Source organism: Heterodontus francisci, chromosome 37 (genome assembly GCF_036365525.1).
Source record: "Heterodontus francisci isolate sHetFra1 chromosome 37, sHetFra1.hap1, whole genome shotgun sequence".
NCBI lineage: Eukaryota > Metazoa > Chordata > Chondrichthyes > Heterodontiformes > Heterodontidae > Heterodontus > Heterodontus francisci.
This window is the reverse complement of record NC_090407.1, coordinates 35,598,276-35,670,364: the sequence shown is the minus strand read 5'-3', so window position 1 is coordinate 35,670,364 and position 72,089 is coordinate 35,598,276.

Genomic DNA, 72,089 nt, shown 5'->3' with positions numbered 1-72,089 from the left:
CTCCAGAATTGGCCTTTATAGCCACTCCAGGTGCTGCTTCACAAACCACTGACCACCTCCAGGCGCGTATCCATTGTCTCTCGAGATAAGGAGGCCCAAAAGAAAAAAGAACTCCCATACCCCTTCAACTCCTTTTCCTTCATCCACCTCTCCAATCTAGCCTTGAAGGTTAAATCATTAACCATAGTTACCACTAACCCAGAAGTGAATTCCATAGCCTGTCAGCTCTCTGTGGAAAGATGTTTCTTCTGTTCTCTGTTCTAAATCACTTCTATTTAATCTCAAATCTATGGGCCTTCATTCTCGATCTCAGCTAATGGAAACAATCTGCTTCTATCTACCCTATCCCATCCTTTCATCATTTTAAACACTTCTGTTCTATCGCCCCATAATCTATGGTATTCTAGCAACAAGATTCAATTTGTCAAGTCTCTTTTTGTATTGTATATTGTCAGATCATTACCTCTTGTATTTTATGTTCTATACCGCTCACAATAAAACTTGGAATTCTATTAGCTTTTTTGCAGCCTTATCAACCTGAGGCACTGCCTTCAATGTTCATGCTGGTCTTGATCGAAGGTTTCATCTCAAGTGCTAATCTGTTTTCCACTCTCAGATATTGTGCATTTCCAGCATTTTTTTTTAAACATTCCTCTCCCACTCACTTCCTTTTTCGAAGGTGCTAACGCATGCAGTACCACAGTTCCATGGAAACTCCAGAACCTTATCTACAAGGCCATTCATCACATGGAAGAGTGAATTTTGGCGGAATATTCTCCCTCCAGAGGTTAACACATGTAGATAGGTGAACCCGCTCCTCCCTCTTTTACTCTTATCTCCAAAATCCAACCTGAACCATTCGGGTGGGACAAATGGTCAGGCTCATGTTACACTTGGTATTTTTTTTAACAGTTTCTTGTACCACCGATAACATAAAAACATTAGTACCCTGCTCTCTTCAAGTTAAATCAATATACTCACAAAAACTGTCCCATAATTTCTGAACTGCGCTCACCCTGTCGATCACTCTGATGAGTACGTTTCCATCAATCCCATCCACTGTTACCTTGAAAGTCGCTGCTCTTGCCTCTGAACACATATTTCTTAGATTGCGAAAATTACACCCGTGACAATGATTGATGCAAACCCCTCCCACTTTTTATTGTAATTCCTTAAATCTCGCAACAATTCTACATAGTCCATTAACATATGAAGATGCTTCGATGGGGAAGATTCTGGCTTATCAGTATCATCATATTGGTGAATGAGTTTCACCCTAATGAAACTGTTATTTTCAAGGCATGTGAGTGTCCACCCAGACATACTGGAACCTATAGCTTATTAGCTTGCAGGTGCTATTTACAGTCTAGCCGCACAAGTTCAATGGTTGAGATAAGACTTAAACCTGGATAGGTGCATCTTATACTTTTGTCTGATTGCATGAGCTATCTCTTGACTAGTATATTCATGAAGTCTCTCGATAGTGTGTTGTTTCATTTCAATTCCCAGCTTGTTTTGAAAGCTCAGTTAAAAATCCTGTTGATTCCTGGGATACAAAACTTGGCCCATTTCTGGCGATTGTCAATTTACAAACTGCCTTTGCAGTAAAGCTGCTTGATCCTTTAATGTGTGTTTTCTTTAAGTTAAATGCGTTCTTGCTGCAGGATTGATTGTATACAATCCTGTCCTCACTGGACACCAGTAACTGGACAATGATTTTCACTTCCTCAGCAGAGAGATGCTGAAGTCGTTTTCAAATAACAATTGCTTCAAACCTTACCCCCACATTGCTCCTAGTGAAACCTTAATGTAGCCATTTACTGCTCCCACACACTTAAGACACCACTTTCCTGTGCCACAATGGGAATATTTGGGCAATTACACTATCAATTATGATTGGGAACTGCACCGGTATAGATGACCGGGATCGATTTTACCCAAATAATTTTAATGTGGCTATCCTCCACTCACTGAATTTTGCTGATGAAATAATCCTGCTTTTTTTTTATCAAGGGACTTTGCTTTAATTTTTGTCATGAGCTCTATTTGCTGCAGTTTGAGGAGATGCTATTTAAGTAGACTCTGTTTGCTGTGTGCGCTGTTTAAATAGACTCTGTTTGCTATGAGTCCCATTGTAAGTTGCACCCTGTCTCCAACTCATTGACTGATACAGTGGTGTTAATAGACATAGTGCAGCCTATACAATGTTTTCACAAAATGGCTAAGAGGATATGCTAATAGGGTGAAATGAAGTAGAGTGGGAGGAGACTTGTCTGGGGCATAAACACCAGCATAGACCAAATGTGCTGAATGGCCTGTTTCAGTGCTATAAATTCTATGTAATGTAATTTTATGATTGCTATAGCACCTCTCAGCCTCAAAGCCTGAGAGGGACAAGAGCTGCAATATCATGGGAATGTCATCTACTCGAGGTTCCCACAAGGTGCTGTTCTCAGGGCTCCTTGAGGTGGGCAGTAAATGTGCCTCTGCCAACATCACTGAGAGTAGATTAACAAAACAAAAACATCTTAAAAATAAAATTAATTGTCTATTTATTTTTTACTTCTACACCTGGTTAGATACATGAGGAAGAAAGGGATAGAAGAATGTATTGATAGGGTTAGATGAGTTAGGGCGGGAGGAGGTTCGTGTGGCACATAAACACTGGCATAGACCTGTTGGGCCAACTGGCCCGTTTCTTTCTTCTTTTGGGCCTCCTTATCTCGAGAGACAATGGATATGCGCCTGGAGGTGGTCAGTGGTTTGTGAAGCAGCGCCTGGAGTGGCTATAAAGGCCAATTCTGGAGTGACAGGCTCTTCCACAGGTGCTGCAGAGAAATTTGTTTGTTGGGGCTGTTGCACAGTTGGCTCTCCCCTTGCGCCTCTGTCTTTTTTCCTGCCAACTACTAAGTCTCTTCGACTCGCCACAATTTAGCCCTGTCTTTATGGCTGCCCGCCAGCTCTGGCGAATGCTGGCAACTGACTCCCACGACTTGTGATCAATGTCACACGATTTCATGTCGCGTTTGCAGACGTCTTTATAACGGAGACATGGACGGCCGGTGGGTCTGATACCAGTGGCGAGCTCACTGTACAATGTGTCTTTGGGGATCCTGCCATCTTCCATGCGGCTCACATGGCCAAGCCATCTCAAGCGCCGCTGACTCAGTAGTGTGTATAAGCTGGGGATGTTGGCCGCTTCAAGGACTTCTGTGTTGGAGATATAGTCCTGCCACCTGATGCCAAGTATTCTCCGAAGGCAGCGAAGATGGAATGAATTGAGACGTCGCTCTTGGCTGGCATACGTTGTCCAGGCCTCGCTGCCGTAGAGCAAGGTACTGAGGACACAGGCCTGATACACTCGGACTTTTGTGTTCCGTGTCAGTGCGCCATTTTCCCACACTCTCTTGGCCAGTCTGGACATAGCAGTGGAAGCCTTACCCATGCGCTTGTTGATTTCTGCATCTAGAGACAGGTTACTGGTGATAGTTGAGCCTAGGTAGGTGAACTCTTGAACCACTTCCAGAGCGTGGTCGCCAATATTGATGGATGGAGCATTTCTGACATCCTGCCCCATGATGTTCGTTTTCTTGAGGCTGATGGTTAGGCCAAATTCATTGCAGGCAGACGCAAACCTGTCGATGAGACTCTGCAGGCATTCTTCAGTGTGAGATGTTAAAGCAGCATCGTCAGCAAAGAGGAGTTCTCTGATGAGGACTTTCCGTACTTTGGACTTCGCTCTTAGACGGGCAAGGTTGAACAACCTGCCCCCTGATCTTGTGTGGAGGAAAATTCCTTCTTCAGAGGATTTGAACGCATGTGAAAGCAGCAGGGAGAAGAAAATCCCAAAAAGTGTGGGTGCGAGAACACAGCCCTGTTTCACACCACTCAGGGTAGGAAAGGGCTCTGATGAGGAGCCACCATGTTGAATTGTGCCTTTCATATTGTCATGGAATGAGGTGATGATACTTAGTAGCTTTGGTGGACATCCGATCTCTTCTAGTAGTCTGAAGAGACCACGTCTGCTGACGAGGTCAAAGGCTTTGGTGAGATCAATGAAAGCAATGTAGAGGGGCATCTGTTGTTCACGGCATTTCTCCTGTATCTGACGAAGGGAGAACAGCATGTCAATAGTCGATCTCTCTGCACGAAAGCCACACTGTGCCTCAGGGTAGACGCGCTCGGCCAGCTTCTGGAGCCTGTTCAGAGCGACTCGAGCAAAGACTTTCCCCACTATGCTGAGCAGGGAGATTCCACGGTAGTTGTTGCAGTCACCGCGGTCACCTTTGTTTTTATAGAGGGTGATGATGTTGGCATAGCGCATGTCCTGGGGTACTGCTCCCTCGTCCCAGCACAGGCATAGCAGTTCATGTAGTGCTGAGAGTATAGCAGGCTTGGCACTCTTGATTATTTCAGGGGTAATGCTGTCCTTCCCAGGGGCTTTTCCGCTGGCTAGGGAATCAATGGCATCACTGAGTTCCGATTTGGTTGGCTGTACGTCCAGCTCATCCATGACTGGTAGAGGCTGGGCTGCATTGAGGGCAGTCTCAGTGACAGCATTCTCCCTGGAGTACAGTTCTAGGTAGTGCTCAACCCAGCGGTCCATCTGTTTGCGTTGGTCAGTGATTATGTCCCCCGATTTAGATTTGAGGGGGGTGATCTTCTTGATGGTTGGCCCAAGAGCTCTCTTCATGCCATCATACATTCCTCTGATGTTTCCGGTGTCTGAGGCCAGCTGAATATGACTGCATAGGTGTTGCCAGTAGTCGTTTGCGCAACGCCTAGCTGTTCTTTGTGCAGTACTTCTGGCTGCTTTAAGTGCTGCGGATGTTAAATCGCTGGGGGCTTTCTTGTAGTTCAAAAGTGCAATGCGCTTAGCGGCTATGACAGGTTCCAGCTCTTCATTATGAGATTGAAACCAGTCTGCATTTCTCTTCGCACTTTTGCCGTAGGTGGTCAAAGCTGACTCATAGATGGCGTCTCTGATGTGGGCCCACTTGGTCTCAGCATCCCCTGTGGGAGTGTTTTGAAGGGCTGTTACAAGTGAATTTAGAAATTTTTGTAACAGCTGTGGGTGAGAAATTCTGCTCGTGTTGATGCGCGGGTGGCCCTTCTGCTTGGAATGATGCAACTTCTTTGGTCTGAGTCTAACCTTGCTGCACACCAGGGAGTGGTCGGTGTCGCAGTCCGCACTGTGGAAGCTGCGTGTGATTTGAACACTGTTTAAGGCGGCTCGCCTTGTGACAATGAGGTCTAGCTGGTGCCAACGACGTGATCTTGGGTGCCTCCATGAAACCTGGTGACAGGGTTTAGTGTGAAAGAACGAGTTGGTGATGCAGAGGTTATGATAGGTACACAACTCAAGCAGTCTCTGCCCGTTCTCATTCATCCTTCCAACGCCATAGCGCCCAAGGCAGGAGGGCCATGAGTCATGGTCGGCCCCAACCCTGGCATTAAAGTCCCCCAGCAGGAATAGGTGTTCGGTGTTGGGGATGCTGCTAATGATGTTATGGAGTTGTTCATAGAACTGGTCTTTAGCTTCAGGTGCGGAACAGAGTGTTGGAGCATAGATGCTGAGTAGGTGTACTGGACCAGAGGTGGTGAGCAGTCGGATGGACAGTATGCGTTCCGAGCCATTTGAGGGAGGCTCTATCATGCTGAGCAAGGAGTTTCTGATGGCGAAGCCCACTCCATGCTGTCTTGGTTCTTCAGGATCCCTGCCCTGCCAGAAGAAGGTGTAGTCTTGCTCTGCTAGAGAGCCACTCGCGGGGAGGCGAGTCTCCTGAAGTGCTGCAATGTCCACATTGAGTCTACTGAGCTCGTTGTTAATGATGGCAGTCTTCCGAGAATCGTTGATTTGTGTAAGGTCTTCCGACAGGCCAGGACACATAGTTCTGACGTTCCAGCTTGCAAAGCGAAGGGCTGGTACCTTCTTTCCTTTTTTCATGTTGTTTGGTGCGGTGTGTCAGTCCACCTTTCGGGCAATGACCCTGAGCTCCAAGCACCCATTGAAGCAGGCAGACTGTGGCGGGACAGAACCTTATTGACCGGGGGCTGCCCGGTTTGAGGCGGGCGGTAGCTGTCCAGTGAGGTGCAATGACCTCTCCCACCGACAAAGGCAACCCGTGGCGCCCAGTTTCTACGCCAATTTATCTGGACTTATAACCCGTAACTGCTGCCTTCCGTGTTGTTTCAGTCGCTGTGAGGCAACTATGGAGTGACCTCTCCATGGCGCATGCCTGGGCAAATTTATGGAGGTTGAGAGTTGCCCAGTCGTCAAAACCCCCCTCTCGGCCTTTCTGGTGGGGTCCAAAGGAGTGCAGGACACGACGTTTGGCACCAGTATGGCTGCAGGAACTGCCGGAAACATGCCAAAGGTGACACATGACCGCCTACGGGGTTCCGCTCCGGATTTTCTGTTCGGGTTTACTCCCTTAGCCTTGGTCTCTCCCGAGACGCCCACAAGGCAGTGGGGTTGTTGGGGCCCCTACACAGGTGTAGGATGGTGCCGGTGGGAGGAGGGGATGCAAGGGGGAGGGGTAGAGGGAGGGGGTGGGGGGGGGGTGCAGGGGAAGGGGGTGCGGGGTGAAGATGGTGCGAGGGGGGGGCGGGCTGGGACGGGGTTGTGAGGGGGTGAGCTAAGAGGGTGGAGCAGGGAAGGGGACGGGGGTGGGGGGGGGGGGGTGGAAGGTGGGTAAAGGGGGGGGGGGGAGGGGGGGTGGAATCTGGTGCAGGTAATAAGCCATTTCCTCAGTGCCCACCATCGACGTCCGGAAAGCTCATCCACGTCCTTCGGGAGGTGAAGCATCATTTGGCAGACTTAGAGGTGATTACATTTGCTAAGGGTTTTTTTTTGCAGTGGTTTAAATAAAGGCATGCAGCATTGCCGACAGTGCGCTGCAGATGCTCTCCGAGCCATCTCCCGCGGGCGCTTTGAAGTTGCGGCCGGGGGGGCCGTTCGTGGATGTTTTGGGTGTTCGGGGCACCTTTTCACAGGACTTCTCTCTGGTCCCGCAGCTCCTTCTTCACCTCAATGGACTTACCGCATGCCGTGGCTGCAGACACTCTGGACTGTGAAGACAGCAGGATCGGAGATTAAAGTATCGGCAGCTGTGCTCGTCAGTTTCATCCGGATCAATTTCATTGAGAAAACAAAGAGCAGGTGTGGCTGGGGGAGGGCAGTTGCTGTACCTTATATTCTACTTATTGGTCCAGTAATATAACACAGAGGGGGCAGTTTTAACTCCCAGGGCAGGCGAAGGGTTAAAAATTTAAAAATGGGCAACCTGACCACAACCCAACCCACTCCTGGTTTTAATGGAAGCAGGTAAGGGGGACGGGCAACCAATCTGCTTTCAGGAGGCGAGTCGGTCACTAAAGTATTTTAAGGAGGCTGCATACCTCCATTTTAAGTAAGGTTTTATTTTTAGGACCGGGCGTCGGGAAGCCTGTAGCTGAAGGGAGGCAGGAAGGGCCGGATGCAATGAGATAAGTGCTTTTACAGCACTGCTTGTGGGCCAATAGGAATGAGAGTGCTTCCTCCTGGTCCACCAAGCTTCTCTGTTTACCCCCTCCCACGATGGGACCCCACAATCAGCTGACCCACCCCCTTCCCCCAATGTTCCAAACAACCCCTCACTCCTTGTCAGATTTACCTCCAATCCACTATTCAACTGCTTTTCAGCCTGATAGCCTGCCAGTCTGTTAACCTGGCTGGCTGTCATGTGGAAAACCTATTGAAAATATTTTAAATTAGTCCTGCCGTTAAATAGGACAGAATCAGCAGGAAACCTTTATTCCTAGCTTCCCGTCCACAGATCCTCCTCCCCACCCACCACTCTCTTCCTGCCTTGGAGTTCTTATCAGGGCCAGTATTTTGTTCCCTCCTAATGCAGTCTGCTTGCTTACTGACAATTGGCTTTACTCTCTGAATGCAGCTCGTTGGGCAGGAGTCGGGACTTTTCTCATCTCTGGTTAGTTAGACACATATTTTAGCATGAAATAAACAAACAGTGGGAAAGTGCAGCCTGAAAGTAAAATCACAATCATGCTATAAAGTAGTCATAGCCTGCACCCCAAAATTTCCTTTGGTGAGTGCACTGCTTAATTAGTAACTGCAAAGGAAGATCCCGACTGATCTTCCCTCTCTGCTGTCTCAGGTAATCTGAGTCTGTGTGGCAGAAGAAGAGCTGAAGATGATTTTAGTGTCTCTCAGGGTGAGTGATTGGGAGCGTAATGACAATCTGCCACATGCTCCATTGTTGGTCATATCCAGCAATGTGTGGGTGTCAGGTTATTCCAGATGGGGCAGAATTACGATACCCCCATAGTCAAATAGTCTGTGGATAATCACTGTCCAGGGTCAAATATAAAGAATGTGTGCAGCATCAGAGGGCTATGAAGCTGTACCTCAATTCGTTAAGGAGAAAAGGGAAACAATCGGAGGGGGATACAGATAAAAAAAACATTGCTAGCTCTTTCTGATTTTGCTCCTATTGTGATTGCACATATCCCAGGGCTGTCACTTGACGAGAAAATCCAACACAGTCAGTAAACGAACAGAGCCGAGAAGGAAAGGAAGTACAGGATAATGGTCTAGGAGCAAATAATATGGAAAACATTCAAAGTACTAATGGAGCATTAGTGCCAAAAATGATTCATGAGGATGCACAGGGCAAGTCATATCATCAATCAACCCAGAGCACAGGATCATTATGCATGTCACTAACCCCATCCAAACAAGGTTAATGCTAATACAGAGACCCTCTGACATCCAGCTCAAAGCTAACAGCACAAAGACCTGGCCGTTTATTAATGTGCCGGTTCTGTTTACAACATGAGACCTTCTGAGAAGGAATATTTATTGCTTAGATATTCCTGTCAATGGAGAGTTGATAGGAGTCAGATGCTGAAACTCTTCAGAATGGGCTCAGTGCATACAATGGATTCAATTCCTTGTGAGCCTGGAGCCTGAGCACAGAAACTGTCCCGTAATTCAGGGCTAATTGTTAGTAAATTAGGTGATTAATTTCATTGAGGTCAATAGGTGGGGGCAATGATAAAATGTCAGACTAATGTTCTATTGGTATTTCTCTGAGGCTGGCTGGGACCAGTTGTCCACAGTCTATCTGCCTGGTTGATGCTCACTGTGGAAGTCATCCACTCTCTAGCAGGGACACCTCTCACTCCAGTGAGCACAGATCCAGAACTCACGGTCACCCACAATGTTAACAATGGTTGGTAGCACACTCACCTATAAACTTCAAGATCTCTGAATCTACAGTCCGATGCAGTGCTGAAAGAGTGCTGCGTTGTCAGAGGTGCCATCAATTAGGTGTTAAGGATTTCATGGCAAAGTTGAAGAAGAGAAGTAAGATCTCCTGGTGTCCTGACCAACATTCTTCCTTCAGTCAACATCACCAAAATCGAATGGTCATCAACCTGATAGGTTAATCCCATCCTCCTCTCTCCAAAGATGCTTCCTGACCTGCTGAGTATTTCCAGCATTTTAAGTTTTTAATTCCATCAAAAAACATATTGACTGGTCACTTACTTCACTTGGGACTTTTCTATGTACAGATTTCCTGTAATGTTAGTCTAGCAAACAACAATTGGGTTGAATTTTACCAGCCCTCTAGGCACAGGCAGGGTAGGGTGGGGACCCACAAATTAATGAGGGAAGGTGGTAAGTGGAGTGCCCATCACCTTCCCAGCGCCAATTTGTCAGGGGCGGGGAAGGCCAAGGATGGCCTTCCCACCCAGAGGTCAATTGAGGCCCTTAAATGGTCAATTAGTGGCCACTGAAGGGCCTCTTCCCTCCTAGCGGGCCCTCCTGTTAGGTCAATCTGTGGCCCACGGAGGGCCTCTGGCCCCAGCAAGCTGCCCCCACAAATCTGCAGTCTGGGGCTCCATGGCTGCTCCTGATCCTGGGCCTATTGCAGTACCAGCAGTGGCCACCACTCCTAGTGGTGCTCTGATTGGCCAGAGGCTCATGGAGGCAGGATCTCCATCCTTAAAGGAACAGCGACCCGGTGCATAAAATCCAGCCCATTGCTTCTGAAGTGTTTAGGAGCTTGATAAGATGCAACATAAATGCAGATCCAGTGAAGGAAATAGTTTCAACAATTGTATGATATAAAGGAATCTCAGTGGACGACTTTGATATTTAACACTGATTAAGCTTGTTCTGGACAAAAACTCCTTCAATCTTATCACCTTAGCACAGTGCTCACAATAATGATCACAAAAGACATTTACAAGAGTACAAGCTGAGAACATTTTTCATACAATAAGTGAAATAAACATGAACAAGGCTTGACAGTTGCTTGTGGATGAATGTATGAGTGTAATATTAAGGTACACAGAGCAGGCTTTCCCCCCAGTCTGTGCTGCATTAGTTAATCTCAGGGATAACTGGCCTCATTGATCATGGGGTAGGCAGATGACAAATCAAACAGGGTTCCTGCTCCTGATTGCTATGTGACAACCCTCACTGAAAAGTGCATCTGCTGGGCTGAGAGTTGGATCAAATTTGTTTGTTGGTGCTCTCTATACTAGTCCCTAGCTAATGTATTAGCTGTAGCTCAGTTGTAGTGCTCTTACTTCAAAGATAGAAAGTTATGATTTCTAATCCCTCTCTGGGGGTTTGAATATATAATCTAGTCTATTATGCTGCTGCAGCATTGAAAGAGTGCTGCCTTTTGGGTGATACGTTGACCCAGGGTCTTGTCTGCCCTCTTGAAAAAGACCAGGGGCGTTCTACTAAAAATCAAATTATCTGTTCATTTCTGTTTGTAGGAGCTTGCTGTGTTTTCTAAGTGTCAACAGTGACTACATTTCAGAAATATTTCATTTTTTATAAAGTGCGTTGGGAAGTCCTGAGGTGGTGACAGGCGCTATATAAATGCAAATGTTTCTTTCTTTCTAATACTCGCCTTAGACTGACAGGTGAAGAATGGCCAATTGGTGGCTGAACTTGTGGCTGCAAACATCCGTCAAAGTAGATAATGAACAAATATTTCTTAAAAAGTAAATTTTACAAAGATTCATATGTTTCTGCCCACCTGACCAGTCCAGTACTGTTGTACTGGATCTACTGCATGCATCCCACCATCCAAAAACATTCAAGAAAAAAACAGAAAGTGCTGGAAATACTCAGCAGGTCTGGCAGCATCTGTGGAGAGAGAAGCAGAGTTAACGTTTCAGGTCTGTGACCTTTCATCAGAACTGGCAAAGGTTAGAAATGTAATAACCATAGAACCATAGGAACGTTATGGCACAGAAAGAGGCTATTCAGCCCATCGTGTCTGCGCCAGCTGAAAAAACTAGCTGCCCATTCTAATCCCACCTTCCAGCACTTGGTTCATAGCCTTGCAGGTTACAGTACTTCAAGTGCAGGTCCAAGTACCTTTTAAATGAGTTGAGGGTTTCTGCCTCCAACACTGATCTAGGCAGTGAATTCCAGAAATGCACCACCTCTGGGGTCAAAACATTTTTCCTCGTGTCCCCTCTAATCCTTCTACCAATCACCTTAAATTTGTGCCTTCTGGTAATTGACCTCTCCGCTAGGGGAAACAGGTCCTTCCTGCCTACTCTATCTGGGTCCCTCATAATTTTGTACGCCTCAATTAAGTCACTCCTCAGCCTCCTCTGTTCTAAGTAAAACAACCCTAGCCTATCCAGGGTAGGGCAGGAGAGATTAAATGACAAAGATGTCATCGAACAAAGACAAAGGGTTCTGCTATGTGACACCTCTTCTTAGTTCCAGCTCCTACTTTTTGACTTAGCACTGAATTACCTGGCTTAACGTCATCAAATCTCTCCATCATCATTAGTTTTGTATGAAAAGACGTAGCATTATTCCAGGGAGAATATTAATGGCAGAATAATGAACACTCCCGTCCAAAAGCAAAAACCTGAATTACAAGTTTACAACAGGCACATGGTTAAAAAATAAAGTAAAATGAAATAGAATAAAATAAAGTAAAATGCAATAAAATGTTGAGTCCAGAAGGCTGTCGAGTGCCTAATTGGAAGATGAGGCGCTGCTCCTCGAGCTTGCGTTGAGGTTCACTGGAAAACTGCAGCAGGCCGAGGACAGAAATGTTGGTATGAGAGCAGGGTGGTGAATTAAAATGGCAAGCAATCGGAAGCTCAGGGTCATGCTTGCAGACTGAGTGGAGGTGTTCCGCAAAATGGTCACCCAATCTGCATTTGGTCTCCCCAATGTAGAGACGACCGCATTGTGAGCAGCCAATACAATATACTAAATTGAAAGAAGTACAAGTAAATCACCCCCAACACCTCAGCACCTTCCCTTGCAATCGCAGGAGGTGTTATACCTACCCTTTTACCTCTTGTCCCCTCACCATCCAAGGCCCCAAACACTCCTTCCAGGTGAAGCAGCAATATAAACTTGTTCTTTCAGGTTTTTGCTTTTGGACTGAGCTGATAATTATTCTGCCATTCTCTCTGATTGTGTTTTGCTTTGTCTTTTAATAAAACTCTTAGCACTCCCTTTGCCTTTGTTCTGTGACATCGTTGTCATTTAATCTCTCCTGCCCTCTGCCCTATCACACACCTTCCCTTTTGACTTCCCCCTTCCCCTTTTCACTTAGTTCAAAACCTATTACATTTCTAACCTTTGCCAGTTCTGATGAAAGGTCACAGACCTGAAACATTAACTCTGTTTCTCTCTCCACGGATGCTGCCAGACCTGCTGAGTATTTCCAGCACTTTCTTTTTATATTTTGGATTTCCAGCATCGACAGTATTTTGCTTTTATAACCTTCAGAAGAATCCTGGTTGTTACATTTGGAGAGTCCACCCATATGATAGAAACAGAAGATTGGAGCAGATGTTTTGTTCCACCATTCAACATCATTGGCCTGGTACATGAGGGAGATTATGTACAGAGATTATGCCCACCAGTGCAGAACAGCATTGAGCCCTCCCCACCCCCACCCCAGCTATCTGAGTTTGAACGGTCAATGCAAGCGCACTTCATTGGCCGGTGGTTGCCTACGCCACTTGGGGGCGCATTTTTGATGTCCACCTGCCCCATCCACCTATTACCAGCCCGATCAGTGTTTTCCACATGTGCTCTTGTGAGGTCACAATGCCGCATCTATCTCAACATATAGCTCCAACTGTCCCAATCCAGGGTCATGAGCAGGAACTCCCAGATTAGGGATTCCCCAGCTCATCACTCATCCTGTAAGGAGGTTCTTCTGCTATGTGACACCTCTTCTTAGTTCCAGCTCCTAATTTTTGACTTAGCACTGAATTACCTGGCTTAACGTCATCAAATCTCTCCATAATCATTAGTTTTGTTGCTGTGAAATCTTCTCTTCAGCATTAACAAATCTAACTTCCTTTTCCTTTTGCTTAAATTCCTGATAAACAGAATTGCCTTTGGTGCCCACTGTACCCACAGAGGGTTAAAATGTGCCTGATACAGAATTCAGTCCTCCAGATGGAAGGACCATTTATATTCTATTTACAAAGCTTGCTGAAAACATACAGATAAACATGAATACTGCTCTGACTTTTTCTCCACCTTGACTCGATAATGAACTCTGTACATAATCTGGGCTGACAGTTCAGTGCATTACGTGCAATCAGTGTAGTACTGCATTGCCTGAGGTATTGTCTTTCAGGTGAGATGTTAAATCTAAGACACATTTTCCTGTCTAAGTGGATATAAAGGTCCCTATGACAGTATTTACAAAGGAGCAGGGAACTGTCGTGCATCACATGCATGTCAGTCATAGCTCAATTGGTAACACTTTCTTTTCTGAGTCCAGATGGTTGTGGGTTTAGGTCCCACGACAGAGTTGAGCAGGAAATCTAAGATCACAATCCAGTGCAGTATGGAGGGAGTGCTGCACTGTTACAGGTGTTGTCTTTTGAATGAGGTATTAAACTGAGGCCCCAGCTGCCCTCTCAGGTGGATATAAAAAAATCTCATGACACTATTTGAAGAAGGGTAGGGGGACTTTTCCTGACTAATATTTATCCCTCAAATAATACCACTAAAAAACAGATTATGCAGTCATTTATCTCATTGCTGCTGATGGGACCTTTTGGTATCCAAATTGGCTGCTGTCATTTGTAAAGCATTTGGAACTTTGAGTTTTTGAAAGGCACTGTATAAATGAATGTTCTTTCTTTCTTCAATGTGCCTCCCTCAACAAAGTCACTAAAAACTGATTATCTGGTCATTTATTAATTTACTGTTTGTTGGGATCTTTGCTGGGCACAAATTATCTGTTACCTTTTCCTATGTAATAACAATGATTACCCATTAAAAGTAACTCATTGGCTGTGAAGCACTTTGGAAATTTCTCCCTGCTACTAACTACAGGATCCTAGATGTAACAGTGGTTGGGAATAACAGGTTATAATTCTAACAGGAGCTTGGAGATAAAGATCACTAAGGACAGTTGTGTTGTCTAATGTCTCATGAATCGAGATGTTACCGTGTTTGAACAGAGCAAATGAAGAGCTACAGCACTTCTGCATCTAGGCCAAGGTTCAGAGTTATTAGTGAGTGGAGTTTGGTGCATCCATGACAACTTAAAAGGTGGCTCTTCGTAATTCAGTGTCACAAACATGTGCTACGCCAAATACTGATTTTTTAATTCATCAGCTGGAAACCTGAATTAATTTTTTTCAAAAAGGTGGCTGTAGCAGCTGAGATGAGCGCTGAAAGTTGCATCAAAATCCCTTGCATTCCACTCCATTGACAGGGAGTCAAATTGCCTGGCTGGTCCCCTCCAGAACAATGACTTGAGAAGTTTGGAATGCCTCACCTGGCCAGTCTCCATTAACAAGGCATTAAAGGCAATCTTGGGACATTAAACGGTGGAGACGGACCACTCAAAGGTAATCACTTGAATAATGGGACCCTGATTGAGAAAAGTGGAATTCTTAGACATGAACTAATTCAGTTACAAGAGGGTATACACAATGAGCCATCACATGACAGGCCTACCATCTATGTGCTTTAGGCTGGCTGTTCTCTCTCTGCAGCAGATAAGAAACTGACACTGATCGGGAGAGACCCAAGTTGGGGCCCTCTCTCTCTCTCCCCAGTCCACCTGGCAAGTTTTGAACCCTGCCTGCTGGCCATAACCACCTAAGCATCACTGCAGCAGACAGAGATCCCATGAAGGAACTCATCTGCATCGCTGTTTTCCAGGAGAACCACAACATCTGCTGGTCATATCTACAAGTGGAGGCCTCAGGACCACCGAGTTCAGCTGGAAAACAACTGAGTAACCAAACTCCACAGACTGTATACCCTTTTTTATTGCTCCAGACTCTAATTCGACCAATCTATCCTTCTCCACTCTGTAACCTATTTGTGTGTGCGTATGACCCTCGAGTGTACGTGTGTGTGAAAGTTGCAGCGTAGTTTTTTATTTTATTTAAATCGATTTAAGTTCAACAAAGCTAACCACTTTCTTTATTAAACTCAAGAAAACCTGCCCAATTGGTTCTTTTATGATCATAGCATGTAAATAGTTAAACACTTACTGAATTGGCAAGTACATTCACTTTTAGAAAGAAATAAACCCTGTTGTGGTCAAACAAGGAGAGGGAAAAGAGGAGAGTCCTTCGACCCCTCCTCACCTAATTGTAACACGAGTCAATGAAGAAAGAAGAAAAGAAAAAGATTACATTCATATTGCACTGTCCACAATATCCCAAATGCTCCCAAAGCGCTTTAGAGCCAATGAAGTACTTTTGAAATACAGTTACAGTTGCAATGTTGCAAATATGACGGCCAATTTCCACAAAATGAGGTCCCATAAATAGAATGCGATAATGACCAGAGAATTGCTGCATGGTTTAATTTCACTGCTTATCATGAAAATCGAGTATTGAAGGGGACCAGTGAAAGACTATTTCTGTCATCCACATTTAAGAGTTCACATAACATAAGAACGTAGGAACTAGGAGCAGGAGTAGGCAATTCAGCCCCTCGAGCCTGCTCCACCATTCAATACGATCATGGCTGATCTCATCTCTGCCTCAACTTCACTTACCTTCCCATTCTCCATAACCCTTCAACCCATTCCTAATTAAAAATTTGTCTATCTCCTCCTTAAATTTACTCAATGTCGCGGCACTCTGGGGTAGTGAATTCCACAGATTCACAACCTTTTGAGAAAAGTAATTTCTCCTCATCTCTGTTTTAAATCTGCTACCCCTTATCCTAAAACTATGACCTCTCATTCTAGATTGCCCCACAAGAGGAAACATCCTCTCTATGTCTACTTTGTCAATCCCCTTAATCATCTTATATAACTCAATTAGATCTCCTCTCATTCTTCTAAACTCTAGAGAGTAAAGATCTAAACTGCTCAATCTCTCCTCATTAAACAAACCCCTCATCTCTGGAATCAATCTAGTGAACCTCCTCTGAACTGCCTCCAATGCAACTACATCCCACCTCAAGTAAGGGGACCAAAACTGTACGCAATACTCCAGGTGAGGTCTCACTAATGCCTTGTACAGTTGCAGCAACACTTCCCGACTTTTATGCTCTATTCCTTGAGCAATAAATGCCAAAATTCCATTTGTCTTCCTTTTTACCTGCTGCACCTGCATACTAGTTTTCTGCGATTCATGCACGAGGACACCCAGATCCCTCTGCCCCGAAGCACTCTGAAGTTTCTCTCCGTTTAGGTAATAATTTGCCTTTCTATTCTTCTGACCAAAATGGATAACGTCACACTTATCCACGTTAAACTCCATTTGCCAAATTTTGGCCCATTCACTTCACCTATCCATAACCATTTGTAAATTTCTTATTTCTTTATTGCAACTTACTATTCCACCTATTTTAATATCATCTGCAAATTTGGCTATAGTACCTTCTATCTCTGCATCCAAGTCATTAATATAAATTGTAAATAGTTGGGTCCCAAGGACAGAATCCTGTGGCACCCCACTAGTTACATCTTGCCAACCAGAAATGGACCCATTTATCCCGACTCTCTGTTTTCTGTTGGTTAGCCAATCCTCTATCCAAGCTAATAAATTGTCCCTTGCCCCTTACCTTGTGTATTAACCTTTTGTGCGGCATCTTATCAAATGCCTTCTGGAAGTCCAGATATACTACATCTACAGGATCCCCATTATCCACTTTGCTTGTCACAGCTTCAAAGAACACTAGCAAATTAGTCAAACATGATTTACCCTTCATAAAACCATGCTGACTCTGATAGATTGCATTTTGACTTTCTAAATGTCTTGTTATTACTTCCTTAATAATGGATTCTAACAATTTCTCAATGACAGATGTTGCATCAGGCTTTGCTATAATAACCGTCTGCTTTGCCCAGCAGATATTTTTCCTCTTCGGTAAAAACAACCTGACATCTCTCGATAAAGCTATTGAAGGAGCCATACGTTTCTCCTGTGTGGGTGCATCATCAAATCGGTGGACAGCAGGCAATGCTGAGCTTCAGTTTCAAAGCCTGTAGACTGTAGGGATGACAGACAGCAAGGCTTCCACATGTGTGAAAATGCAAAGAATCTTGATAGTACATCTTCAACTTGCCAACTGGGCATAAAACTGGCATTATGGATTGGCCAGCAGTGCTGGAATGGAAATGGAAATGAATGGTGGATTGGTAGGACCAGTTTTGCACCCCAGTTGAATTGAGAATTCCCTCACCACCGCCCCCCCCCCCACACCCCCACCCTTGACCTCAATAAAGTAAGGATGCAGGGTAGAGAAATAGAGGGCTGAATTTTATGTGCATCCTCAGGTTGGGAACAGAGGGGTGGGGGCCCATAAAAGTGCATTGGAAGGTGCGGGGGGGGGAGGTGGGGGAGTGTCCGTCGCCTTCCCGCCCCAGGCCAATTGAGGCCCTTAAGTGGCCAATTAATGGCTACATAAAGGCATCTTCCTGCCTCCACCTCAATTAAATGGAAGGCAGAGGGGCGTGCTGCCATGGGGAGATGCTGTTAGGCAAGGCCTGGCGGCATCCTAGCAGGGTTGGGGGTTCCTCTTTTGGGTGCAATACAAGGCCCTCCAGACGGCTCCTCTAGCAGCAATCACTGAATCCACCCCATTCCCCCAGGAAGACACCCCCTCACCAATCCCACCCTCCATCCAATCACCAGAGCTTGCTTAAGTGGCCCCAGTGTCCCTGACCCCACTTACCTCTGCCAGGGACTCCAACCTCCATGGTACTACAGGGCCTCCGATTGGCCAGCAGCTCTTGGAGGCTGGAGCACGTCTCTTAAAGCAATGGCGTTAATTAGCTGCCCGCCCTGGAATTGCAATGGGGGTCCAACAGAAAGCCGAAGCAGGGTCTCCCCCCACCTTCTGGCCTGCCGCCGGGACCCCTGTCGCCAGAACAAATTTCAGCCCAGAGTGTGCAGCAGTATGTTTGCAGCTTGGGAAAAGCAAGAGAAGAAAATCTAATGGGGCATTGTTTTGATCAAGGAAAGTTGAGAAAAGTTGTGAGAAAAGAGAGGAGAGGTTGGAGCCTGGAGGGGAGAGCTGTGTTGCAGCTGGCTCAGTTCTGCTTTACTTTGCATTTTAATAATTTGACACTATCACATAATGGTAGATTTGAGAGAGTGTGGCACACTTTGTATCCTGTTCAGCAGTGTGAGAGAAATGCTAGGAGAGTTACGTAACAGATGAGATATCCTTGAACAAGTGATTCGCTGTCAAATAGTTGTCAATGTTGTCTACTTTCTATATCAGAGCGGATCTGTGTGATATTGATGTTAACCAATTTGTATATACAATCCCAGGTAATTGTATGACCTAATTCAGCCCAAATAGTAGACAGCTTTCATCCAAAGGTCAATTAATGCAGCATCACTGTGCTCTTGAGGTAGCATCCCTCAAATAAAATAATTAGCATTCACTAGATGGTGCTGTTATCTTTCCCTTAGTAATGAAATTAAGCAGTTTAGCTTATTCTTGATAATAAATAATGATTTAGTCCAATGATGGTATTTTGAATATTCTCAGTGCTATTTTAATGTTCTATTCCATATTCATTGCGTCAAGGTGCAAGTGACTGCATCACTTACAGTTCTTGTATTGTGCAGATTACTGTTCAACTCTCCCCAGACTGTGTCTTATTAAACTCGAGTAACCCCTACTGTACCATCGTTGTCATGTGTTTCCCCACCGTAGCTGTCCTGTGGCCTCTCTGAATGCAATTAGCCAGTTAATCTCAACTGATGCTAAATAATGGGCAGTTTGAAGTTATAGGATGGTCACTGCTGAGAATTGGATTGAGCTCATCCAAATTAATTTCACTGAGGTCATTTAACAGTTGGCAGAGAGAAGCAACTTTATTCCCTCCTTCCGGGACGGATCTGACCCAAAACTCCATAGGTGAATCTGCTGTGTTCAAAACCCCTTGAACGTCATTGATTTTAACTGAATGTAATGTCATCAGGTCTGTCAGTAGAGTGTCAAGGCACTGCTCTGAAATACAATCCTCTCACACTAGTGGTTTGATTTTGAATCCAGTAACCAGTCTGCTCTTAACTGGCTATTAAACCGCTCAAGTAAAAAGGCAGTAGGCAGACACCAAATCCCGTTCTCATTGTATCTCAAAACTTTAGTGGGAGGCAGTGGCGTAGTGGTAATGTCCCTGGACTAGTAATCCAGTGTCTAGGTTAATGGTCTGGGGACATGGCTTCACCACCACGGCAGATGGTGAAATTTGAATTCAATTAATATATCTGGAATTAAAAAGCTGGTCTAATGATTACCATGAAACCATTGTCGATTGTTGTAAAAACCCATCTGGTTCACTAATGTCCTTTAGGGAAGGAAATCTGCTGTCCTTACCTGGTCTGGCCTATATATGACTCCAGACCCACAGCAATGTGGTTGAATCTAAAAATGCCCTCTGAAATGGCTGAGCAAGCCATTCAGTTCCAGGGCAATTAGGAATGGGCAATAAATGCTGGCCTAGCCAGTAACGCCATAGCCCACAAACAAAAAAAAGAACTGCTCTAAATTTCTCATTAGGTATTAGCAAAATAGATAAACGCTTAAGAATAAAATAAAAGTGTGGTGCGTGCTGAACCTCTGTGTGCCTTCTAGAAGGAGATTGACTGGGGCAGACACCCCATCATGTAGAAGGTCAGAGTCTTTACGGATAACACTTGGTCTATGTGGTCTCCTGGACCGGTTTTAATCACCTGAGGGGTTGGAGAAGAATTTTCCAGAGTTTCTTATTGGCCTTGGGCTCTGCTCTGTTATTTTTGCCTCTTCCAGGAGATTATAGGGTTTTGTGGGGTAGGGGGAGTGAGGGAAGGAGAGACCAGCCATCTGTTCATTTCTAATTGCAACAGTAGGTTTGATTTTTCATTATTTGTTTACATTTTGTAGATTTTACCCTGATTTCTATTCTGCTGCTGCAGGTCTTGTACATTTAGCATGTGCGGCTGTTGCAACACTACATCCTGATACAATGGCGAGTGGCTTGACATATCTGTCAAAATAGCAGTGTTACTCTTTTTAGGATCAGGGTGCTTTGGTGGTCAGCACCATAGGATGAGCAACTGGTTATATACTCACATCTTGGTGTCACATTTGACCCCGAGATAAGCTGCCGACTTCATATTCGTGCCATCACTAACAGTGCCTATTTCCACTTCTGTAACATCACCTGGCTTCACCCCTGTCTCAGCTCATCTGTTGTTGAAACCCTAATTCATGCCATTGTTACCTCTAGACTTGACTATTACAATGTACTCCTGGCTGGCCTCCCACATTCTGTTCTCCGTAAACTTGAAATCATCCAAAACTCTACTGCCCGTGTCTTAACTCGCACCGAGTCCCATTCCCCTATCACCCCCTGTGCTCGCTGACCTACATTGGCTCCTGGTCAAGCAATTTTAAAATTCTCATCCTTGTTTTCAAATCTCTCCATGGCCTCGCCCTTCCCTATCTGTGTAATCTCCTCCAGCCCCACAACCCTCCTAGATATCTGTGCTCTCCTAATTCTGGCCACTTGTGCATCCCTGATTTTAATCGCTCCACCACTGGCAGCCATGCCTTCAGTTGCCGCAGCCCCAAGCTCTGGAATAACCTCCATACACCTCTCCACTTCGCTTTCTGTCTTTGAGACACTCCGTAACATCTACCTCTTTGACCAAGCTTCTGGACATGTGACCTATTATCACCTTTTGTGGCTCGGTGTCATGCTTTGTTTTGTAATGCTCTGTAAAAGCGCCTTGGGACACTTCATTATGTTAAAAGCGCTATATAAATATAAGTTGTGGTTATCGTTGTTACCACTTACATCCCTCCTTCATTAGGTGTGCTATGGAAATGGTTGGGGGCAAGGATAGTCTTGTATCTGCTTCCAGGAAGAAGGTCTGATTGCTTTGTATGCTTCCTCCTTTAGGCAAGCGATGAACATGCCAGAGATTCTAATAAGGGAGTGACCGAGCTTTTCTGCTTCCACAAGGTGCTGAGGTACATACCATGAAGTCTCGTGAACAACCTTTAATGTCCACCTATCTCAGTCGGTGATACTGACATAATGTGGTGTCTTAATTTGGGATTTATCAAGCAGTATGACAACACAACAGCGCTTTCTAAACCTCCAGGTTCATGAGATTCAAAAGAACATCAGAGTGAGTGAGTGAGAAATACAAGCAGAAATGGAAGAGAGTGGTCTGGGCTTCACAGACTGCTGTGAGTTTTGATGCTGCAGAACACTCACCTTCTTAAGAAGCTCAACTAGTGAGCATGAGCAACTAGTTATACATTAAAGCAATTTATTCACAAGAATATTTTAGGGTGGGCGGAAGAGAGATCACACATGGAGGTCAGTCTCTGTAAACCATAGATGCAGCTCGCATTCCTACATCACAACAGTGACTACACTTCAAAAGTATATCATTAGCTGTGGAATGCTCCTTCTCATCCTCACCTCCAAAGAACATGAGGCTGACTGAACACCAAGATGTGCTCCTAGTCTGACCTTGCAGGAGAGAAAGAAAGCCAAACTGTCTGATCGCTTAGCTTGTCCCCGAGAAGATCAGATACAAGTGAAACATCTTCAAATTTTGGGCTCTCTACTATTGGGCTCCAGCATGGTACTGAGGCCAAAGATGGGAAGAGGAAAGAAAAAAAAAAGACTTGCATTTAAAAAGCACTTTTCACGACCACCAGATCTCTCAAAGTGCTTTACAGCCAATTAAGTAATTTTAAAGTGTAGTCACTGTCATAATGTAGGAAACGCAGCTGCCAAGTTGTGCACAGCAAGCTCCCACAAACAGCAAAATGATAAAAACCAGATAATCTGCTTGTGTGATATTGATTGAGGGATAAATATTGGTCAGGACACCAGGGATAACTCCCCTGTTCCTCAAAATAGTGCCATGGGTTCTTTTATAGCCACCCAAGCAGACAGATGGGGCCACAGTTTAGCATCTCATCTGAAAGACAGCACCTCTGACAGTGTAGCACTACCCTCAGTACTGCACTGGAGTGTCAGCCTTGATTTTTGTGCTCAAGCTCTGGAGTGGGGTTTGAACCCGGAACCTTGCGACTTAGAGGCAAGAGTGCTACTAACTAGATCACAGCTGACTTTGAAAAGGAGCTGTCTTCAACCTGTCCTGGCCACTGCCTCCTCCAGTTTGTTATCAGACAACTCCATTGCCAGTGGTCCCTCACAAGGCACCTGAACAGGCTTTGCTCCTGCCAGCTGGAGGAGAATGTACGGGAGAAATTAACATGGTGAGAGAACCAAAATGGAAAATGTTAATGAGTTTTGTTTTGCTGAAAGAGAGAAAAACATGAACAAAGAAAAAGAAACAAAAGCTGAAAAAGGCTTTAAATATATCTAAATCTCTACTACTGACAGGATTCACATTGTTAATAGCCAAAGAAGCAGATTCATTAAATCCATCCATCCAGTTCAGAATAGAAATGCATGAATTATTCCAGCGTCTTTACAAAATATTGAAACAATAGCACCTTGCTGCTTTCCAGCAGTCTCCCAGACAGCACCGAGAGTGATAGTTCTTCACTCTCGCCAGATGTTCAGCGTGTGACACTTTGCAGGTGTAACTTCCCTTTCCACGGTTCTGTTCGAATCCTCTGTTAGCTTTTAATTTTCAGAGTTGTGTTTAAGCAAACCAGTAAATTCTAAAGGGAATAAATTAGGCCCAAACTAAAGGTTAAGATGTTATAAATTTTATGTGTCCACAGTAAAACCTGTGGAACAGAGAGTGCTCATTATTCACTGTTATGTACAATGTGAGTGATACTGAATTGAAGTAGTGGGAGGTTTAGAATCTAAATCACCTAATCTGGAAAGCTGAGTTCATGAAAGTCTCTCAACAGTAGGTAGGAGCTAATATAATTACAGATATTATGGGTTGCACATTAGTATCCAGCCTGATGCGCCACAGCATTCATACTCTCTGCACGACATACGAGCATGTAAAATTGAGAGGCAGGGACAGTCGAGATGGTGGATCAAACCTGTTCCACACCCCCATGGCTAAATGTTTCTTTTTACACCCTGACCTCCCGCCCACTTGCAGCAGCCATGCAATCTCCTGGGGGACATTAAAAAAAAACGGAGAAATAACCCAGGACCAATAAGGGAAAAACTACTCTGGAAAATTCTTCACCAAACCCTCAGGGGATGGAAACCAATCGAGGAGATCAATCTGGCACCAAGTATCATCTATAAAGGCACATAACTTCTATATAAATATTAGGAATGTCGAAGTCATTGTTTCTGGTCTCCACTCCAAACTCATTCCCCAGTTACCGACTCCATCCATCTCTCTGGCAACAGTCTTGAGACTAAGCCAGTCTCTTTGCAACCTTGGTGTCACATTTGCTCACGACATGACCTTCCGACCACATATTCATGCCATCACTAAGACTGTCTTTTTGGACCTCCATAACATGGCCTGAGTTTGCCCCTGTCTCAGCCTATCTGCTGCTGAAACCCTCATTCATGCCTTTGTTACCTCGAGACTTCTAACAGGACTTAACAGGGTAGATGCAGGAAGGGTGTTCCCGATGGTGGGGGAGTCCAGAACCAGTGGTCATAGTCTAAGGATACGGGGTAAACCTTTCAGGACCGAGATGAGGAGAAATTTCTTCACCCAGAGAGTGGTAAACCTGTGGAATTCGCTACCACAGAAAGCAGTTGAGGCTAAAACATGGTATGTTTTCAAGAAGGAGTTACATATAGCTCTTGGGTCTAAAGGGATCAAAGGGTATGGGGTGAAAGCGGGAACAGGTTACTGAGTTGGATGATCAGCCATGATCATAATGAATGGCGGAGCAATCTCAAAGGGACAAATGGCCGACTCCTGCTCCTATTTTCTATGTTTCTATGTTTCTAGACTTGACGTTTCCAACTCACTCCTGGCTGCTCTCCCACATTCTACTCTCCATAAACATGAGGTCATCCAGAACTCTGCTGCCCTTATCTTAACTCGCACCAAGTTCCTGTTTACATATTACCACTTATATTGGCTCCGTCAAGCAACATCTTGATTTTAAAATTCTCATACATTTTCAAATCCCTCCCATGGCCATGCCCCTCTCTATCTCTGTAATCTTCTCCAGGCCCACAGCCCTCGGGATATCTGCACTCCTCTAATTCTGGCCTCTTGAGCATCCTCGATTTTAATCACTCTCCCATCGGTAGCCATGCCTTCAGCTGCCTGAGACCTAAGATCTGGAATCCCTTCCCTACACCTCTCACCTGTCTACCTCATTTTCCTCCTTTAAGACACTCCTTAACACCTGCCTTTTTGACTAAGCTTTTGGTTATCTGATCTAATATCTTCTTTTGCATCATGGTGTCATATTTTGATTTATAATGCTCATCTGAAACGTCTTGGGACGTTTTATTATGTTAAGGGTTCTATGCAAATGTAAGTTATTGTTGTTGTATATGATGCAATCTTTTCCCCAGTCAAGAACCCATCCAGCTCCCTCTTGAAAGTCTACAGAGAGTCAGCACCCACTACACACGCGTTGATCATGATATTTGGGGGAGGAGCTGAGGAGACCCAGATCTTCCCCACTGGAAGGGATGGAATAGTCAGAGGCTGAAGCACATGGGGGAGAGGAAGAGATGGAGAACTATGCTGAGGTCTATTGATTGGAGAGAGACCACTGGCCTGGTGAGATCAAAAGAAAATTACAAACAGTATTCAGCGACTGACGACTTGTACCAAACATTCAGTGCAAACTGCTGTACTGTAGGTTCCTGGAATTTACTGAGGAAGGAAACCTGTGGCACTGAGTCAAGAGGCCCCATTGTTAGCATGTCTGAGAGTCTTCAGCAATCTTAGTCCCTGGAACAGCAAGCTGTGAAAAACTCCTGATTTCCTGGTCACAAAGAAATGCTGTTTTATATCTGCTGCTGAGTACAATTAATTGTTTTGTGTTATTATTTTACTTTAATTACATAGTTTGAAGAGGTGTATTTATTTCCTGCTGGGCTGATAATACAAATAATGTCACTGTGTCTATATACGGGCTGAAAATCTTCCTAGTTTTGCAATAAATTCAACGCCCCTTTAAAAGTATAATGAGGCAACTCCTGATTTATGAGTGGATAAAAGCCAGGTAAAGGCTTTGGTCTGGAATAGGCCTCAACCAATCCGATCAGGTAAAGCAAAAACAAAACACTTAGATGCTGGAAAGATGAAATATAAACAGAAAATGTGGAACTACTAGAAAAATAGGACTTAGGAGCAGGAGTAGGCCATTCAGCCCCTCGAGCCTGCTCCGCCATTTGATAAGATCATAACTAATCTGGTTGTGGTCTCAACTCCATTTTCCTGTCTGCCTCCCATAACCCTCGACTCTCTTGTCTATCAAAAATCTATCTAACTCAGCCAAGAATGAATTCAATGACCCAGTCTCCACTGCTTTGTGGGGAAGAGAATTCCACAGACTAAAGACCCTTTGATTCAGCATGTCGAGCAGCATTTGTGGAGAGAGAATAGAGTCAACACTTAAGGTGGATGATATTTTATCAGGTAAAGGCTTTGGCCTGGTACAGGATGTTGTATGGTTGCTTCAAGAGTGATGCCCCTTTAAGAATTCAGTGTGCTAATAAGCAAAGTACCAGGATGTAGTCATATGACTAGAAGCCATAGTCACTCTGGAACTCTAACACCCTAAACAAAGGTTCTGTACATAGTTTGCTTTGTATCGTGTGTACTAGTTTAGCTGTGAATGAACCTTTGAGACAGCTTCAAGAAACTAGAATCCAAGTATTTCATTGTGTTGCTTAAGATGACACAAAGAAATTCATGATACAGGACTTATCCAATCAAATCAGGTAAAGGCTTTGATCCGGTACAGGGTTTAGCAAATCAAATTTCTAATGAAAGGTCATAGACCTGAAATGTTAACTCTGTTTTTCTTTCCATTGATGCTGCCTGATTTACTGAATATTTCCAGCATTTTCTGTTTTATATGAGGAAAGGCACAGCCTAGTACAGGATTTAACCAATTAGATCAGGAATGGTATGGCCTGATATAGCACTTAATTAATTAGACCCAAAGGTTCCACAGGTTCATCCCTTGCTGGGTCAGTTGATTTTAGCAAGAGCAACAGTTGGGCCTCTACAATTGGCTACAGTTCCTCTAGGTGGGAGGGGGGAGAAACACAGCCAGAGTCCCCACACCCGAGTAATCAGCTGATACGGGTGAAGGTCCCAAATTCTGAGTGCTCCTCCTGAATCATATAAAGAGCAGATGTTTATAGGACCTTATTTGTGTTGTAGGCTGGAGTTTATTTGATTACCTTTGGGATGAAGATGAAAAGAAGGATCAACTTTGATGAAGTGAATGGCCTTTTCTTGTTCTGTACCTTTTGAGGAATGTGAGAAAAGTAGTTGGAGGACCATATTTAGTTGTCTTTTTCACAAAGACTCCTCCCAAGCAAGAATTGTAAGTACATAATAAAACGTAATTGTTCTTTTTAGAAATGTATCAAACTTTGCACGGACCATACCTCTCTCCCTAGGGAGAGATAATGCGCTCTTGTAAGAATGTTGGTAATTCGAGATGGTCCCAAGTTCCTTTTAAGCTGATAACATTAGTTGTACCTGTGGCTGAGAATGAATACCAAAGTGGAAAATAATTCTATTGTCAGTACAGACATCCCTGAACTAAAGATTACCATTACCAGGGTACCACTGAACACTTGTCTTTTACTGTCCTCACTTTATTCCCCCATGCAGTGCAGCACAGGGAGTGATGAAAATGAGAGAGATTTCTACTTGTCAAAGTTGATTCAGTAGTTATTGCTATTATCCCTATCCCCACCATCAAAATAATACAGATTGGACCAGATGTAAATATTTTGCTAACAAAATCTGGATGGATGGATTTGAAGTGTAACACTATTAATGTTCAAGTGTCTTGTTAACTTTTTAAAAGTAAACTTTCCATAAATATTTTATGCAATTTTTTCATTAAAAGTGTCACCAGTTTCTTTCTGTACTGGTGCGACTGATTATTTCAGCCCAATGCTTGTGAGGCCTCTGGGCGGAAGGAAAATAAGAATGATCAAATTGGAGGTTGATAACAAGCCTCAAGCATATGCATAGAGCTGCTTCATGCTTATTAAGATTCAAAGGACAGTTGTGATGCCTACTTTATTGTTATGGTTGTTTTGAGAATGGTCTGAAAGCATTACATCCTATCTATTGCATAGCTGAGCAAATTGCTGGCTTAAATATAGAACCAGACAAAACAGGTTGAAACCAGTTGCATACGGAATGTAAAATTCAAAGCGGAAAAGAACCCATTTGCACAGCTTGCAGTCCCTTGTAGCTGTTTCACAAATATGTCACTATAAAAGATACACACAGCCAGAAACATTACAAGATAACATTCAAAGGATGATTCCATGAGCCAGTGGAAATGATGGCTTGCAAGGAGTGCATTGTGTTCTTTTCCAAAAATATACTTTATTCATAAAACATGTAAATGTATATTAAGTTAAAATTTGACATTTCATAAAATACAATACAGTTCAATTTCTTGTAATACAGTACATGGCACTCTGAAGTGCCTCACTATACTTATAATTACATGTTATAGCTCTTGTTGAAAATAGAGACATTTTGTCAAAGCTTTTTGTCTTGCACTCATCAGGACAATTCACAAGAATACTGTTACAACCAGGTGAGAAAAGTGTCTAGGGGTTTTTTACTGTCTTCACCTGGTCTTATTGTAATGGGGTTTAATTTTTAAACACTGTTTTGAGCTCCCCCTTGGTGAATCCTTGTTCACCACTTTCCAATTACAAGGCAAAGAACTGAGCACCACCAGGTTTTCTTTGGTTTAAAGAAGAAAAGTGACATTTATTAAACTTACTTAAATTCTAATTCAGTTAACACCCAAGGATATATGACGCGCCCACGCTAGCATGCAGGCGCGATACATACATGCAAATAGAGATAGAAAAGAGCAGAAGAAAAATAGACCGGTTTGAGGCAGTCTCTGAAGGGAGTTTCTTGTTACTGTTTGTGTTTCCAGCTCACTGTAGAGTCTTTGATTGTAGACAGCTTGTGCTTTTCATTGGGGCCCAGTATTCTTCTTAAACCTTGCTCACATAGCAGACTTTTCTCTCTTTGAGTTCACATGTCTTTAATGGGTCTTCCAGTCCGTCAGAAAGAGATAAGAGCAGACAGGAGAGAGGTGTTCTCAGTTCAGGAGCAAACAGCTTTCTGAGTTCAAAATTCTGTGGCCAGTTCAAATTCAAAAAAACCAACAGCCAGCCAGTCATGTGACTAAATTGGTCTGACCATTTCTTCTGTGTATTGGGGAAGCAAGGACTGGGTTCCTTGTTCCAACACTGTCTGCTAGCATACAAATGTCTTTCTAGTCAGGGGCCTGGCAATTCCTTGTGATAGGCCCTCTTTTCATCCCAGCCACAATTTTAAGTTTTAATGTTCATGTGAAATAATGTGTGCCTCAGTCTTGGCAGGTGGGGGGCTTGCTTGACAATATCAATGTAAGAGAAGCAACAAACTTATACTGTGGGAAGAGAGTGCTGATTGGTAGAGGTGTTGCCATGGAGAATGCACAAGTTTACGGTGACTGACAGTTAACTGACAAGTTTTGTTTGAAATTTAAACCAGGCAGCTTGACTCTGGTTGGTCAAGGCATTCCCCTGAGGAATGAACCAGCGTATGACAGTCAATTGGCACCCCTTTAGTGATATAATGGTTTCGCTTTTGCTAGAGTGAAGCATCTCACATTGTGCCCTGTGAGTTGGCTTTTTCTCCCCACCTTTCGGTTCAAATACTAGTTGCTCCACAAATTGTTGGAAATGCTAACTCTTAAACATAGATTGCCTAGTTGCTGGGGCCTGCAACTACCATGTGACAGTTGACAGAATAAAATCGAATGGAAAATGTCGACTTAACAATTGACAATGGGAAGTGCTGTCAAAATAATGTGGCCAAAATGTCATGACAACAGGAAGTAAGATTTGTGGAAAGTGCATGCCCTATTTAAAAATTATAATATATAGCTAATAATTTGTATCTTCTTATAAAACCCTCTTGGTTCCACTCAATTCTATCACCTTCCTTTTTACCTTTTCACTGATCATGTAGTTAACCTTGAAATAATAACACACCAAGTTCTGATGTGGAGGCAGTGCAGAGAAGGAACATGAGGCTAATCTCTGGTATTGGGGCTGGGAGTTACAAGGATAGCCTGGGAAAAGTGCAATTTCCTTAGAAAGAAGGCAGCCAAGAGCTGATCTAATTGTCTGTATGAGGGTATAGAAAAAATGAACCTGGAATATTATTCCAAATTGAACAGTGAGAGTAGAACATGGAAACATGCGTTTAAACGAGTAAAAGGTCAATTTAGGACTGATATCAGGAAATTTATTTTCATCGAAAGAGTGATCAATGTGTGAAATAAACTGAGATAGTAAAACCCTGAAATCATTTAAGGAATAATTGGCTCCTACAATGGGTGAGATCAGCATCAGCAAAGGTGCAGCAAGAGAAGTCACCCGACCTAAATGGATTGTTTGTTGTGTGTCCATCATCTTTAGATGGAAGGATGACAACCAAGCACAATGGGTGGAGTTTAGGATCTCTCACTGGTCGAATCAAGATGGGCTGAATGGCCATCTTCTTGGATAATTATTTTGTGACCTTATAGCATACAAAAGCTGAATATATTTGCGTGAATTTCCTCCCTCGACTATTTTAGCACCTTTATTTGATAGGTTATCGCTCAGTTAAAACAGTGGAGAGAGGAATTGGAAAGTGCAAAGCCTCAAGGGCCTTGTTTCCCACAGTGCCGTCTTTTATTTCTTTTGAGTTTTGATGTGTGGTAACAACATACTTTCACAAACTAGAATGTCTTTCAGCCTCCAATTTTCTCTGATTTATATCCTCCTCTTCCCTGACATCAGTAACTTATGGTGGGCTTTCACTCCATAGAGACCAGAGTTCCTCAAGCTCAGGTTGACTGTCTTCTGGGTCTGGGCCGTGAGTGGAGCTGACTTCACTGAACCCAATCCTGATTTCACCAGATGCCAAGCATAGGTCATTGAACATGAACAGGAACCAGCAGCTGATCTAACCCTCTCTATAGCATAGCTGTGCTGAGGCAAATGGTAGCAGCCTCCCAACTGCTTGGGCTGTGACCAACTAGACTGGGAAACCAACCTAGAACATCTGGACAATACACTTCTCAACAAAGACATCAGGGCAGTCTCTTTTTTTAAAAATACATTTTGACCAGTTTGATTTGAGAACATTCCAGTAATTAGGAGGGCAAATGAAATGATGGCCTTTATTGCAAGGGGGCTGGAGTATAAAAGCAGGGAAGTCTTGCTACAACTGTACAGAGCATTAGTGAGACTGCAGCTAGAGTTCTGTGTACAGTTTTGGTCTCATTTAAGGAGGGGTAGACTTGCATTGGCAGCAATTCAGAGCAAAGTCACTAGGATGGCTCCTGGGATGAAGGGGTTGTCTTGTGAGGAAAGTTTGAGCAGGTTTGGTCTGTACTCATTGGCGTTTGGAAGAATGCGAGTTGATCTTATTGAAACATTTAAGATTTTGAGGGGGCTTGACAGGGTAGATACTGAGAGGATGTTTCCCCTCATGGGAGTTCTAGAACTTGGGGCAGTTTCAGAATAACTGCATTGAAGGTGCAGATGAGGAGGAATTTCTTCTCTTAGAGGGTCATTCATCTTTCGAATTCTCTACCCTAGAGAGCAGTGGAGGCTGGGTCATTGAATATATTCAAGGCTGAAATAGACAGATTCTTCAACTTTAGGGGTGTAGGGTGATGGAGAACAGGCAGGAAAGTGGAATTGAGACCATGACCTTATTGAACAGCGAGCAGGCTCAAGGGGCTGAATGGCCTACTCCTATTTCTTATGTTCTTCCTTGGTTGGGGCGCAGATGAAAATCAGATCGAAGGGGAGCAAAATACTGCAGAGATTAACCTTCAATCAGTAGCATAGGCTCCAATTTTGACTGCCATCGTCTGGCTGATATCAGGCTGGGTGGGAGGTGCAGTTAAAATGAGGCCAGTGATTTACCCACTCTGAACCTACTGCTTTCCTGAGGGGTCCAAATATTAACCTGCCACTTGAGCCGGTGAGTGGGACACTGTATTATGTTATCGACCTCATGTATTCAAAATGACACTAAGATCCAAATGTATGGGTAAAGCAGTAAAATCCTGGGGTGTTGTGCCACATTTTGTTATAAATGTGTAATTTCCTTGGACTCTACTGCAGTGTTTCTTTGCTGTGCCTGTAATGATGACTTTGCAGTGAAAGGCGATGTATTTGTCATTGTTTACTGACTCATGGAGAAATGGGTAAAATGGAAAGAAGTGACTGCTGGCTGTTATGTATTTGCTGGATATTTTATATATTTGATTTATCTCAGAGTACTACAGATATGACACTAATTTTACTTACAGTACTTTAAAATATCGCAACACTTGCAAGATTTCAGTACAATGTCTTTCTTAGAACAGTTTCTGTTTTAGTAGAATGTTCTAGTCTCTTAGGTTCAGTTTTATAAAACTCTTAAGCTCCACCCATTGACTTAAGCAATCGAGCACAGTGGACAGGCTAATACAACCAAACCCAGACCAATCAAACCATTGAACACTGCATTGGTGCTTTGATCTCATGGTTTATGAAGCATCTAAACCTTTGGATGAAGTTCTAACTTTGCAACTCATTCTCTGGGATCTATTCGATATTCTGAGAGACCTCTCCATGACGCCCGAAGGGGAAAATTCACTATGCGGATCGGTACTGATTTGTAGGTCAAAGTCCGACTTCCACTCCCTACTCTATGAATGAGGTTAAGTGAGGTTGGTTTTCAACTGCCCATTTGTGGTGTGAAATTCAAGGAACTGGCAACTCATAATTTGGGAAGCGGGCAGGGGAAACACTTCCCTCCTCAATGTCCGAGGTGCTGCCTGAATCATTTTCAGTTGGGCCTGTAAGTGGATAAGCAGCCTGAAACAAGCAGGAGGCTGCTTAACTACGGACCCTGCTGCCCTATGCAGGTTTCAGTCCTCAATTATGATTGGGTGCAGCCTGTACCCTACAGGCTCCATCCACATAGTATGTGGTGAGCAACCTAACTGGCAGGACTTAAAGGGGCTGCTCAGAAAATAGCCCAGGAAATTTGAGTTTTAATTTTGATGGGGCCAGGAGGAGCATACGTATTCCTGCTGGTACCACAGCAAACTTGCAATCATATGTAGTAATGAAGTTCACAGGAGTGGTATCAGACAAAATTTGACATCAAGCTTTTTGTTATTTATTCATTCACAGGATGTGGTCATTGCTGGCCAGGCCAGCATTTATTGCCCATCCCTAATCTCCCTTGAGAAGGTGGTGGTGAGCTGCCTTCTTGAACCGTTGCAGTTCATGTGGTATAGGTACACCCACAGTACTGTTAGAAAGGGAGTTCCAGGATTTTGACCCAGTGACAGTGAAGGAACGGCGATATAGTTCCAAGTCAGGATGATGTGTGACTTGGAGGGGAACTTGCAGGTGGTGGTGTTCCCATGCATCTGCTGCCCTTGTCTGACTAGGTGGTAAAAGTCATAGGTTTGGAAGGTGCTGTCGAAGCAGCCTTGGTGAGTTGCTGCAGTGCATGTTGTAGATAATACACACTGCTGCCACTGTGCATCGGTGGTGGAGGGAGTGAATGTCGAAGGTAGTGGATGGGGTGCTAATCAAGCGGGCTGCTTTTTCCTGGATGGTATTGAGCTTCGTGAGTGTTGTTGGAGCTGCACCCATCCAGGCAAGCGGAGAGTATTCCACCACACACCTGACTTGTGCCTTGTAGATGATCGTCAAAATTTGGGGAGTCAGGAGGTGAGTTACTCGCAGCAGAATTCCCAGTCTCTGACCTGCTCTTGTAGCCACAGTATTTATATGGTTGGTTCAGTTCAGGTTCTAGTCAATGGTAACCCCTAGGATGTTGATAGTGGGGGATTTGGCGATAGTAATGCTATTGAATGTCAAGGGGAGATGGTTAGATTCTCTCTTGTTTGAGATGGTCATTGCCTGGTACTTGTGTGGCATAAATGTTACTTGCCACTTATCAGCCCACGCCTGGATATCGTCCAGGTCTTGTTGCATATCTACATGGACTGCATCAGTATCTGAGGAGTCGCAAATGGTGCTGAACATTGTGCAATCATCAGCGAACATCCCCACTTCTGACCTTGTGATGGAGGGAAGGTCACTGATGAAGCAGCTGAAGGTGGTTGGACTTAGGACACTGCCCTGAGAACTCCTGCAGTGATGACATGGAGCTGAGATGATTGACCTCCAACAAGCACAACCATCTTCCTTTGCGCTAGGTATGACTCCAACCAGCGATGAGTTTTGCCCCTGATTCCCACTGACTCCAGTTTTGCTAGGGCTCCTTGATGCCATAATCAGTTAAATGCTGCCTTGATGTCAAGGGAAGTCACTCTCACCTCCTCTCTTGAATTCAGCTCTTTTGTCCATGTTTGGACCAAGGCTGTAATGAGGTCAGGAGCTGGCTCTGGCAGAACCCAAACTGAGCGTCAGTGAGCAGGTTATTGCTAAGTAAGTGCTGCTTGATAGCACTGTCACCGACCCCTTCCATCACTTTGCTGATAATCGAGCGTAGACTGATAAGACAGTAATTGGCCGGGTTGGATTTGTCCTGCTCTTTGTGTACATGACATTCCTGGGCAATTTTCCACATTGCTGCCAGTGTTGTAGCTGTACTGGAACAGCTTGGCTAGGGGCTCGGCTAGTTCTGGAGCACAAGTCTTCAGTACTATTGCCGGAATTTTGTCAGGGCCCGTAGCCTTTGCAGTATCCAGTGTCTTCAGTCGTTTCTTGATATCATGTAGAGTAAATCGGATTGATTGAAGACTGGCACCTGTGATGCTGGGGACCTCAGGAGAAGGCTGAGATGGATCATCCACTCTGCACTTCTGGCTGAAGATGGATGGAAAAGCTTCAGCCTTGTCTTTTGCACTGATTTTCTGGGCTCCCCCATCATTGAGGATGGGTATATTTGTGGAGCCTCCTCTTCCTGTTAGTTGTTTAATTGTCCACCACCAATCATGACTGGATGTGGCAGGACTGTGGTCTGTGTGATGTAGTTATTCCCACGTTGCAGTTAGGAAGGGAGTTCTAGGATTTTGACCCAGCGATAGTGAAGAAACAGTGCTATATTTCTACATCAGGCTGGTGGTGTGACTTGGAGGTGGTCCCATGCGTCAGCTAGCCTTGTCCTTCTAAGTGGGAGAGACCATGGGTTTGGGAGGTGCATTAGAAGGAGCCTTGGTGAGTTGCTTCAGTGCATCTTGTTAAATGGCACACACTGCAACCACAGTGCGTCGGTGGTGCAGGAGTGAATGTTTAAGCTAGTGGATTGGATGTCGATCAAGCGGGCTGCTTTGTCCTGGATGGTGTTGAACTTCTTGTGTTGTTGGAGCTGCACCCATCTAGGCAAGTGGAGAGTATCCCATCATACTCCTGACTTGTGTCTTGCAGATGGTGGAGAGGCTTTGGGGAGTCAAGTGTGGTGTGTTGCTATGGAGAGAGAGTCCATAACACTCTGGCTGATGTAAATTTTACAGAAGTGTGTTTCTCAGTTATTTGTTTGAAGATTCTGAAACAGGGTGATGTTTTTTCAAACTAGGCTTACTATTATATCAAGCTGTAACTTGACATGCAGGCAGATTGATAGCCAATGTAAAGCCAGGAGGCCTGACCCAGTGTATTAGAAATATAATCCCCATTGGGAGATATCCGAATCAGATTGCCCAGGGTTTTGCTTATATGCCATGCTCTCTGTTTTGAGCTCTGCAATTTAAAAGGTGCATCAATAGTCATTTCTTGTATCATTGAGAGTATTGCAATTTGCTACTTGTGTATGAAAGAGACAAATTTCAGAGGTAAATAAACAGTTAACCTAATGTGAAGCTGATTAATTACCCCTCATAAACCTCAGACAGCATGTAACCATTTGACTGTGTGCAATGGACTGTAGTGGATACAATTTCTGTTTGGTTCAATTGAGGCTTTATCCAGCTGCCTTTCATATTGCACTTTGCAGACAGTCCTTTTTATTTCATGCTGTCAGCGTAATCCAGAGAGAATCTCCACAATGATGTGCAACAGAAGCATCCAGTATTTTCTCCATGGTAACTGAGATCTGTGGTAAATCCCACATGTGATTGTTTTGTAGTCATGGAGAACTCCCACCGTTCCCCAGTGTGAAAAAGCACTGATACCGGAAGGTAGTTTTATTATTAATGGCATCTTGGCATTGCAGAACGTCCCTGAGCTACAGCATATAATAACTTATGTTAATGTCAAACGGTACACTCTATTTTAATACTAATCCTTTAAGCACTGCTTTCCTTTTGAACTTTTTTTCCACAGCGTAGCAACTTTGAAATGATACATATAGAGATTGCGGTCTCGCTTACTGATGTCCCTTGTGAATTGTTAAAGGGACTCGCTTGTCTTTATCATTTGAAAGCTGCTTTGATGTATGAGAGATGTCTCAAGATGGGAATGTCCTGGCAACATCAGAATGGCTGTTTTAATGGGATGTGCTAAACACATCATGACAACCCCCCTGGTGACTTCAGTCAGTAAATTCACCACAATCCCTGGTCTGTCCTCTGTTGGTTGATCTTAACCAGTGCAGCAGCTGGATCACTAAATTTGGCTTCAGTTTGCTAGACTGGAAAAAAGAATCAGCCAAGCCTTCCAGTCCTGATCACTGCTAGTTATCTCTGTCGGAACATGTGTGTGTATAGTGTGTATATATATATATGTGTGTGTGTGTGTGACCTGAGGATAGGATTGGGCTCAGCTGTCATGCCCGCTATGTAGATATCAGCACTTTCCCCTGTCCTTTATGCCTGAAGTTACCACTTCCACCTATTTAAATTGAATGCCTAGGGTGTGCCTTTGAACATCCTGAATATTAAAATGAGTTCCTAGAGTTAAAATTTCTTCAGGCCTCGACATGCCAGTTGGCCACTTGCCCAGGCTCTGCCCACTCAGAACATTCCTGCCCCATGATAAAATCAGGATTTTGGTCTTCACTGTGCCGTCAACAAATAGGTCTTCAAAATTGCACCTCCTACTGAACTATCAAAGATAACATCTGCTAGGAAATTATCAATCCCTGTAATATAAACCTCAGGAGCAAGTCTGATCTCAACGTGCACATTAAACTATATGTGATCTGCGTGTATTACTAGTACTTTCAATTGTGGTGCTTGGTAGCACTGTGCAAGTAATGAACGACTGGAAACGAGGAGTTCTCATTAGAGGAGTCATGTTGGAGTGGACAGAAGTATGAAGTGGTTTCTAATGCTGTTTCTAATTTACATAAAGGTCCTGGATTCAGAAATTCAACATAAAGTGGTCAAATTTGCAGAATTATAGAAACATAGAAAAATGGGAGCAGGAGTAGGCCATTCGGCCCTTAGAGCCTGCTCCGCCATTCAATATGATCATGGTTGATCATCCAATCTCAGTACCCTGTTCCCGCTTTCTCCCTGTATCCCTTGATCCCTTTAGCCATAAGAAGTATATCTAACTCTTTCTTGAATATATTTAATGATTTGGCCTCAACTGCTTTCCGTGGTGGAGAATTCCACAAGTTCACCACTCTCTGGGTGAAGAAATCTCTCCTCATCTCAGTCCTAAATGGCTTACCCCTTATCCATAGACTTTGCCCCCTGGTTCTGTACTCCCTCACCATTGGGAACATCCTTCCTGCATCTACTCTGTCCAGTCCTATTAGAATTTCTATGAGATCCCCTCTCATTCTTCTAAACTCTAGCGAATACAAACTTAATCGACTCAATCTCTCTTCATACATCAGTCCTGTCATCCCAGGAATCAGTCTGGTGAACCTTTGCTGCATTCCCTCCATAGCAAGAACATCCTTCCTCAGATAAGGAGACCAAGACTGCACACCATACTCATGTGGTCATACCTGGGAGTTTTCAAGGGTTAAATTATGAGGAGAAATTACACAAAACAGGTTTGTATTCCCTGGAATTTAGATGGTTGGGGATGATCTGACTAAAGTTTAAGATTTTAAGTGGAACAGATAGGGTAGATAGAGAGAAACTACTTCTGTTAGTTGGGGAGTCTAGGATTAGAGGGCATAGTCTAAAAATTAGAGCCAGAGCTTTCAGAAGTGAAGTTAGAAAACACTTCACGCAAAGGGTGGTAGAAATTTGGAATTCTCTTCTGCAAATGACAGTTGATGCTAGGTGAATTGTCACCTTTCAATCTGAGATTGATAGAGTTTTGTTAATCAAAGGTTTTGAAGGATATGGGGCAAAGGTGGATCACAGATCAGCCATGATCACACTAAATGATAAAACAGGCTTCAGGAGCTAAGTGGCCAACTCCTGTCCCTACATTCCTAAAATAGGGTCAGTTAAAATGAAGTGGACAGCCCAGACATTACAGAATGAGTTGAACAAAGTGTGTAAGTGGGAAGAACAATGGTTGATGGAATTGAATGCAGAAAAGTGTAAATTGTATAACGTAAGGAGAAATAGGCAAGATGTAGATTTCATGAATGGCATTGAAATAGCTAAGAAAGAAACTGAGAGAGATTGTGGTGTCTAAATAGATTCAACTCCAATCACTGGCCAGTGATTAGGATCAGTGACTGTCCAAGGACATTGATGCCAATGGCAGCTATCTTACAGCCAAACCTGTCGAGATCAAGAAGCCCCATGCAAACCAAAGGTTAAATCCCTCTAAACACTTCAATTGTACGCTGAGCAGAGCATTCACCAACTAAATCACCAGAGGAACCATGCTTTAAGCTGCTGCAATATGGTATAAATACCCAGCCTTTTTTAACGTCAATTGATTCTATTATGGGTGTTGAGGAGGAATATCAAATCCGTGTAACTGATGACGTATTAGTACGAAAACTGCACAAGACATGCTTGGATCAGACCTTATTTCTGTGTCTGGGACATCGTGTCTCACCATGGATTTCAGAGTACTTCTCATAGAATCATACTGCACATGAGGGGGCCTTTTGGCCCATTGTGCCTTTGTCAGCTCTTTGGTAGAACTGTCCAATTATTACCGCTCCCCTGTCCTTTCCCATAGCCCTGCAAATGTTTTCCTTTCCAAGTATAGATCAGATTCCCTTTTGAAAGTTCTGATCAAATCTTGATGGGAATGGAGGCAAAGTAAAGAAGGAATGTGCCAATGGAAGAAAAGAGTTAGGAACTTTCCTTACACCTGGAAAGACCTACCTGCATGTGTCTGCTGAGGAGTGCCGAAGGAGACTCTGACACAGTAAGGATATCGTGACTGAGCTGCAGCAAATACTGGCACCTAATTGAGAGAGATCCTCAGTGGTGCCAATTGCTCTGCCTTGTAGCTGTTAAATTGAGTGCAACTATAAATTTAATTGCTGTTGGGCAGTTCCAATCACCGGGGCGTGGTATTGCTGCCATCACATTGTGTTCAGCAGATGACTGATGCATTGGTCCAGGGGGCTAACAGATCCATCCATTTTCCTGAGAATCTTGAGACATTTGCTGAAAGGTGAAGGTTTCTGATGGCTTCCGCATGTGCTGGATACAGAAGGCTGTGCCCCTGAGAATATCAGAATATCATCCGATAGCGCAATGGTGTATAACAACTATAGGGCTCTCTCCTCCCTCAGTGTGCAGGTGTGCTGTGATGATAAGAAAAATCATCCTTCTGCTGAATGCTAAACTCCTTTGATCAAATCACCACTCAGTGATGCTGACATATCCTTGGTTAGTTGGAAATGGTGACTGTCTCAAAAGCTGTTCTTTGGAGGACAACAGCCTATCACTGAAACCATGATTACAGGTGCCATTTTCACACCATTCCACGCCAGTTGAACATTCGTACAAGAATATACGAACAGACGAAGTAGGAGTAGGCCACTCGGCCCTTCGAGCCTGCTCTGCCATTTAATAAGTTCATGGCTGAACATTACTCCACATTTCCACCTATCCCCGATAATCTTCCGCCCCCTTGTTAATCAAGAAATCATGTGCAACAATTCATTATTGATGCATGAAGCAGCCTATTTTCTAGTGGCTATATAAACATCTTGGATTGACCCCTGGTTCAGTGGTTCCCACCTCTGAATCAGAAGGTTAAGTGTTTGTGCCCCAACCTAAACAGCAGAAACAAGTGTTATAATCTCTGAATACTTAGTTGACATTGCGTGGGATACTCGAGTCCATTGGAAGTATTGTGGTTCCCTGCCATCACATCTAGTCAGTCCTCCATGTAGAGGCATATAAATCAGGCTACTGATTTTTTTTTTTCATGGGACATGAGTGTCACTAGCATTTATTGCTCATCCCCAATTGTCCTTGGGGAAGATGGTGGCATAGTGGTAATGTCACTGAACTGGTAATCCAAAGGCCCTGGGGGCATGGGTTCAAATCCCACTGCAGCTGGTGGAATTTAAATTTAATTTAAAAAATCTGGAATTGAAAGCTAGTCTCCGTCATGGTGCCATGAAACCATTGTCGATTGTTGTAAAACCCCATCTGGTTCACTAATGTCCTTCAGGGAAGGAAATCTGCTGTCCTTACCTGGTCTGGCCTACATGTGACTCCAGACCCACAGCAATGTGGTTGACTCTTAACTGCCCTCTGGCTTAGTTAGCCACTCCGTTGTCAAGGGCAGTTAGGGATGGGCAACAAATGCTGGCCTTGTCAGTGATGCCCACATCCGATGTAAGAATTAAAAAGAAAGGGTGGTAAGCTGCCTTTTTAAATGCAATTGAGTGGCTTGCTTGATCATTTCAGATGGCAGTTAAGAGTCAACCACATTGCTGTGGGCCTGTAGTCATCTATTGGACAGATCAGGTAAGGATGGTAGATTTCCTTCCCTAAAGGACATTAGTGAACCAGATGGGTTTTTATAACAATCTGGCATTCTCCTAGTCACCATTACTGAGACTAGCTTTTTATTCCAGATTTATTTACTTAACTGAATTTAAATTCCCCAGCTGCTGTGGTGGGATTTGAACTTGTCGCTGGATCATTCGTCCAGGCCTCTGAATTAACCATCCAGTAATATAACCACTATGCCAATGTATCTTATAATATATCCCCATGGTTACAGAAACAATCCAGAGCACAACCTGCTGGATGCAAAAATTAGTGGAAGAAATGGGTTGTCTATTGGAAGAGAAACTTTGAAGATATACACATCAGGTTCCTCGTTAAAGGGGGCCTAGTGAGACATGCTCTTGGTCCTGGGAATGAATGAAGACAATCGTCTACCTGAAACTCTAGAGACAGAGACGGGAGTGGACTGAGTGCCTTTTTCTTCTGCCCACTCATTTCGGTGAGATTTTAGGGTTGTCAAGATGCAGGATTTTAACGCCAGGGAAGAAAACCATTTCCCAGTGTCGCCATCAATCACAGCCAGATCTGCTGTAGCACTGCCACATTTACCTTCCTGTCAAAACACAGTGATGCTCTGAGGAACTCTGAGCACACATTTCATGTTGCTAGACTAACAAGCCAGCAAGACAATTGCAACATTATTCAATGTTCCTCCATTTGTGGCAACAGGTTAGGAATATCAGCATTGAAAGGTGCTACTGAAGCTTCACATGGGTATTCAATAAATAAAAATGCTGCAAGAACTTCAGAGCATTTATTTTGTGCAGTACTTGTTGCACCTTATTTTCACATCAGAGCTACATTAGCATTTACTTTTGTGCGGAATAAATCAGCGTATTATTTAGTCCTTTAATGCAGACCCAAATCAGAGAAACAATTAGCACATCACCAAGGTCTATAAACCAGGTAACATCACATTGCGAACTGACATCCTTGTTTATTCTTAGGCTTCACTGTCACTGGATTCTCACCCCCATCTATGTTAAAAGTACTGAGAGCTGTTGTCAAACTGTCGCTCTATTGTTCCGGCTATGTGTGGGAAGCCCTTCATTTTATAATCAGGCTGCATCGTGACAATGAAAACTCTACAGTCTTTTCAACATGGTTCCAAATCTCCTGTACCCATTATAGTTTTTAAAATGAGATAGGAAAATTAACAAAAATATTACGGTTCATATGGAAAACCACTGCTGCTGAGATATTTTAATTTAGCACAAGCAGGTTTGTATCGGAGAGTTTTGCCAGTGAGGTTGGCTGGAGTATATTGCCATTCTTAATATTGCATGCCTGGCAGTGCCTGCATAAACAACATGACTATTGTTAAGGACCTCTGGTAATCGGACCTTCTCTGTTTTGATGTTTCTTCATTTTACTGAGAGGATAGATTTTCAATTTTCTGCTTAGCGGGTGTTGTCGATGGACTGTCCTTTTCATTCCCATTGAAGCCAATGCAAATTAAAACCAGGTGGTTTCTGTAACGGGTGACCATTTGGCAATGCCAGTTTTGTGCCCAGGAAGCTAGTTGTAAATTTATCCTTGTCTCTCCTTAATAAAACGTTCACAGTAAAAGAGGTGAGGATAAAAGAGCCATTGGGATGCGCTGGCATAATGCCCCAGCCTCAAGTTTGATAGGATGTAAGCTCACACCCATGATTCCTAAAATGTGTAATACCTTATCTTCCCATGAGTTGCTCTGAGCTGAGTTGCTTCCCAAAGGGAGGGAGATTTGGAAAATGAGTCTTTGACCTTGTACCTCTTACATGCAGCTTGAGACAGGCAACAGCACAGTACTGGGAGTCAGTCACTTCTCTCCCAGCAAAGCAATGGTTTGAGCAAGGAATACAGTGTGACACCACTGATCTACATTGCTCCATATAGCGCAATCTTTTGCCTGAATACTGCAATTGTACATGATGAATCTAACTGGTAGTAGATCTGAACTTCAACAAATCAATGACTACAACCAATACTTTGTCCAGCAGTGATATGTAGCAGAGGGAAATGAAGGGTGGCTTTATACCGCAGGTACCAGTTTAGCATCAGTACCTGCTTTAAAGTGGTACAAGCTGGCAGGACAGAGCTATACTGCCAGATTGCTCTGTCTGAACTTGGGGAAATGAAAGATTTGAGCACATATATTTAAATAGATGGAATTGTTACCATTAGTCTGTCATGGGAGATGGTGTGTTGGTAGTGGTAGATCGAATTAGTGGAATCTGAGCATCAGGTGGAAGTCCAAAGTGAGAATGTAGATATAACCATGCAGCAAATGGCCAATATTTCAAAAAAATTGCCAGGGACATAAATAGGCAGCCTCAATCATTTAATTTATCCGAGAATTGAACTGCTGCTGCTTGTACCCTAACTCTCACCAACCCCTGTTCACCCATCACCTCAGCTCAGCTCCCAGATCTAAATTGGTTCCCAGGTGCGCAATACCTTGAATTTAAAATCCTCATCTATGTGTTCAAATCTCTGCATGGCCTTATCTCTCCTAATTCTGTAACCTCCTCCAGTTCTACAGCCCTTCAATAGTTCTCTGTTCCTCTAATTCAGGCCTCTTGCACATCCCTAATTTCCTTTTCCCACCATTGGCAGCTGTTCGTTCAGCTACCAAGGCTCTAATCTCTGGAAATTTCTCTCTAAACCTCTCTGCCTCTCTCTTCCTTTTAAAACATTCCTTAAAACTGTCGTCTTTGACCAAGCATTTGGTCATCTGTCCTACTATCTGCTTATGTGACTCAGCGTCAACTTTTGTCAGGTAAAGATCTGGAAAGCATCTTGGGACATTTTACTATTGAAAGATGCTATGTCGATGCAAGTTGCTATTGTTGGAAAGTCGGGATGAGGTGACCAGGAATTAGCTACAACTTCGGAAGGCTCAAAACTTGGGTCCTTGTGAATTCTGAAACTAAAAGTAGAGTTGATTCGGCAAATAGACCTCCAGGGACCTCATCACTTATTACTGTTAGACCACCGGAACAGACATGCAGGGGATTATCTTGGGCAAAGTGTGAAAACTGACACTAAATGGGTGTTGAGCTAATAAGACACACCTGTATGAAAGTCTGGATTTAATGCACAATTTTGGTCCTAATTGCTAATTACCATAATTTCAACTTGGCTGGATGTGCTAAAAACAGACACAAGCAGGTTTAGCAGTCAAGTGCTGATTAGACAATTTTCATAAAGCAGTATATGTGGGTTCCACGCACCCACTTCCTTTGAAGGTGTGGAGTGCTCTGACTGGCACACAGTGGGATATTGTAGGATGGCTCAGAGGGTACGCAGATTCTCAGATGAGGCACTGGGGCTTCACATGAAGGAGGTCCAGAGGAGGAGAGATGTTTTGTACCCGCAGGGGGGAAAGAGACCACCATGCTCTTCTTGCCCTCCTGTCTTTTGGATGAGCTATTAAACCAAGGCCCCATCTGCCCACTCAAGTGGGCGTGAACGATCCCATGGCACTATTTTGAAGAGTAGGTGAGTTATCCCTGGTGTCCTGACCAATATTTATCCCCCAACAAAGATCACAAACACAGATTATCTGGTCATTATCACATTGCTGTTTGTGGGAGCTTGCTGTGTGCAAATTAGCTGCCACATTTCCTACAGTGACTACATTTCACAAGTACTTAATTGGCTGTAAAGCTCTTTGGGCATTCTAAGGTCGTGAAAGGAGCTATACAAATGCAAGTCTTTCCTTCCTTTCTTAACAGGAAGGTTAGTCCCACTTTTTGTTAATAGGAGGCTGCATTTAAACTAGGGATTATCTATAGTCCATATTATTGACTTGGTTAAAGTAGTTTTCCATGTATTTCTCAACATGACTAACACCATGGCCTCATGTCGCAAAGCAGTACTCATCCCTGTCATGTGACCCTGCAGCTCAACAAATGAATTTCTGATTCACGCCCTTAGGATTTGGCATGGATTTTGCAAGGACCGACATTAATTTGCAGCATCAATCAAGTCGGAATCTTTCCAATATTTTTATATTGCCTTGCAAATATGAATTTGTTTTTTTAAACTGAGTGCATTCTGTGTGTTTGTCGGAAGTATCTTTGTCTTAAAAGTTACAGCCACTAAAAGAAAACTTCTTTGCAAATTGGCTTGGCTCTCAATGGGATGTAATTTGCTATTAGCAGCAATGCAAATAAGTGATAGTGAATCGGCAGCCATTTTATACTCTGCCTGAGGATTTTTTACGGTTGACTCAATGGAAAAGAAAATTGAGCGGAATGTAAAAATGGCTGCCGATTCGCTATTGCCCATTACGTGGTGGAATAAAAGTTTTTAAGGGCAAACTAAAACATGTAGGAATCATGCACACCCCCAAATTTGGATGAAGAAAGTGTGGAAAGGAGACTAGATGGCTGACTGCTCATGTACAAATGCAAATGAGATGTAAACAAAATTTTTAAAATAAATTTCAAGTGTGTAGTACACAGCAAAACAAAGACACGTACCAAATAAATTAAAAATAACCAATGCTGTAATCCGATCAACTAAAAGGATAATGCAGAAAGGAATCATTGACAACTGTGGTATCACTGTTTATAAGTTATGTAAGGGCAGGATTAGGTTGGATGTTTGGTTCTCCTCCCAGCGAATAATGGACCTTTGGAACAGGTTGGCAGCTCGAGCTGTGAATGTGATTCACTGAATTCCTTCAAGTGAGAACAGGATCAGTTTCTGGAATGGGCAGGGATTACCTGGTACAGGAGGTTCATACCTGGTAATATTATTCTGGACCAAAGTGATCTCCGGAACTAGTTTTGATCATCTAAGGGGATCAGAGAGGATTTTTCCAGTTATTTTTTCCCCCTAATTGGGCCTGGCTATTTCCTTGGTTGTTTGCCTCGCCCAGGAGATCACATGTCTACAGGTGGGGTGGGTATTCTACACCAGAAAGCCAGGTGGTGAAGGATAGAACTGAAGCCAATCTTTCCACACACTTTTTTGTAAGCATTTTTTTTCTTTGGAGTTGCACATTATAAACATGCACCTCCTCACCCAACAACCACAGTTTCAGCCCGTTCCTTTTTCTGGTCACCAAGTGAATCCCCAGTTAATGCCCACCACTTGCATACAATTACTATACAGTTGTCAGTAGGGAATGTATATTGTGATGCACCAGGTATCAAAACTGTGAGGGACAGCCTGGATGGACCAGTGGGCCATTAATGGAAAAGCAAAACACTGCAGATACTGGAACTCCGAATAATAACAAAGTGCTCGAAATACTCCGGTCTGGCAGCATCTGTGGAGTGAAAAACATTTCAGGTTTGTGACCTTTCATCAGAATAAATGGATGTTATTAAGAATAATTATTTCTTACAGGTATAGTGGAAAAGTTCTGAGTTATACTAAAATTGTAAACATTTCCTGAGATGAGGTCCCCTCTTCAAAGCAAGAAGGTTCAGGTCTTAATACAGTTGAGTTCTCTAATCCTGGTGGGCTGCTGTTCTAGGACCAGATGATGAGCGTTGCTCTTTCCTTGGAAGCTCCTCTCTAGTTTGGTACATTTGTTTTGTCAGAGATTAGTATGAATGGTGTTATTTCTGAACCTAAGCAACAAACATTCGGTACTAGTAAAGTGTCAAATCAACTAGCCCAGTGTTACGATCAGGTGAGGAGGGGCTGAAGGGATCCCCTCTTTTCCCACTCCTTATTTTACCACCAGGGTTTATTTTCTTTTAAAAATGAATGTACTTGCCAATTCAATAAGTGTTTCACTATTTATGTGCTATGATCACAAAAGAACCAATCAGACAGGTTTTCTTGAGTTTAACAAAGAAATAAATTAGTTTTATTGTACCTAAACTGATCTAGGTAAAATAATAAACTAAGCTCCATCTTTCTCAGAGAGAGAGGGACACACAGGTTCGAGAGTGGGGAAGGATAGATTGGTTGGCTAGAGTCTGGAGCAATGAAAAGGCCTATACAGTCTGTGGCGGTTGATGACTCAGTTGTCTTCTGGATGAACTCGGTGGTTCTGAGGCTTCTGGCTTGTAGGGGTGGCCAGAAGATTCAGACTTTCCTGAAGAATAGTGGTGCAAATGCTTTCTTTCACAGGGTCTCTGTCTACAGCAATGATAAACTTAGGTGGTTACAACCAGCAGGAAGGGTTCAAAACTTGCCAGGTGGACTGGGGGGACAGTCTCTTCTGATCAGTGTCCATTGCATGTCTCCTGCAGTGAGAGAATGGCCAGTTTAATACATACAGGTGGGCCCGTCACATGCTGGCTCAGTGTATTCCCTCTTGCAAAGTAATTAGTTCCTGTCTAGAAATGCCCCTCCTCTCAATCAAGGTCCCATTGTTCAAGCAATTACCTCTGAGTGGTCCATCTCCACCAATTTTAATGTCCCAAGATTGCCTTTAATGTCTTGTTAATGGAGACTGGCCAGGTGAGGCACTCCAAACTTCTCAAGCCCTTGTTCTGGAGGGGACTGGCCAGCCAATTCGACTCCCTCTCAATGCAAGGGATTTTGATGCAAATTTCAGTGGCCATTTTAGGTGCTACAACCACCTTTTGGCCTGTTCTTTTTCCTTTTTAAAAATCTAATTCAGGTTTCCAGCCGATGGATTAAACAATTATAATTCAGCGTAGCACTTGTTTGTGACACCAGGGAGACTCTCAATTCCCTGATAGCTGTAAAGGCTACCTGCCACAGATTTTTAATTGGCCAAGGCTCTGATCTTTTGAACTGTTATTAGCCTACAAAAGCCGAATCCTATTTAAAGTTGTTTCAATCTCCAAAATGAACATGCCAGGAGAATGAAGAGGTTAAAAATAATGTAATATTTTTTATTATAATTTTGTTTTAAGTGGATAATTTGAAGTTTAGGGTCAATATTACAGCGATATAACTATTCACATATTTGAAAAGCTTTTTTGGTGTAATGTGTGTGTGTTTCAGCATTTCAGGGCAGAAGCTGATTGATTGCAAGACTGAAGAGTGCATGGTTGAGTTCAGTTAGCCAGTTTTCAAAGAGAACATCACTCCTGTTTTGCTCATGAATTACAATGTATCTAAATGTAAAACAGCTGATAATAGAAAAAGCTGCAAGGGATTAAACATTACTCCAAAAAAAGAGAAGCAGAGCCCAAGAAAATTGTCCATGTTTTAATGGTAGCTGTTCCCTCTAACTTTAGAGTCTGTTTAATGCAAATTGAAATCTATTAAGATTTAAGATACATTGGCTGTTTAAAAAACATTTCCCTCTCTCTTAAAACACTGTGAAATCACTGAATTGTATTAACAGCGTGCAGTACACACCTTTTCACCTGTGTGTAAAGAAAACTCAGTGATAAAACTTCTCTGTAAACCAGACAGTACACAAACTTAAAAAGTACAAATCACACTATTTGCTCTGCCAACCATATGGGGTTTCTATTTATTGAGGAGTGTAAGGGTTTTAAGATAAACTGTCAAATGATTGATAGCGAACAAAGTTATGTGTTGAAAACTCTAGTAATTCACATGTTTCTAAATATGTCAGTGTGATACTTAAGAATTGTTAAGAATCTGGTATGGAAATTCGTCTGCACAGGACCTGTTTTTCAGGCACTAAATAGCATCATAAGCTTCCAGTATGTTGGGCAGGAGGATCACTATTATTACTGGCTGGACCTGCACAGCCCACCACATTGATAAAGGCCAGAAAATTGGCATACAATGCCCACACCTGAAAGAGGCATTGGGCTCTTTGAAAATGCAAATAAGGGACTTGACGCCTGTTTGAGGACCCCCTGAAGTTTGATACTGGTATAGCTCTGCACTCAGGTAAACCAGGGCCACCTGAGTTCCTTAAAGGGGCTGTTGCAGACTGCAACCAACAGGGGAAGTGCATGTAATACACTTCCCCAAATGTGGACCGAGGAAGACCAGGTGGGTGGGTGGGTTGCCTTCCTAATCCCATACTGAAAGCTCATGGAGCACTTCCAGCCACCCCCGCCCCCTGCTACAATTGCCGCCACTACCCCAAAACCATGGCCACAGCCACTGCTTGCCCACCTTCCCAAACTAATCATCCCCCATTCTGAACATCCATCTTCCTGGTTGTCCCCTCCCCCAGTCGCCTTTAATCTCCAAACTGAGGGTTGCTCCTGGCGATGTAGTGGGCCGATCTTCGATTCCTCATTGCCGATGAGTTGCCTGGGGATGCCCATTAGGTGCCTGCAGCACACTGGTTTGATGATGATGTGACCTAAGGCTCTACATTCTATGCACCACAGGGAGCAATCCACCACCCCCCCTCCCACCCCACACCAATAAAAAAGCAGTACGCTCTAATTACTAAGCTGCCACATCTCAGCTGGAGTAGTACTCATGGTCTGCTCTACTTGGCATGATCTGCATGGTAGAATCCAGCGGCTCCAGTAGATCACTAGCACTAAAGTAGTGCTTCTACTCCATAAGCCAAGTTCTCCAGAAGCTCCCATATCAATGAGGTACATCACCTCATCAGGTTACCCCAGTGATACCAAGCTCAAATAATTATCCGATCAATCATTGTGAGGCACATAATTTTAACAGTGCATTAATGCCATTTAGTGACAGACTGCATTCTGGACATTAAGGATATTTCCAATGGTGTACATGTGGAAACTGATAGCTACTGTGTTATTAATGAGTAACTTGAAAAATGTTTGCATTAGTTTCCAGGACCTCACAGAGTTCATTAGTTCTGATTGAGGATTATTTCAGGCTCTCTTTCCCTTTAATTAAATGCATATTGTTCAGAGTTATGTGGGGAATATTTGTCTCCTGCAGCACATTTTCAATTGTGGGCTCTTTCACATTCCAGTCTGTATTTTAATTGATTGAACTGTTTCATGCAGCCCTTTTGTAGGTCTCAGTAATTCACAAAATGAGTTGACCTGTTATGGGGTGTGATACCAAAAAATAAGGCCATTTACTGAGACAAACAGCTCTGCTTGATCAAAACACAATTTGTCCTAACACCCTTCTTTAGTTATCATATTTTGGTGTTTACCACAAGTTACATTTCGAGTATTGGGTATAGTTCTGGTCTACCACACTTGGAGTACTGTGCACTGTTTTAGTCTCTATATTACGAAAAGGATATTGAGGGACTGGAGAAGGTGTGAAAAAGATTGACAATGATATCTGAACTGAGAGGTTATAACTATCAGGAAAAACTGAACAGGTTGGGATTCCTTTCTCTGGAAAAGAGAAGGCTTGGAGTGGGTGACCTAATTTGTCTTTAAAGTTATGAAGGGGTTTGATAGGGTAGAGCTAGAGAAAATGTTTCCAGTTGTTGGGGAGTCCAAAACTAGGGGCCTTGGAGATAAGATAGTTATTGATGAGTCTAATAAGGAATTCAGAAGAAATGTTTATCCACAGAATGGTTAGTATGTGGAGCTTGCTACCACATGGAGTAGTTGAGGTGAATAGTATCAATGCCTCTAAGAAGCAGCTAGAAAAGTACATGAGGGAGAAAGGAGTAGAAGGATGTGTGGAGAGGGTTAAATGAAGTAGAGTGGGAGGAACCTCATGTGGAACATAAACACTGGCATTTATCCATCATGCAGCCCTTCCCAGGTCTCTGAGTATAGAAAGAATATAAGAAAATCTTGTGCCTCCCCAGTAGTTTATTACAGGCAGTTACACAGACGCTAAAACTCAGAAACAAGCCATTTGACCTAACTCATCCATCCCCATGTGAGAAGAAAGCCCTCCTTACACTTACCTGCCCTGGTTCCCATATCCTTTTATTCCCTTTCTCCTCATGCTCTTCTCCAGTCTAATCTTGAATGTTGACACAAATTTTGCCCCAACCATTAACCCTGGAAGTAAATTTCCTCAGCTCTGTGTGTGTGTGAAGTTTCTCCTCTAAATCCCACATGTTTAATCTTGTATCTAGAGCACCCTCACCACCCCTCCCCCACCACCATCCCTCTGTCTTGACCCCTCAACCACTGACCATACTTTCCTTCTGTCTACCCACTCCCGTGCTTTCAGAATTTTACTTCCATCATATCCCCCCGTAACCCACATTATTCTAATGAAAAAGACCCAACTATTCAGGTTTCTTTTATATTTGTATTTCCTCATAGCAGGCAGCATCATAGTGAATCTACATTGTTCCAGTACTAAAATCTTTAATCTCTTTGTACTGTGTAGCACATAACTATGCACTGTTCTAACTGAGATTTAAAGTTAAGGTTTTATATAGATGCACCATTACCTCTTGGCTTTTCTATGCCTCTAGTAATATAATCTAGCTTTTTTTTAACAGTCTTGTGTTCTAGTATCTCCTTATGTGACTTGGTGTCAAATTTTGTCTGGTAACAGTCCTGTGAAATGCCTTGGGATGTTTTACTACATTAAAGGCGCATTATAAATGCAAGTTATTGTTGTGAACTTGAAATGCTGTCTGTCATGTCCTGTGAAATATGGGCCAGAATTATAAAGTAATATTCAGTATTTATATTATCGAAGCTATTTAATATTTTATATACAACACTGAGATTCCCCTTTTTAACTATCTCTAGTCTAGAAATTGAAACCCTTCCTTTTACAATTACAAACATCCTTGTTCCTCTCTGCACTCTCTCTAATGCTTGTTGGTACCTTTTGTGATGTGTTCACCAGAAATATACACTATTCCCAAGGGTACTTGAGTAGCCTCGGCTTAACGTCAGTAGCCTTGTGCTCCCTTGTTCTGACTGTTATTTGTGCCAGCTATTGTATTAGTGTCTGATGTGGTTCAATGGTAGCATTCTCACCTCTGTGTCAAAAAAATGTGAGTTTAAGTCCCGCTCTAGAAACTAGAGTATAAAATTTAGGCTGACACATCAGTGCAGTATTGTGGGAGTACGGCAGTAAAAGCTTTGTTATCCGACACTTTACCAACCGGAAAGCTCTATTCAGAATTTCCGAAATCTTTCGAGGCTTGTCTTCCAATGTTGAGTTTACCTGAGTTGCAGCATTGCTGTACAGTTGGTAGTGATGCTCTGATAGTCATCTTAGTGGTGCTGTCGGCAGTCCATCTCCTGTCTCTGTGCTAATACAGTATCGTGGTTTATCTCCCCATCACCTTCTACATCTAGTGCTTTAGTGTAATTTATATGTTAACTTTACTGTTCCTCAAGAATTTTATGCATCTTTACTGCCTCAAGATTTCTGTGTTGTACATCTTGTTCTTTGCATGTAATAATTTCTCTTAAAATTAAAACTATTGCATTGTATTGCCTTTGTATGACTCTTAACTAACTGGAATTTTTGATTTACCTGGCATCTCTCAAGTCCAGTGCCTGCCGGATAACAAATCTTTTACTGTACAATGTCTGAGGTGCTGTCTTTCAGATGAGACACAAATTCAAAGCCCTGTCTGCCTCCTCGGGTAAATGTAAAAATCCAGCAGCATTATTTCAAACAAGAGCAGGAGCATTTTCCCTGGTGCCCTGACAATATTTATCCCTCGACCAACATCACTAAAACAGATTGCCTAGTCATTATCGCATTGCTGCTTGTGTTTCCTACATTACAATAGTCACCATACTTCAAAAGTACAAAATTGTAAAGTGCTTTGGGACATTGAGATTGTGAAAGGTGATCTAGAAATGTAAGTCTTTATTGAGATATTTTTAAATTACCTCAACACTTTGTCCAGACAGTAACCATGGAAAGAGTTCTATTAATTCCAAGCCCTTTCTAAGTTTCCCTGTGCTAATTCTATTCCATTCATCTTGTACTTACATCACATACCACCTTGTCCAATGTGCATTTGTCAATATTAAATTTTCTTTTGCAAATCCTCAGCTGCACTTTCTACATTTAGTGTCATCTAAGAATTTGACAATCACTCCTTTTCGCTTGTCCAATATCACTGGCGCACTGGCCTCAATGGTCTACTGAAACAACTGAGTATTTTTGAAACTAAAGTGGAAGCTTTCTGCGGCAAAGTTCATTTTTTTTCCAGGGTATGACTGATGAAGTGAAACAAGTTCTAGTGCTTTTAGTCTGCAGTCGCTTTTGATGGAGAGTGCACAGCTCAGTCCTAACCTGAAACTTAGCTCCAAAAGATTTTTGAAATGTAAGAAATTCCTGCTGCACAGACATGGCAGTAATTTAGACCATTTGGGACCTAAGAGGCATCTTCCATCTGTGTCACCCGAACAGTAAGTTGTAGTGAGGAAGCAGATCTCTGATCGAAGCCTTTACAAATGAAGTTTTTTGGTTCATTTTTCATTTGCTCAATTTTCATTTATTCATTCTCGAGATGTTGGCATGACCAGCATTTATTGCCCATCCGTAGCTGAACTGATTAATCTTGCCTAGAAAGCCACTCAAATATATCAAGGGCAGTTAAGAGTCGATCAAGAGTTCCGAAGAAGGGTCACTGACCCGAAACGTTAACTCTGCTTCTCTTTTCACGGATGCTGCCAGACCTGCTGAGTGGTTCCAGCATTTCTTGTTTTTATTTCAGATTTCCAGCATCCGCAGTATTTTGCTTTTATATAAGAGTCGATCATGTTGGTTTGGGACTGGAGTCATATTCAGGCCAGGCTGGGTAATGATAGAAGGTTTCCTTCTCTCAAGAAAATCACTGCACTATAAGGACAGTCCTCATGCAACAAACACTTCCTGTTTCTTCACAGAGGTGCAGTGGAACCTCAACTCACAAACTCTGCAAACCTTTGGAGTGCAAGTCAGGGCCTGGTTTTCAATAAACCAGCTAATAAGCAAATGTGCTTCTTTAATTGACTTTCCCAGACTGAGTCAGTAGGATAAGTAGTTGTTTTCTGGATGTGGTGAGCCTGGTAGCAAATTCTAACGTTTGGGTCAAATAACCAGTGGGAGTCAGGATTTCGGGTCTAGACGACCGGCAGCAATCAGTATGGGAACAGTTTCTTCAAGAAGATTTGATTATTAAAATGGAGAAAACATGAGCCTTAACAGCATACATAGGGAATTATTTCAGATTCATAATCTAAGCTAACAGTCCGGTGTAATACTGAAAGAGTGCTGCATTGTCAAAGGTGTTGTCCTTTAGTTCAGTTGATGAATAAGATCCCCATCTGCTCGTTCAGATGGTTGTTAAAGACTCTAGGGGGAGAGGTCAGGGGAGCAGGAGATGAATGTGTTGAGGACTGAGGAGAGAAAAGTGCTGGAGAAGTTGTAGATTGATATGGGATCAAGGTGGGATGAGGGAGAAACCGAGAGGGAATGGGAGAGGAGGAGGAGGCAATAGTGTCTCCAGCAGGCTAACAAACAATCTTGATTTGAGACAAGTCCATTAACTCCTCATACTTAGCATTGAGGGTGGAGATGGAAGGGTATGGTGTCAAGGAGGTAGTTGGCCATTGAAAAGAGGAATTGTCCTCATCCTTGAGGATGATCCTGAGTGATCTGGTGAGCGAATACCATCAAAGGCAGAGCCAAGTAACTGTTGAGTATAGGCTGATGATGGCAGCATTGTGAGTGGAAGGTTAAAGAGGGAATTAACATAGAAAATGTCTGGGTGAGGAAGCTGCAGGGACTGGTACAGAGGGTGAGGATAGTAGTGGTGAAGATGGACAGATTGATGCAGTGCACCAATTCCCGCCATCCTGGTGAGCATACCACAAACTGGATTACTTCTTTTTTGGGCAGAAGTACATAGCCAGCGTTCTCTATTGTGTACAATGTCATTTACCAAACTACACTATCAGACCATTTACAGCAAGGAGCTCAAACAGCCAGAAGAGTGTTGCAGGTGGAGAATCTCGCTCTCAAAAGCTCACTCTGATGCTGCTCAGGCCCAGGTAACGGCCTGCTGTGATGTATTTTGCTGCCACAGTCGGGACAGCCATCAGCAAGGGATTCAGCAACATTGGATCAGAGCAATATCTCCACACAGTGATCAAGCCCCTGGTTCACTTCGGGTTCCCTGCACAACTGGCTGGCTTCTTCTGGCTAATCAGCAGGGCACCTGAGTCTGCAGCACCGCAAAACCAGCAGTCAACAGAATCACAAGAAGGTCTTCTGTAGACCTCCCCTAAAGCCTCCAAATCTACAGGAGTCATGCACGAGAAATAACAGACTGGTACATAGCACAAGGGGAAAGTGTGTGACACTGAGTACATGCTCTACATTCACCATTAAACTTCTCTGCAGGCATTTTTTGGCTTTTAAAATTAATTTTGCCCAGTTAACAATTATGAGGGGTTTGATAGAGTAAAGAGGAAGAAACTGTTTCCACTGGCAGGTGGGTTGGTAACCAGAGGACACAACTTTAAGGTAATTTGTAAAAGAAACAGGGGAGGGATAAGCAGAATTACTTTTACGCGGTGAGTTGTTCTAATTGGGAATTCGCTGCTTGAAAGCGTGTTGAAGAAGATTCAATAATAACTTTCAGAAAGGAATTGTAAAAATACGTGAAGGAAAAAAAAAATGCATGGCTGTGGATAAAGGGTGGGAGAGTGTGTCCTAGACCCAACCATCTTCAGCTGCTTCATCAATGACCTTCCCTCCATGATAAGGTCAAAAGTGGGGATGTTCACTGTATGATGTTCAGTACCATTCGCAACTCCTCAGATACTGAAGCAGTCTGTGTCTGTATGCAGCAAGACCTGGAAAACATTGAGGCTTGGGCTGATGTGCAGCTTGAATGTTACTTGCCACTTAAGTGCTAGGCAATGACCATCTCAAACAAGAGAGTTTACCATCTCCCCTTGACATTTGCCAGCATTACTGTCACTGAATCCCCCACTATCAACATCTTGGGGGTTACTATTGACCAGAAACTGAACTGGAGTAGCCATATAAATACCGTGGCTACAAGGAACTGGGAATTCTGCCTCCTGACTCCCCAAAGCCTGTCCACCATCTGCAAGGCACAAGTCAGGAGCGTGATTGCTTAGATTAATGCGGCTCCAACAACACTCAGGAAGCGCGACACCATCCAGGAGAAAGCAGCCCACTTGATTGACACACGATCCACCAACCTAAACATCAATTTCATCCACCACAGGTGCACTGTGGCAGCAGTGTGTACCATCTGCAAGATGCATTGCAGCAACTCACCAAGTCTACTTCAACAGCACCTGTGAGCTCTACCACCTAGAACGTCAAGAGCAGCAGATGCATGGGAACGCCACCACCTTCAAGTTCCCCTCCAAGCCCCACACACCATCCTGAATTGGAACTGTATCATCGTTCCTTCTCTGGATAAAAATCCTGGAACTCCCTCTAACAGCACTTAAGGGTGTACTCTCACCAGATGGACTGCAGTGGTTCAAGAAGGCGGCTTGCCATCACCTTCTATAGGGCAATTGGGGATGGGCAACAAATGCTGGCCTTGCTAGTGACGCCCATATCCCATGAATGAATAAAAATAAATTGTGAATAAATGGCCCTATTCAAAGAGCCAGCACAGGCAAATGGCCTCCTTGTCTTTTGTATGATTCTATGATAACGAGTTTAAAAATAAAGAATCGTTCAGAAGATAAAAGCAAGTCTGAGCAATTATATAGACCGGAAAGAAATTTTTAGCTAAACTAATTCTGTTTCTTGTAACACATGTGCTTCTACAAACACATTTGGCCACCATCATACTCCTCCCCCTGTACCATGGCTTGTTGCTGCTCCTCATCAATAAAGACACAGAATACTCTTTCCAAAATTACTTGGTGTAGCTGGCATTGCAACACTTCATTTTGTTAACTCTCTCTAGGACATGTTGCATATGTGATATGTGGTTGACCCTTAATGCCCTCAGGGCAACAGGGGTTGGGTACTAAATACTGCTTGGCAGTGTTACTCACAGCTCAAGAATAACTTTTTTTAAAAATAATGTAACGTCAAAAATAATTGTAATTGTTAACTACCTCAAATCATTTGTAAAAATTATAAAATTGTACTGATTTGCACCTCTGTTTTCATCCAAAGGTAATTTTTATTTTGGCCATGCTGCCATGGAGTGGCAGTTTAACCATTTGGCAGCACCTCCCAAGCCTGTGACTCCCACCAGCGAGAAGGACAGTGGTGGGAGAAGCATGGGAACATGATCACCTTCAAGCTCCCCATCCCCACTTGAGCAAAAATTGCCATTCCTGCATTGTCACCTGAACTCCCTACCTAGAAGAACTGTGAAAGTTCCATCACCACACTGACAGCAGCGGTTCCAGAAGAAGGCCCACCACCACCTTCTCAAGGGCATCTAGGAATGGGCATTCATTGTGGCTTTGACAGTGACACCCACATCCCATGAATGAATGAAGGAAGCCTGAGTCATCCTCAAGTAGCCTGCAGCAGCCAGGGGTAGTGCAGTATTTGGGAGTGATCCGTCAAATTAATATTAATTATGTTTGCATACTTCTAAGTTTCAAATAATTGTTCTATAAAGAGCGTAGATGTGTAACTCTCGGTATTGAACCATGGTGAATTTATCGCTGCCTAACTTCCATAGACTTTGAAAATTCATAAAGCTTTGTCACATGGGATTGAGTTGCAAAAGATCTTTCTCACAAGTAATAGAGCTAGAGGACATATACCTGTCATAATATTCCATTATATGATCATTTGTGAGCTAGGGAATTAAATGCCTTTGCAAGACTGTGAATGCCACAGACTGTTATATAATATTTTTCACATGTATCAACTTCATCCTCTTTTATTTCGATTGAGAGATTGAACGGAGGTCCTGTCTGCCCCCTCGGGTATATGTAAAGATTTCATGGCATTATTATGAAGAGCAGGGGATTTCTCTCCAGTGTCCTGGCCAATATTTATCCCTCAACCAACCTCACTTAAAAGAAAATCAGATTCTCTCATCTTTATCATGCTGCTTATGGGAGCTTACTGTGCACAAACTGGCTGCTGCCTTTCCTACATTTCAACAGTGACTGCATCTTTTAAAAGTACTTAATTGGCTGTAAGATGTTCTGTCACTATATAAATGCAAGTCTTTTGCTTCTTATGCTGGTTTGACACACTATCATCAGATAATACATTTAGGACAAGGTCCACAGAATAAACAGGGACTTGGAATCCCATGAGAAGTAAGTTGATCTGCAATGAACAAGAAATTAGCAGGTGGCAGGGTTACATTTTTACTGAAACAATTGCACTCACCTTAATTGAAGTATCATTTCTTGTGAATGAGGCTTAAAACAAATCCCACTCCAACGTACTTTCACCCAGCGTGTGATGAGCTAAATTAGCCGCCTCTGCTAAAAATATCTGTCCTAGAAGCTCAGTGCTTTTTTTTTTACTTTAATGCTCAGTGTAACAGAATAAGTTTGAAATATTTGAAAAATAAAGAATGGTGTGTTTGGAAACCAAGAGCTCCCAGCATAAGTGGTGAAATCGACCCTCTGGAATTGCAACAAGACACAAAGAGGCCATGTGCTAAAGTTTATGGCCTAAAAATGTCATTACATATCAAACATGGGCATGCAGATGGCAGGTGGGCAAGCCACGCATCTGTTAGTACTGACTCAGGCAGCACATGATAATCAGTAAAGAGTGTAAATATAATCACCCATGTGTGCAGTCAGAACAACCTGCTACTCATTGGCTGTTTGTTTGCAGAGAGCCATATGCCTGATGCCATTTAAAAGGGAGCCAGGACCTCTTAAAGAGGAGGTGCACTCTGGCTGCAGCCAACAGGGGACGTTTCTGTAAAGGAAAATGACTTCACGACCTCCAGATTAAGCTTTCGGGTTCACCAGCACTGCCTCAAAGGTCCTGGCCCAGGCAGTGAACAAAGGGAAGGACTCCTGTTCCCCAGGCTCCCCCCACCAAACCCCCCCCCCCCCATTCTCCAGGGAACAAGAAATCCTCCAGGCATTAACTCCTGCAACAGTGGGAGCTGGCAGATCAGGTCAATGCTAGGGAGCTTAGCTCCCAGGGTATGGCTGCAATGACATAAAGAGTTCAATGACCTGACCAGAACTGTCAAGGTAGCAATACTGCTCTCTTACTCGCTGCTCACACCTCTACCATTGCAAGCCTCACTACTTGCAACCCTTCAGTCTCCTGTTCCCCACATTCATCTAAGAGGGGCTGAAATTTCCAAGGGAGGTGTTTTGATGGCAAATTGGAACTGGTTGAAACATCTGGTTGGCCCACCACTTGCACCCCTGACCCATCCCAAATTCCTGGGTTGGTGTATTTGCATACATTTGCATAAATTTGCATTATTGTCTGGGCTGGATCCAACCCCAAGTCCCAGAGGTGAAAGTTCAGTCAGTTAAATCTCCATACCACCCAGTCCTCCAAAACAAAGACTATTGACTTGCTTCAAGGTTGCAGCCAAGAAAAGCATCCCAAAAAAAATCAACTTTTTTCTCTGATGTTCCATCAGTGATTATAATACAACATTTGCATATTACATTTTTTTTGTGATTCAGCTACACCTGGAGTATTGGGAATAGTTCTGGTTACCATGAAAAAGGAGAGTCATTCCAAGGCCTAGAGGCAGGTTGAAGGAGAACATCAAGCATGAACTCCAGTGTCAAAAGGAAGGGTTAAGAAGAATGATTTGGTACACGAGCATCTCCAGTTCTGAAGGCCGTCATATCGGGGACAGAATGTGATAAAAAAATACTTACTGTGATGGAGGAGCAGGATAGCGAAGAAAAATCCAGGTTGTAGTTTCTAGACCTACCACAAGCCTCTTGTTGATATTGGGCTGGGAATTATTCATCTAGGATGTAAAAGCTCTCCGTGTCAAATCCTCACCTAATGTTTACACTTGCACATTTCAGCAGGACAGCAGTCACTGGGCAATTCCATGGTCTCCACTAATATCCCACCAACATTACCTATCAAGCCTCAAATAAGAACAATAACTATCTGAAGGAGGTGCAGGACACCTGGCACTTCCTAGTGACCCATACTCAGCAAGAAGTCAGCAACAGAAGAGAGAAGAGGGACACAAATGGGGAAATGATGCCCAGTGGCGCACACTACCCTAAGTGAAGTCAACCTGAGATGAAGGTGATAGGACAAGTTGATAAAGCTGTTTTCAAAAAAAAATAATAAAATTTGGTTCTTGGCTTTATAAATAGAGGCAAAGAGTACAAAACCAAGGAAGTCACGCTAAACCTCTAAACATTTGCATTTAGGCCTCAGCTGGAGTATTGTGTCCAATTCTGAGCACTATACTTTAGGAAGGATGTTAAGGCCTTCAAAGGATATTTACTAGAATGGTACCAGGGATGAGAAACTTTAGTTATGTGGAGTGACTTGAAAAACTGTGATTGTTCTCCTTCGAGCAAAGAAAGTTAGGGGGAGATTTAATAAAGGTGTTCAAAATTACTTGAGGTTTTGATAGAATAGATAGGGAGAAACTGTATCCACTGGGAAGAAGGTCAGAGGAAATGTTTTTATGCAGAGAGTTGTTACGATCTGGAATGCACTGCCTGAAAGGATGATGGAAGCAGATTCAACAGTAACTTCCAAAAGGGAATTGGATAAATACAATACTTGAAAAGAAAAAAAAAAATGCCAGGCTATGGGGAAAGAGTAGGGGAGTGGTACTAACTGGATAGCCTTTCAAAAAGCCAGCGTAGGCACAATGGGCTGAATGGCCTCCTTCTTCTGTATTGTACGATTTTAGGATAAATAGAGAGAATGTACCTTGGCTTCACAGTAGATTAAATCATGTACAGTAAAAAGGAAGTATTAGTCAGAATTTTCTGTCTGTGGGTTTTACACATGGGAGGAGGAATTATAAAAGCCCAGTCCAACTATCAAGGATAATTCCAAAATTCATAAAAAATTGATGAACATTGCGCAGGAAATCTGTTACTTTCTCAGGTGGGTAGATTTTCACTTGTTGAGATTGGTGTTAAGGGGCAATAATAGTCTCAAAATTGGGTTAGTTATACTTAATGCCTTGTTAATGCCAATGAACAGCTTACTGATGCTTTCAGAGGGATCTGTTGCTGGCCTGTCAAAACGACTAAATGCCAAGTAACTACTTTCAGATTCTCTGTCCAGGCTCTGGCCCACTGTACTGCCCTGGAATTCCCCGGGCTATCCCCAGTGACTGGATTTGCAGCTTCAACCCGACAATGTTAATGTGATGAGAGGGGAAGTTCCCAGCCTCCCACCTTACTCTCATCTTCATTTAATGTGTGGGGCATCCGGACAGAAGGGCACCCCAAAGACACCTGAATTGTAGAGCTTGTTCTGGGAATACGATGGGCTAGGAAAACTGTGGGCATTCCTCCTCCACTCCCAGGTTCAGCACACCTTGGGTAGGCCGCAACTCTTGCCAGCTTCTGCAGTGCTTTCCCTGGTTTTTCTAAACTGATGTGTTCTTCATCCTTCAAGTTTAACCCTTTCACCAATTTTCAAGTTTTCTGGTGACTGATAATTAAAAGTGGATTCTCTCCATAAATATTTCACTTGTCAGTCCTTTTATTTTGGGATAAAAGCAAAATACTGCGGATGCTGGAAATCTGAAATAAAAACCAGAAATGCTGGAACCACTCAGCAGGTCTGGCAGCATCTGTGAAAAGAGAAGCAGAGTTAACGTTTCGGGTCAGTTGTTTTCAGTGAATTAGCAATGTTCTTCTCAGGCCTTCCTTCCGAACAGATTTGAAATGGTTCATCTCCCAGCAATGATGGTGCCACACAAAGATACAATGCTGAGACCATTTGCCAGAATAATGTTAGCTTTTCTTTTTGATAAACCTTGACAGCCAATGATTCGACATTGACCCATATTGGTAGCAATGATTAAACTTCATTCAGCATAAGTGAGACTTGATGCATGGCAGTATCTGAGCAGCAGTTTACAAGGAATAATTGAGAGTTATGTTGCCCCATTTTTACCTTGAGTAAAAGTTGCAGTAACAAGTGCCTGCATCCCCAACCCAAAACCCTGGCTCGTCCTCCAAGCGTCTCTTGAAGTCTTCTACACCTTCTGCCTGTTCGTATCCCCTTCTTATACCCCAAAGACAACTAAATTTCTCTAAATCAATCATTATCTTACACCCATCATCTTACTTTCCAATTACAGAAAGGCCATGCACAAGTGGCCTAGTTTTACTCAGGTTTCAGTCTAATGACCCCCGACATCAATTGTTTTTCTACTGTTGGAGCTATCAATGCAGCTGTGACAACACAAAGGGGCATCTTTTGCACTTGTGACATTTATATGGGCGAGATTTTAACTTGCTCTAAACCCATCCACTTACACAAGTTAAAACCATAATGTCCTTGATGGTCTAATGATTCTGAATTGATGCACCCCCTTTACACTGTCTTGAACCAAGGCAAAGTCCTCCCTTTACTCCTTATCACATTCCAATGAGGTGCTTACTCTTGGCTGCCATGGGAACGTAATTACTTCTATTTGCTGTTCTGTTCTGTTCTGTTCTTATTTCTGCCTTTGTTAAAATTTTCGTTACCGCATTGCCCATCACTTCTCTTTTAATTGTCCCACTTTTTCTAGAAGCCCTACTTCCCTATTGTCATCTGCACCTGCAAGGTCTAATGATCTCTTGGGTTACTACAAAGGAAAAACTAAACATACATATGTGTATAAATATTCTTGGGATTCTAACAGATACATGTTCTCATTAAATGCTTATCCTAAAAAGCAACTCGTGGTTGTATTCGAGGACTCCCAGATACTCTAACAGGAACTGAGAAGATATCTACGACAGCCCCATGGTTGTAAAAGAAGGCTTAGCTTAACACTGGCAACAATGAAAATCCAATCAAAGTAAAAGTGGGAGACACTGGCTCAGTGTTAACACAGTTACTGCTGTTAAAACCTGTTAAAATGGCTATGAGGGCTGATTATCCTGATACTACTTTGCCCAGGTCCCTGTGCATCTGTATTTGGTGGATAGGGTTATACGTCCTTCCTTTTAAATTGGTCTGTGTCCTGAGTGCACCTCCAGGCACAGGGCTGCCCTCCCCAGGCAGGGCCTAGTTGCTGGGAGAGCGGCAAGCAAGGTAAGAGGTCAGCAGCAATGCCAAGGGTTGTCATCGTTAGGGCCTTTAGGCTGCTATCCAAATTCAGCAACCAAACATCTGGCTGATGCCTCAACGCCAGAAGAAACTTGCAGCTGGCCTGTCCAATTGGAGAGAGACAGAAAGCGAGCAGGGTAAGGTCTTAAGGCATCCAGCAGGGAGAGGCCTTATCAAAAGCAAAACCACGGAAATGCAGTGGGAGGTATAGGAAGCCCAAGCCCTCATCCCTTGCTTCATCTTCATGGAAATATTTGATCTGAGCATGCTGCAAGTGTAAACCCTTTGGGGAAATCCCCAGGCCCTTTGGGCAAATCCCCAGGCAATGTAAAGGAGGCAGAATCTTCATGTCACAGATCTCCACCCATGTTTTTCTGGTCTTTAAACTGTAGGATATGTTGCAGGATGAGATCTCCCTAGACTCTGACTCCAGGAATATCAGCCCATTATGTCCAATAGCATAAAAGAAAGGTCTTTGTGAAGCTGGCAAAAAGTGGGCCCTGTTCTACGCTGAAGTTGGTCCTCCTAGCTGGCAGTAACCCAATGCATTCATTCCCTTTAAGCTGGTTGATTACAGACTGAAAGCGTGTGAATATTTCTCTAAAATTATTAATTTTTTTCTTGGAAATATGGAGGCGGTGTAATGGGTTAAGAATCTTTCTGCATTGCTTCCTACCCAGAGTTATTCTCTTCACCGCCCTTTCCCGTCCTTGAATTTTCTCATGTTGTCTTTAACAATAGTGAAGCACTCTTGAGAACAAAAAAGCAGACACAAGCATGCATCTATCAGTCAGTGGCAAGGACACAGGCAGAGGCAAGCATTCTCTACCTAGAGGCAGTAGGAGCAAGTGGATGGATTAGAAGAAGGTCTTGCCCTTCAGAAAGAGGATAAAGGTTGACACAGCAATTACTTGGCACTAGGGGACAGATGGTGCTTCAGGCCACTTTCAGCACAACAGACAAACCATCACTGACATATGCCCATGAACTGCAGGAGTATTTAGCACAGTCCTCCGTTAACAAAGCTTTGCCAGCTGTCCCAAAAGCAGTGAAAATGAACCTGCTCTTCAACCTTTCTGCTGCTTACACATTGCAGTGTCCAAGCGATGATGATTCCATTTGTTAATCAATCTGCCCGCTCTGCGTCTATCCAGCAGGTCACAAGCTGCTTTAGTTAAAAGCATGGATAGATGCAGATACAGCGATAATAAGTTCAACTCCATTTCCATCATTGTGTCTGGGACAGCAGTGGGTACAGCTTTGTATCTTTCTTAGTGAAATCACATTTTACAAATGGACGTACAGATGGAAAACTCAACAACTTCACTATACAAACTATCAAACTTTTCTCTGGACTCATTGGGCTATAAATTTGGTCACGTAGTGCAGATGTCTGACCACTAATGGACCGACTAAACCCCAAGATAGCGGGCAAGAGATGTGCGCACATTTCTGTCTAGAACTGTGTCGGCTGCTATATTGGGGAAAGACAAAAAGTCATCATGCCATCCCCAGGTTTGGAAGGTGCTGTCTAACATCTATAGATCTAACATCTATTGACTAACAGAATTCAACAGGCCAAGGTATAGTTTAAATGTAACAATAACTAGACTCTACCCAATATAGCACACAGTTATTGGCACTGTATGGGATTATGTAAGTCAGCAAGGTTAGTAGTTATGTAGCTGACCAGTTAACAGTTTTGTATAACAAGCCCATCCAGCTAGGTTTAAAGTCTATTTCAGCATATTGCTGACAAACTATTAGGTTTGACAATCTTATTCCTGAATTTCAGTCACCCTGTTCTCCTGGCTCGGGCACTGTCACATTGCGAGTCTGTTGCTTCTAGCGATGAGTTAGATCTTCAATTTTTTTCCTCCTTCTGCTGTCTAATTCTCTTCCTGGTAGATCAATCCTTGGGCCTTATTGTGCAAGTACATATGCAACTATTACTCCTCTGTCCTCAGAGACTGAGAGTGGGGAGTCTAAAATCCATGACTTTTGGTATACTCTTGCTTAACTCCAGTGGGAGTACACTGGATAGGCCACAAGTTAGTCCAGGACCCAAAAACACAGGATCCCAGCCCAGTTCTCAGTTGTCCTGCTGATGGAAAAGGCTTTGTTTGCCCCAAACAAAGCCATCAATGGTTTTGGCTGACTTGAATATTGCATTGCACTGCTTGAAGAAGAGCTGAGAGTTCTCCCCATATCCTGGTTGACATTTCTCCCTCAACTGGCACCAACAGTGGGCAGGAGTTTTGGTCGTTTTAAATATGATAATGAAGCTGCAAAGCCACATTGTCATCCAGGAGATAAGTGCCTTTACACCTACTTGCTGGATCCAGCATGACTGCCTGGGCAGCCCCCATGATCGGACAACCCCGCCCAACCTTCCCCACGAGGCCTCTCACCCCAAGCCCCTGACCTCCTTCCCAGACCTCTGATTCCACCCCAACTCCGAACTCCCCCTTGCAGGCCTTCAAATCCCGCACCCCCCCCACCCCAAGGCCTCTGACCTCCCCATCCCAGGCCTCCAAACCCCTTCACAAAGTCTCCACTGCCTGCTAGCCTCTGATTCCATTCCCCCCACCACCACCCCTCCCGACCAACCCCAATTGAGGCCTCTGATCTCCCCTACCCCCGCCTCACTGGGACCCCAGGATTGAAAGCCATGCTGCAATTGATTCCCCTGCTCGCCATTACATTTTTGGGTAAGAATTTCATTATCTTTCCTACCACTGACATTAAGCGAATTGATCTACAGTTTCCTAGATTTGTTCTATCTGCCAGTTCTCGAGCACTATTCCCTTTTCAAATGAATTTTTATTTACATGTTATATTGACTTTGCTATTTCTCCTCTAACTTCTTTTAATATGTGAAAAAGAAATCTATCTGGACCAATAGTTTGGTCTTCTCTAAAATAAAAGCAAAATACTGTAGATGCTGGAAATCTGAAATAAAAACAAGAAATGCTGGAAATACTCAGCAGGTCTGGCAGCATCTGTGCAGAGAAAAGCAGAGTTCTGATAGGTCACTGACCTGAAACATTAACTCTGCTTCTATCTCCACAGATGCTGCCTGACATGTTGAGTATGTCCAGCATTTCTTGTTTTTAGTTTATTTATCTTTTCCAAGTTTGATTAGTTTACCTGTTATCTTCTCCCTTTCTATCTGAAATGTTTTTGTATCTTTTTAAAATCTCCTCTTCTCATGTCATGTCCATCATTTCAGTCTCCCTGGTCAATACTGAATCAAAATAATTGTTTTGATATTCCTGCCATTTTGCTGTCATTACCTGCGAGTTTAATGTGTGAATCCCTTACTAGCCACATCCCTACCCTGAAATTTATTTTGTTACTGATGTCTCTACAATACTTTACTAAAATTTAATTGAATAATTTCTCTTAATTTTTTTGACTTTCCTAATCTTTTTGTAACCCCTTTTGTCAGCCTCTCCTTTATCGTCTATCTATTTAGTGTAGCCCTCTTTCCTTAGTTTCAGTTTTGTCCTTATTTATTTCTTCATCCATGGTGTGTCATTACTGGCTAGTTTGTTCTTTTTAATGGGATATATTTCTCCTGGACTCTATTGATCATGGTTTTATATGTTTCCCTCTGCTGTTATATTTCTTTCAGTAAATTTTTCCAGTTTATTTTCCCAAGTTACTGTCTCATGTCATTAAAATTAGTTTTATTCCTATTTGTTACTTTGGTTTTTGCCTTCCAAATGCCGCTTCTCAAACTCTACCTTAAACCTTTATTATATTGTGATCGCTATAGCCTAAATCCACCCCTCTGCTTACTTCTTTTAGCAGTTCTGGTTCATTTCTCATTATTAGATCCAGCAGTGCTCAATCTGTCATTGGCCTTTTGCATATTAGATAAAAAAGGAGTCCTGCACAGACTGGGCCAGGTTTTGTTCTCATCCTGACTGGCGGGTTTCATGGCACGGAGGGCCAAAGAATCGGGGCAGCATTGCCCGCCATGGTATCCGATGCCGGGAATCCCAGTTCCGATTCTCCTGAAAGTGGGATAGGCCGACCACGACCTTCCCGCCCAGAGGTCAATTAAGGGCCTTTTCCCGCCACTGCTGGGATCTTACCAGCAGAGGGCTGGCGTCCGCCGGGCAGGGAAGACGCCTTGAAAAATGAGGTGCCCTCCCTGCAGGCTAGGGAGGGCAGTCCCTCCTTCGTGGGCAATTTGTGGCTCATGGAGGACCCGCACCAGGAACTACTGTATACTGTACCCCATGGGAGTCTCCCCACCCACCCCACCCCCACCCCTGAACTGAACCATCCCTTCTCTCACCCCACACCCCCCCCCCCCCCCCCCCACCTTACCGGGGTCTTCCGGACTGGTCCTGGCAACACTGCCTCACTTACCTCTTCTCCGGGATTCCACCGCTGGGCCTGGGTCCGAGGCCTCTGCAGTATTGGCAGTGGACTACTGATACTGCTGAGCTGCCAGCCCTCTGATTGGCTGGCAGCTCTTGGAGGTGGGATCCCTATCCTTAGAAAGTCTTTAAAGGGACAAGGATCCCACTTCCTTAAACTTTGAACCCAGAAGACCAGTAGATCGTTCCAGGGGTCTGGAAAAATGTAGAAGCAGGATTCCCCCTCCAACTTCGGCTCGGCACTGAGAGCCCTGCCTCCTGCATAAAATCCAGCCCACTGTAAAACTTCATTTCCTGTACTCCTTCCGCTACCTCTTCCTGTCAGTTTATTTGGAGTAGTTAAAATCTCCAATGATTATTATTCTATGACATTTACTCATTTCACATAATTGCTTACATATTTGTTCCTCCACCTCCTTTCTACTATTCGGTAATCTGTAGTATAGCCCTATTAATGTGGTTGATCCCTTCATATCTTTAATGTGGATTTTGTTTTTAACCTTCTGTTAGTTATGACCATGTTTTCTACTGCCATTGTTATCTGTAATTAGTACATCTAGCCTACTCCACATCTTCCTTCCCTATACTTTTGAATTATGTTATAACCTGCAATAGTTTTTTTATTTTTATTTAGAGATACAGCACTGAAATAGGACCTTCGGTCCACCGAGTCTGTGCCGACCAACAACCACCCATTTATACTAACCCTACAGTAATCCCATATTCCCTACCACCTACCTACACTAGGGGCAATTTACAATGGCCAATTTACCTATCAACTTGCAAGTCTTTGGCTGTGGGAGGAAACCGGAACACCCGGCAGAAACCCACGCGGTTATAGGGAGAACTTGCAAACTCCACACAGGCAGTACCCAGAATTGAACCCGGGTCCCTGGAGCTGTGAGGCAGCGGTGCTAACCACTGCGCCACTGTGCCACCCAAAGCAGTTCTTTATGCAGCCATGCTTCACTTATTCCTGTTACATCTGGTTCCTTACTGTGGATTATTACCCCCAGTAACCCCATTTTATTTTGGATGCTGTGTACATTCTGTACAGGCAGTTTAATTTGTTTTGAATAGTTGTTCCTTTTTTTATTTTTAATTGTCCTTCTGTACTTCCATTTCATAACCTGACCATTTTTCTTACCCTTGTTCCTTACTCTGGTCTAACCTTTACTCTCATCTCCTATTTCTTTTGTCCTCTGACTTAAGTTCTTTTTACCAAATCCCTCTCCCTAGTTTCTAGTCCTATCTACAGCCTGACTTATCCTTTCCGCCAGGACACTGGTCCCACTCCAATTGTGGAGTTAAGCCAATTTCACCACCCCCCCCCCCCACCCCCACAACAAACCCCCTGCCGCCACGTTCCCCCACGCATTCACCTTCCTGATCTGTCTATCTCTATGCTAATTAGCATGTGGATCGGGTGGTAATCCCGAGATTATCACTCCTGAGGTCCTGTTTTTGAATTTAGGTCCTAACTTCCCCCTCCCTCTCTAAGTTCTACATAAGAGTTATAAATTTCTTCAATAAAAATTAGGGCAGCCACAGGATTTTCACAGCACCAGCCATATGTTGGCAGATACTTATTTTATCCAGTTTTGAAGAAAGAGTGATTATAGATAGCTCTATTGAAATACCATATCAAACCAAGGTTCTCAACAAAATGTACCTAATATAAATTATATTACAAATTAGATAAGTATGTTGTACAGTAGGTAAGCACTGCCAAGTACTGGCTACCTTTGGGTGGATGAGGAGGAGAGTGGGACCCTTGATGGAGAAAATGTCATCAGAAGACAGATGACCTAAACTTTGAATCAAGCAATGCCATCCAGAACCTGCAAACCATGGAGCAGCCACAGTACAGAACAGCTCAATGAGAGAGGAACGGTGGACACTCTGAAACAGCAAGGATCACATCCCTACCTTAATACATGATGAATAAGGTGTGTAGGACAGTGATGGGAGCTTTAACCAAAGTTGACGGCCGATGATGATGATGATGGCTGTGATTTATACGTCACACAATTTTCTGTGCCGGCTTCGAAGCAGGTGCAATGACCTGACATTGAATTTGCGATGCATGCTTCTTTCTTGCAAAGCTCTGCAATGGATGTGTCAGATGATATGATTTACCTGTGTATCTGTTTCTCATTAAGCATTACCCAATGGGAGAATATTTTCCTCAGGGCGAACTGTAGAGTCATTTTGCTGACTAGTTACAATCTATCAATTTAAAATATTGTATTTTCTCCATCCACTGGGATCCAACTCCCAAAGATCCAACGCTCTCTTGATTTCATCCGTTAGATGATTGTGTCCTCATCAGAGGATCGTGACAACAGTGCACTGAGCATTTGTCTACTTTTGTCACCAACAGTAATTTGTAGGTGATATTTTCTTAATTGAGTCCAGTGACCCAGCCACAAACCTGACCATCTCGAAATTCATTAAACAATATAATGTTCCTAGCAAGGCACTTTTTTATACCCAGTGTTTTTTAAAGTTGCACAGCGTTTTATACTTCAATAACTTTGGATGTACACATTAGACCATACAAAATAGGAGTGCAAATAGGCCATTCAGCCCTTCAAACCTGCTCTGCCATTCAATAAGATCGTGGCTGATCTTCCACCTCAATTCCACCTTGACTCACTATTCTCATCCCTCAATTTCCTCAGTGTTCAAAAACCTATATCTCTGACTTGAATATGTACAATGACTGAGCATCAACAACTCTCGGAAAGAAAATTCCAAAGATCCGCAATCCTTTTGAGTGAATAAATTTATTCTCATCTCAGTCATAAATGGCTGAACTCTTATTCTGAGACTGTGATCCCTAGTTCTAGTCTCCTAACCAGGGGAAACGTCCTTCCAGCATCATCCCTGTCAAGCCCCTTAAGAATTTTAAACGTTTCAACGAGATCATCTCTCATCCTTCTAAATTCTGGAGAATATAGTCCCAGTCCACTCAATCTTTTCTCGTAGGAGAATCTCTTAATTCCAGGAATCAGCCTGGTGAACCTTCGTTATGCTCCCTCCAAGGCTAGTGTACCTTTCCTTAGGAAAGGTGACCAAAACTGTACACAGTACTCCAGGTGTGGTTATACGAGAGAAACGTTTTGAACCAGTTGCTAATTGATTTCGCATGTGGTGCATTTTTCTATAATGAGCAGCGAAATTTCTTCTCCCAGCTATTCTGATCTTCGTGTTCTGCTGGCCATAAAACATAGTTCACCTTTTCTACAATTGTCCCCATTTTCAATCAGGAAAGCATTAACATCAAAAACAACTTTACAGTTTGGCTTCTATCAGGTATACATCCGAAGCACAAGGATTTTATGTAAACACCCTGCAGTTTGAGGATTAAGTAATGACCCCTGCATAGTTTCATATTCTGAAATGTATAAATTTTTTAAAAGCTATCTTTTTCACTTTGCACTTTACCAACATATCTGCCAGCTGTTCCACTGATGAATTTCTAAAGTGCATATTGGGCTGCCCAGGCCCCTGCTGTCTGCTGCCTTCCATCATTTTGCCAGTAAGATGTCACCCTAACTCGAGCATTAAAATTCAATCGGATTTCAGCTGTTGCCAATCAAAGGGACGAATAATCCCTATTCTTACTCAATGATAAGTATTTTACTCTTGGAAAACTAAATCAGACTTGAATGTCAATAGCAGTACTCTCAAAGATGCCGTCTTTCAGATGAGATGTTAAACCAAGACCCCATCTGCCATTTCAGGTGGATGTAAAAGATCTCCTGGCACTATTCAAAGAGGAGCAGGGAAATTCCCCATATTGTCCTGGCCAATATTTAACCCTCAACCAGCATCATTATCTGATCATTAGCACATTGCCGTTTTATGGGACCTTGAGTGCAAATTATTTACTGTGTTTCTTGCATTACACTTCAGAACTACTTCATTGGCTGTAAAGCATTTTGAGACATCCTGAAGTTGTGAAAAATGCTATATAAATGCAAGTTTCTTCTTCCTCTGTCTTTGGAGATGGTGGATCTCCACTGCTACGTCACAAAACCAAGTAGGGCACGCTAGGTAACTCTAGTTTCAGCACTGATTCTCCTGAAGCCAGCACTGGCAAGTTTTTCACCTGTTGCCAACTGCAGAGGTGGGCAAATGGTAGAATAGGGGCATGGTCAATGATGGATTATGGCTGGGGCAATTCATTATCACTCAGGAACTTGCACCTCCACTGCATATACATTTATACAAAACCTTGAAGCTGGCAGTCCAAGTTGAGAAGGCTGTTGAAAAGGAATATGGAATCGTGGGCTGTCTAGAGACAGACACAGGGCTGGATTTAGTCACACCAGCTGAGTTCCTGACACTAGGCCGAAAAGGCCTGGTGATGCCCGCCTCAGCCTTTCGGAACCCGCCCTTCCCCCACCCCCAACCACCATCATGATTTAATGCCTCTCAGGCACTTAAGCGCCCGGCACCAGGATCCCCATCCCTTTAAAGATGGGGATCCTGCCTCCAAGGGCTACCGCCAATCAGAAGGACGGCAGCTCAGTAGTATTGGCAGTACTATCGGGAGCAGTGGCCACTGCCAGTGCTACAGAGTCACTGGATCCAACCCCAGCGCTGGAGCCCGGAGCCAAGGTAATTGAGGCGCGGTCTGGCCCTGCCGAGGGGTGGGGGAGGGTGGGCTTTCAGTGCAGGGGGGAGAGGGTTCACATAGGTGGAGTGTTTCCTAGCGGGGGTCCTCCATTGGCTAATGATTGCCCGTGGAGCAGAGGCCCACCCCCAAGCCCGCAAGAAGATTGCCTCGTTTAACTGGGTGGCCTCCCCACATGGCAGAGGCTTCCCTCCTCCACCCACTGCTAGTTAAATCCCAGTGGCGGCAGGAAGAGGCCCTTATGTGGCAGGTACACCGACTAAACTCTGGTGTGATGGGCCCTCTGCCCTTGCCTTCATCTGCAATTCTATGGCCCCCTGCCCACCTCCTCGCTCATCCCTGGGGGGCCCATTAAATTCAACCCTTGGAGTCCAAAAGTGAGAAAGTAATGCTAAACCTTCATGAAACACTGGTTAAGCCCCAGCTGGAGTATTATGGCCAAATCTAGGCACCACACTTTAGGAAGGATGTGAAGGCCTTTGTGAAGTTGTGTCCATTTAACCCACCCTGATAATGATGGGCGTTTGATATTTGCTTTGTTGATGAAAATTAATTGAAAACTTTTGTGACCCTATTGCCTGCAGATCATAAGGTATAGAAAAGTGTAGAAAACTAACTTATTTCA